General features: G+C 44.4%; 2 protein-coding genes and 2 pseudogenes across 2 annotated transcripts; 3 read left to right on the forward strand and 1 right to left on the reverse strand.

Moving 5' to 3' along the window:
* The first annotated feature begins 15,268 nt into the window (after positions 1–15,268).
* LOC139176995 (cationic amino acid transporter 3-like) lies at positions 15,269–37,044 on the forward strand. The gene is given in 11 exon segments (XM_070770255.1): positions 15,269–15,638; positions 16,208–16,366; positions 17,376–17,553; positions 17,752–17,864; positions 18,031–18,253; positions 18,423–18,562; positions 18,667–18,769; positions 18,960–19,147; positions 19,344–19,510; positions 19,775–19,883; positions 36,923–37,044. Coding segments are annotated over 11 exon segments (1,872 nt in total).
* On the reverse strand, positions 25,791–26,787 carry LOC109571980 (ATP synthase F(0) complex subunit B1, mitochondrial pseudogene; annotated as a pseudogene).
* Positions 28,995–30,523, forward strand: LOC109571842 (solute carrier family 2, facilitated glucose transporter member 3 pseudogene; annotated as a pseudogene).
* Positions 37,045–44,060: 7,016 nt separating the features above from the next.
* Positions 44,061–49,429, forward strand: LOC109571843 (cationic amino acid transporter 3-like). Its single transcript, XM_070770256.1, has 11 exons — positions 44,061–44,439; positions 45,016–45,174; positions 46,404–46,590; positions 46,999–47,111; positions 47,282–47,504; positions 47,675–47,814; positions 47,915–48,017; positions 48,206–48,405; positions 48,598–48,764; positions 49,035–49,143; positions 49,308–49,429. The coding sequence occupies exons 1-11, from the start codon at positions 44,061–44,063 to the stop codon at positions 49,427–49,429; spliced, it is 1,902 nt and encodes a 633-aa protein (XP_070626357.1).
* The last annotated feature ends 11,519 nt before the right edge of the window (positions 49,430–60,948 follow it).

The following is a 60,948-nucleotide window of genomic DNA, read 5'->3' on the forward strand; positions in this document are numbered from 1 at the left end:
AAGCCAGCCTTTTCACTCTCTTCTTTCACCCTCATCAAGAAGCTATGGCAAAACCAATACAATATTGTAAAGTAATTAGCTTCTAATTAAAATAATTTTTTTTTAAAAAAGAAGCTCTTTAGTTCCTCTTCACTTTCTGCCTGTAGAGTGGTTGTTGTTGTTGTTCAGTAGCTCAGTCATGTCTGACTCTTTGCGACCCCATGGACTGCAGCACACCAAGCTTCCCTGTCCTTCACCATCTCCAGAAGCTTGCTCCAACTTATGTACATCAAGTGGGTGATGCCATCCAACCATCTCCTCCTCTGTCATCCCCTTCTCCTCCTGCCTTCAATCCTTCCCAGCATCACGGTCTTTTCTACTAAGCTGGCTCTTCACATCAGGTGGCCAAAGTATTGGAACTTCAGTTTCATCCCCAGTCCTTCTAATGAATATTCAGGGCTGATTTCCTTTAGGATTGACTTGTTTGATCTCCTTGCAGTCCAAGAGTGGTGTCATCTGCATATCTGAAGTTGTTGTTATCTCTCCTGGCAATCTTGATTCCAGCTTGTGATTTATCCAGCCCCGCATTTCATGTGATGTCCTCTGCTTAGAAGTTAAATAAGCAGAGTGACAATATACAGCCTCTGCATACTCCTTTCCCAATTTTAACCAGTCCATTGTTCCATGTCTAGTTCTAACTGTTGCTTCTTGACCTGCATGTAGGAGACAGGTAAGGTGGTCTATATAAGAATTTTCTATATATATAAGAATTTTCCACAGCTTGTTGTGACCCACACAGTCAAATGCTTTAGCTTAATCAATGAAACAGAAGTATATGTTTTTCTGGAACTCTCTTTCCTTCTCCATGATCTAATTAATGTTGGCAATTTGATCTCTGGTTCCTCTGCCTCTTTGAAACTCAGCCTGTACATGTGGAATAAAGGACAGAAATGGTAAGGATCTAAGAGAAGCAGAAGAGATTAAGAAGAGGTGGCAAGAATACACCAAAGAACTCTACAAAAAATGTCTTAATGACCCAAATAACAATGATGGTGTAGTCACTCACCTAGAGTCAGACATCCTGGAGTGTGAGAGCAGGTGGGTCATGGGAAGCATCACTAGGAACAGAGCTAGTGGAGGTAATGGAATTACAGCTGAGTCATTGGGACTATGAGACATAAGAGGTAGACACCTTACCCTATGTATATGAGGAAACAGAAGCCCTGGTGCCCTGCTTCTCCATATCCTCTTACGTGTTCCCACTTTCCTTTCCAGCCTCCTGGGTGTCATGTCCTCTACATCTGTGTTGACCTATGCAATGGCAAATGACAGGCTCCTTTTCCAGGGACTTGCCCAGATTTATGCTCTCACAGGCACCCACATCATGGCCATAATGGCTTCTGGAACTCTTACAGGTGAATAAACACCCTTTTTTGATCTTATTTCTTAACTTAGATATTTCCAGTGGCTTCTCACTCCCTCCTCCCACCCTCATTCTAGGAGTCATGGCATTATTCTCAGAACTTGCTGATCTTGTGGAACTCATGTCAATCGGGACCCTGCCAGTTTACTCCCTGGTGGTTTTCTCTGTGCTTGCACTCACATGAGACTCCACTACACCTTGGCTGGAGGTCTCAGACTCTTGGGGAAGATGGGGAGGTCATCATCTTCGACCTTCACGCTGCCTTCTAATGCTCTGCTCTGCTTAAGGCAGGAAAGAGGTTATTGTCTATTGTCTTCTAATGTCTGATGTTGAATGAGTGGGGGTTGCTGTTAATATTGCTGTAATATCTCTAATGCAGGTACCAACCATATCAGAGTTTAAGCAAGAATGAGGAAACAGGACAAAACTCAGATGGAACCTGCAGTTGAAGGAAGTCCTTTGGATTCTGTACCTGAAGCAGGAAACTCAAAGATTCTACAGATGAATGGATAAGAAAGCTGTGGTACATATACACAATGGAGTACTGCTCAGCCATTAAAAAGAATACATTTGAATCAGTTCTAATAAGGTGGATGAAACTGGAGCCTATTATACAGAGTGAAGTAAGCCAGAAAGAAAAACACCAATACCGTATACTAATGCATATATATGGAATTTAGGAAGACGGTAACGATAACCCTGTATGCGAGACAGCAAAAGAGACACAGATAGATAGAACAGTCTTTTGGACTCTGTGGGAGAGGGAGAGGGTGGGATGATTTGGGAGAATGGCATTGAAACACATATAATATCATATATGAAACGAATTGCCAGTCCAGGTTCGATGCAGGATGCAGGATGCTTGGGGCTGGTGCACTGGGATGACCCAGAGGGATGGTACGGGGAGGGAGGTGGGAGGCGGGTTCAGGATGGGGAACACGTGTACACCCATGTCAGATTCATGTTGATGTATGGCAAAACCAATACAATATTGTAAAGTAATTAGCCTCCAATTAAAATAAACACCAATACAGTATACTAATGCATATATATGGAATTTAGAAAGATGGTAACGGTAACCCTGTATGTGAGACAGCAAAAGAGACACAGATGTATAGAACAGTATTTTGGACTCTGTGGGAGAGGAAGGTGGGGGATGATTTGGTAGAATGGCATTGAAACATATATAATATCATATAAGAAACAAATCGCCAGTCCAGGTTCGATGCAGGATCCAAGAACCTTGGGGCTGGTGCACTGGGATGACCCAGAGGGATGGTATGTGGAAGGAGGTGGGAGGGGGGTTCAGGATTGGGAACATGTGTACACCCGTGGCAGATTCATGTTGATGTATGGCAAAACCAATACAATCTTGTAAAGTAATTAGCCTCTAATTAAAATAAATAAATTTACATTTAAAAAATTAATTAAAATAAAATAAAGAGTCTGTGGTTTCCTATCAGCACCACCCCAACCTGGAAATCTAGGCAGATTGTCAATGGATGTGCCTCCTTGCTTGGTGAGCAGTGGGGTTTCTCTTTGGTCATATTCTGAAATTGGCAAATAGGATGGGAACCTGTGTCTTTGGCTGTTGAGGAATCTTGGAGATATGAAGGTCCTTCCTGAGGTGGGCAACCTGGGGAGGGGTGTGACCCAAGGTCCTGACATCTTTGTCTTTTGGGTCCAGCCTGTTCTCCTCCTCCTTGGCCCTCCCTCTTGACCCTTGACCCTTGAACTGGAGGAGTCTCCTGCTGATCATCCTGAGCCTGGTCCTAGCCCAGTGGCCCAGACGTGTGTTCTCTAGAGACTCCATGCTCAGAACAGTGGCTGTGCTGCTGCTGCTGCTCATCACTGCGGTCACTGTCATCATCTGGAGGCAGCCCCAGAGCTTCAGTCCTCTTATGTTCAGGGTACGTGACCTTATGTACCCAGAGTGTCCACCTTGAGTGGAGGAGGTCTGTGTGCTTTAGGTCTAAACATCTTTTGCTGGACCAAGGAAGAGGGGGAGTTGCTGAAACCAATGGACTCTCCCCTGATCCATACTCAGTGCTTTACATGCCCAATATAAGTAGGCACTAAACACACAGCTGTAATCAGACTGGAGTCTTCCTGCTCATGTAGGCTAGGCTCTCCCTTTCAGACATCTGGGGTGTGTTCAGAGACTGACTGACTTTGCCCACAGGTGCCTGCTTTCCCTGCCTTCCCACTAGTGAGCATCTTTGTGAACGTTCACTTGATGATGCAGATGACCTCTGGGGCCTGGGGCCTGTTTGGCATTTGGAATGTGATTGGTAAGTTTCTTTCTGGGATAAAGAGGCCATTTGAGTGACTGAATCCCACCATCTTCCTACCACCTCTCCCCTAAACTGTCTTAGCCACCATAACAGGAGGCCTTCTGGGCATTTGTAAGAGGGAAGAGTGCCTACTTTCCCTTTTCATTGTCTTATTTTCCTACTTCCTAGGGCTTGTCATATACTTTGGATATGTGATCGGACACAGCTTGGAGGAGAACAATGAGCAACAGCCGCCAGCCTCCACCTCCCAGACTTGACAAAAACATCCATGGTGCTGAGTCATCTTAACCACAGAAAGTAAATGCTGTGTGGAATCCTTCCACACACCAGAAGTATCTGCTGGTTCAAGGAGTACTCTGGGCTTCTATGGACTGTGAAGCTGTATGCAGTTAGAGCCTTGTATTCATTGACAGAGAACAAAATGATTTTAATGCTGTATAATTTAAAAGCATAATATACATACGGAAAAGTCCATATTTCATAAGCATACAGCAAGATGAAATTTCACAAAACAATGTACAAGAATGTAAGCAGCACCTGGAAGAAGAATACAATATTAATCAGCACACAAAAAGCTCCTCCTTGTGCCTATTTCCAGCAAAAAGACAGATTGCCACATAGAAAGGAAATTCAGGTCACTGTATTATGTCATGAGTTGCACTTTATGGAGGAGGAAATGGTAGCCCACTCCAGTATTCCTGCCTGGGAAATCTCATGGACAGAGGAGCCCAGAGGGCTACAGTCCATGAGGTGGCAAAGAGCCATACACAACTTAGCGACTAAAAAACAACAAGCCTTCACGATAGCAAGACAATACCTTGGGGCTTCCCTTAGTGGCTCAGTGGTAGTCCGTCTGCCAATGAAGGAGACACAGATCCAATCCCTGATCAAGGAAGGTCCTATATGTTGTAGAGCAACTAAACCTATGTGCCACAACTACTGAGCCTGTGCTCTAGAGCCCAAGAGCTGAAACCACTGAAGGCCATGCACCCTAGAGCTTGTGCTCAGCAACAAGAGAAGACACCACAATGAGAAGCTCCCCCACCACAACTAGAGAAAATCCAGCAGCAACCAAGACTCAGCACAGCCAAAAATAAATAATTTTTTTTAAAAACTCTTTTATCCTGCATGTTGATGTATGGCAAAACCAATACAATATTGTAAAGTAAAATAAATAAATAAATAAACATTAAAAAAATGTTTATATGGTTCTAAAAAACATTAAAAAAAATAAAAAACTCTTTTAAAGAGTTGCACTTTAAATTCAGTTCAGTTCAGTTGTTCAGTCATGTCTGACTCTTTGCGACCCCATGGACTGTAGCACGCCAGGCCTCCCTGTTCATCACCAACTCCCAGAGTTTACTCAAACTCATGTCCATTGAGTCAGTGATGCCATCCAGCCATCTCATCCTCTGTCATCCCCTTCTCCTCCCACCTTAAATTTTTCCCAGCATCAGGGTCTTTTCAAATGAGTCAGCTCTTCGCATCAGGTGGCCAAAGTATTGGAGTTTCAGCTTCAGCATCAGTTCTTCCAATAAATATTCAGGACTGATCTCCTTTAGGATGGACTGGTTGGATCTCCTTGCAGTCCAAGGGACTCACAAGAGTCTTCTCCAGCACCACAGTTCAAAAGCATCACTTCTTCGGTGCTTTAAATATCAGGATACAAATGTGTTGAAAGTAAAAGGAAGGGAACGGATACATGTGCAAACAGTAACATGAGAAAGCTAGGCTAGCTATATAACTATAAAAATAGACTTTGATAAAATAATAATAATCAAGTGGATTACTTCATAATGTTAAAGAGAAATGATCGTTTTTATCTTCTCCCATAGCTTTATTAAGATGTAGTGTAACATGATGTAAATGGTCATTTTTCTTTCCTTTTCTGTAGCAAACTGTTAGAGTTACACAATAGAGTTGATGAGGAAAATTTCTTTTAAAAAATTTTTTTCTGCATTTCCAGTGGTCAAGAAGGGGGGCGGGACATGATGGTTAGTTGATAAATAGTTGGTTGGGACTAAAAGATAACAATTGAGACTAAAAAAGACAGGAGATTTCCCGGTGGTCCAGTGGTTAAGAATCCACCTTCGAGTTTTTTAAGGAATCTCCACCACAGGGGTTCAGGATGGGGAACACATATACACCCGTGGCGGATGCATGTTGATGTATGGCAAAACCAATACAATATTGTAAAAAATAATAATAATAATAAATATATATTTTTTAATTTTATTTTATTTAACTTTACAATATTGTATTGGTTTTGCCATATATCAAAATGAATCTGCCACAGGTATACATGTGTTCCCCTTTCTGAACCCTCCTCCCTCCTCCCTCCCCATACCATCCCTCTGGGTTGTCCCAGTGCACCAGCCCCAAGCATCCAGTATCGTGCATCGAACCTGGACTGGTGACTCGTTTCATATATGATATTATACATATTTCAATGCCATTCTCCCAAATCATCCCACCCTCTCCCTCTCCCTCTCCCTCTCCCACAGAGTCCAAAAGATATATATATAAAAAAAAAAGAATCCGCCTTCCAATTCAAGGGATACAAGTTTGATCCCTGGTTGGAACTAAGATCCCACAAGCCACGCAGCGTGGCCAGGAAAAAAAAGTACATACCTTAATTTAAAAATACTTTATTGCTAAAAAATGCTAACCATGATCTGACAACCCACAGTTACCATGAATCTTCAATTTGCAAAAAATCCAGTGTCTGTGAAGCACAAGAAAATGACATATACCTTCACCTGTGTATGTATACATATTAAAATAAGTATGTGTATAATTAATATGTATAATACACAGATTAAAGTATGTGTGTTCATTATTTATATCTAAATTCAGTATATCTGGTTGTCTTGTAATATTATTTGCTAAACTTCTCACCCCTTGGTCTCTAAGTATGCACTCTGCATTCTAATATCCTCTTGGTATAAGAACATTCGTTCTATTTCCTTAGGGCCCACCCTTATGACCTCGTTTAACCTTAATTACCTCTTTTTAAAATAATTTTCTTCATTTGAAGTATGAGTTGTTAGTTGCTTCAGTCATGTCCAACTCTGTGACCACATGGACTGTAGCCCTCCAGTCTCCTCTGTCCATGGCAAGAATACTGGAGCGTGTTGCCATTCCTTCTCCAGGGGATCTTCCCAACCCAGAGATCAAACCCAGGTCGCTTGCATTGCAGGTAGGTTATTTAACTTCTGAACCACCAGGGAAGCCCTTTCTTCATTTAAGTCTCACCTTTATTTATTTTTGGCTATGTCGGGTCTTAGTTGTTGCACTCCAGCTCAGTAGTTGCCAGGTGGGCTTAGTCCAGACAAAGGATCAAACCCCCGTCCCCAGCTTCAGAAGGTGGACTCTTAACCACTGGACCAGTAGGGAAGTCCCTTCGTTTTCTCATTAAGCCCCTATCACCACATACAGTCACATTCCGAGGTCCTAGGGGTTAGGACTTCAACCTATGAATACAAAAGTGGGGAAGTACCTTCAGACCACAACACTTGACACCCTTTTGCTTCCCAGTAGCTAAAACAGGATCTGGAACACCGTAAGTGTTCAGCTATCTTTGATGAGCCATATAATGAAAGAATCACATGTACACACTGTTTTACCTGACTCAAGATGGAAAGCTTTTTATTTACCAGAAATGACCAAAGGGATACCACAGTATTTGCTTTGGAGGGAAAATATTTTGTTAAACTACTTGGAATAGAAAGTGAAGTGAAAGTGAATGTCACTCAGTCGTGTCTGACTCTTTGTGACTCCACGGACTATACAGTCCATGGAATTCTCCAGGCCAGAATACTTGAGTGAGTAGCTTTTCCCTTTTCCAGGGGATCTTCCCAACCCAGGGATCAAACCCAGGTCTCTTGCATTGCAGGCAGATTCTATACCAGCTGAGCCACAAGGGAAGCCCATTATCAACGGTGATGCCTAGATCCTGTTCCAGGAGAAAAGACATGCAGAGAGAAATTGGGAAGAGGAGAGAGAAGAGAGGGGGAGGGGAGGTGGTGAAGGGTTCTGTGGGATGAAAACCTCTTCCTTTGACCTGGCCTCACTTTCATATGAAAATTATGACATGATGGATGTAGGTAGGCATCTCATGTAAAGCTGTGAAGGATTTTTAAAATGATTATGCTTGGTGTAGATTGATTAGGGGGATAAAACAGTTGGCAGAAGCAGGAGACAGAGCGAATCATGAACAATTTTACTCCACGGAAATTCATTAAAATGGGTGGTTCCCACAGTGCAGGGAGTCAGTGAGTGGTTGTAAGCAGGGCAGCAAGATGAGGAAGGGGTTTGGGAGATGACTGAGGGTCTGCTGTCTTTCCAGGGACAGGGGTACAACGTGGACACCCTCCAGGCTTCACACATTCCTCTCCCCACACCCCATGCCTCCCTACTTTACTGGCCACTTGAGCCTGGAAAAGTCATCTAACCTTCCTTCTAACCCTCTAAAGGCTTGGCAAAGAAGTGGAGAAATAAGACACAGGATGAGTCCTTACATAACCTATGTAAAATTTCAGAGGTGAGGTGTTTGACACTGTTGATGAATTTAAATAACAATCAAGGACTTAGCAGCAGCAGCAGCAAGGTAATTAAAAAGAAAAGAGGGACTTCACTGGCAGTCCAGTGGTTAGGACTCTGCACTTCAAACTGCAGAAAACTAAAAGCCTGCCAGCTATGTGGTACAGCCAAAAAAACATTTTTTTTTAATTTTAAATGTTAAAGAAAAAAGCTATTTCTGTAACATCCTGTTTTTTAAAATAATAACTAGAATTATGACTGATGACAATTTACCATGACATACAAGATTTTCAGGATTTCATATAATTTTTAGAAACATACATTAATAACATTTATCCTTCTGCTATAACCTTAGAAGGTTTATCATCTCTTATTTCACAATGACACTCATGTAATTATATGTTAAAATATGCCTAATTATAATGAGTTTAATATCTTTATTTGAGATGCTTCAGGGGCTCTCTAAAAAGTCCCCAAATTAGCTAGAGGTCAAAAAATACTATGTTTAAAATTTGGTTAGAGCTCTTAAACATTTCATCAAAGAGGATTTTAGGTCTCTGTGAAACAATGATTATCCACCTACCCAAGTGACAATAAAATATTCCAAAAGCAAACACAAACAGTTACAATCAAGTATTACTATTATCAAAACTAGAAAACAAAATTCTAGATCTGCACAAGCTTACTTTTAATATTAAAATTCACTCAGTTAATTTGCTCTCATCTTAGCCAGTCCTGAAGCCAGGAAAGAAGTCCTTTTTCAAGCTCCATTTCCACAAACTTTCTATAATTTCCTTTATTACATTCCAATTTTGTCTCATGCTTCTCTGCTCTCTCTTTAATGTCATTTTGGGACAAAATTACCTTCTTCCCCCTTAACAAATGCATGTTCCTTCCTTATAACTTTTTAAAAATTTCCTTGAACACAAAGATGTTTTCCTTATTAATTTTGATAGTTCTAATTACACATATTTATCAGAATTCTTTACCCTTAGTAATCTTAATTTGTAGTGAAATCTAAGAAGTAAAAGCACCTGTGAACTGTTTGTTCTATCAGTATTTTTCAAAATTGAAGTATAGAACTTCCCTGGTAGTCCAGTAGTTAAAACTCTGTCCTTCCAATGCAAGGAATGTGGATTCAATCCCTGTCTGGGAACTAAGATCCCGCGTGCCTTGAGGTGCCACCAAAAATAAATAAATGAAAAATAATAATTAATATAATTTATTGATTATATTAATATAATTTATTTATAATTAATATAATTTATTTAATTATTATATTAGTTTCAGGTGTACAGCCTAGTGATTCAGTATTTTCACAGATTAGAATCCTTCAAAAGTTATTACAAGGTAAGGGCTGTAGTTCTACAATCTATCCTTATTGCCTACCTATTTAATACACAGTATAATAGTTTGTATTTCTGAATCCCATATCCCTAATTTTCCCCTGTCCCTTTCCCGCTCCCCACTGGTACCCACTACATTGTTTTCTGAATCTGTGAGTCTGTTTCTCTTTTGCTATGTACATTCATTTGTGTTATTTTTTAGATTCCATATGTAAGTAATACCATACAGTATCACTAAATACTAAATCACCATGTTGTACACCTGAAATTAACATGATATTATAAATCAACTATACTTCAATCACCAAACAACAAATTAGACATCTATTCCCAAGGAGAAGCCCGTGAACTGCAACTAGAGAGTAGCTCTTGCTTGCAGCAGCTAGAGAAAGCCTTCATGCAACAAGGAAGACTCAGCACAGCCAACAATTAATTAATTAATTAAAATTTGAAAAGAGTTCTCCCACAAGAGAGAGCAGGAAGCCTGGATAGAGTGTACTGACACAAAGAGAGAAAATTCCAGATTATACCACCACCATGGAACAGAATGCCCCAGATGAAAGTAACCACCAAAGACTTGAGGTGTCTACTACTCATCTCACATGCTAGCAAAGTGGTGTTCAAAATTCTCCAGGCCAGGCTTCAACAGTACATGAACCATGAATTTCCAGATGTTCAAGCTGGATGTAGAAAAGGCAGAGGAAGCAGAGATCAAATTACCAACATCCGCTAGATCATCGAAAAAGCAAGAGAGTTCCAGAACAACATCTACTTCTGCTTTATTGACTACGCCAAAGCCTTTGATGGTGTGGATCAAGACACACTGTGGAAAATTCTTAAAGAGATGGGAACACCAGATCACCTGACCTTCCTCCTGAGAAATCTGTATGCAAGTCAAGGAGCAACAGTTAGAACTGTACAGGGAAAAACAGACTGGTTCCAAATCGGGAAAGGAGTACGTCAAGGCTGTATATTGTCACCCTGCTTATTTAACTTAAATGCAGAGTACATCATGTGAAATGCCGGGCTGGATGAAACACAAGCTGGAATCAAGATTGCCAGGAGAAATATTGATAACCTCAGATATGCAGATGACATCACCCTTATGACAAAAATCGAAGAACTAAAGAGCCTCTTGATTAAAGTGAAAGAGGACTGTGAAAAAATTGTCTTAAAACTCATTCAGAAAACTAAGATCATGGCATCCTGTCCCATCATTTCATGGAAAACAGATGGAGAAACAATGGAAACAGTGAGAGACTGTATTTTGGGACTTCAAAATCACTGCAGATGGTGACTGCAGCCATGAAATTAAAAGATGCTTGCTCCTTGGAAGAAAAGCTATGACCAAACTAGACAGAATATTAAAAAGCAGAGACATTATTTTACCAACAAAGGTCCATCTAGTCAAAGATATGGTTTTTCCAGTAGTCATGTATGGATGTGAGAGTTGGACTATAAGGAAAGCTGAGCACCGAAGAATTGATGCTTTTGAACTGTGGTGTTGGAGAAGACTCTTGAGAGTCCCTTGGACTGCAAAGCGATCCAACCTGTCAATCCTAAAGGAAATCAGTCCTGAATATTCACTGGAAGGACTGACGCTGAAGCTGAAACTCCAATACTTTGGCCACCTGATGAGATGAACTGACTCATTAGAAAAGACGCTGATCCTGGGAAAGATTGAAGGTGGGAGGATGAGGGGAAGACAGAGGGTGAAATGGTTGGATGGCATCACTGACTTAATGGACATGAATTTTAGTAAACTCAGGCAGTTGGTGATGGACAGGGAGGCCTGGCATACTGCAGTCCATGGGGTCACTAACAGTTGGACACGACTGAGCAACTGAACTGAACTGAACTGAACTACTACTTCAATTGGATCTTCCCTGGTGGCTCACAGTAAACAATAAGCCTGCAATGCAGACCTGGATTTGATCCCTGGATCGGGAAGATCCTCTGGGGAGTGAAATGGCAACGCACTCCAGTATTCTTGCCTGGGAAATCCTGTGAACTGAGGAGCCTAGCGGGCTTCAGTCCATGGGGTTCCAAAGAGTCAGACATGACTGAGCACACACATGCCAGTAGTCATAGTTTCACTGGTCCTCATCCTCTTGGGAGCAGCCTCTCCCTCAAAGACGGAATTTATTACAGCCTATTTCCCAGAGTTCTCTGCTGTGAGTCAGATACGAGAAACTCTGAGATGTTTTTTCTGCATTTGTTGCAGAAAAAACATCTCAGATGTTTTCCTTTAAAATTCTCTTCTCTGGGGATTTGAGTGGGTCCCCACACACCCAACTGAAATTGTCCACAACAGCTTAAGCCATTTCATCTTGTGGGGCTGGCTTTTCAGAAGTTAATGGGAGGGACTTCCCTGGTCTTCCTGTGGTTAAGAATCTGCCTTGCAATGTAGGGGCTGTGCATTCAATCCCTGGTCAGGGAACTAAGATCCCATCTGTCTCAGGGGAACTAAACCCACACGCCTCGAAGCCCAAGCTCTGCAACAAGAGAAGCCACCGCAAGGAGAAGCTCCCCCACCACAACTAGAGAGTAGCCCCCACTTGGAGCAACAAGAGAAAGCCTGCTCATAGCAAAGAAGACCCAGCAAGGCCAAAAATAAATAAATAAGTAATTCGTTTAAAAAGGCAAAGTTAACGGGAGATTCGACTATGACATGCAAACCCCACGCTGGTGGTCTCTGGCCAGTGTTTTAGCCTGTGTGTCACTTGACGTATGTCAGAATCTTTTCCAACCCACACCCCACCTCATCTGTCCCCTCTGATTCCTGATTTTTTCCTTTTGTGAGATGTAGTGCTTTTTGCCTCTTACTACATGTTTCTCTTCTCTGCCTTGATGCTCAGTCTTCCAGAAAGCAGACTCCTTTAAGAAGCGGACCACGTCACACTCCCCTTTATCCTCTTTCATCCCTTTGTGCAAGGCTGGACACAAGCACAATGTGTATTCAATGCTTTTGTTGCTTGAATTAACATCAGAGATTTTAGGTTCCTCTTATCCCAACTGGGGTCCAGCTTGACTTGGGGCTCCCCACTGGAGTGTGTCAGGTCATGTGCAGACTGTGGGGAGTCAAGTGGTATAAGAGGAATGGGAAGGAGAAAGGTTGAGAGGGGTCCCCAGATTGATGATCAATTACTTCCAGTGCCCAGGAAAACAATCAATACACACAATAGAAATGGAATAGTTTTGTTTCACCCAAGCTGAGGACTATAGCTTGTGATGTTGTCTCTCAGAGAGCTCTGAGGAACTGCTCTGCTGAAGCACGGTTTCCAGCACAGTCTTACACCTCATCCAAACAAAGCTCACACATCAACACGAGAGGGTATAGTCCTTCTGGATTTCAAGAAAGACAGACCTAGTACATAGACACTGAGACAGCAGGACCCTGGTGTCTGTGAAGGGAACCTTATCTTCCAGCAAGTCTTAACATGGACACCATAAGAAGGGAGTTACTCATATTTATCTTCAAAACAGACATTCTTTACCTCAACGGTTAAAGTAGATGAGCTGTGAGGGTTGGACAGGCTGTCTTAGTTCACACACAGTTCAGACTCAATGGTTTATAAGCCAAAATGACTTCCCCACACCTCAGTATGGTGAACTTTTTCTCCATCACAAGCAGGTAAAATCTTAGAATCATGTGTGTGTCTGTGTGTGTTAATCATGTCTGATGCTTTGCAATCCTGTGGACTATAGCCCACCAGGCTCCTCCGTCCATGGGATTCTCCAGGCAAGAATACTGGAGGGGGTTGCCATTTCCTTCTACTGGGGATCTTCCCGACCCAGGGATCAAACCCAGCTCTCCAGCATTGCAGGCAGAATCTTTACTGTTTGAGCCACCTGGAATGTTCTATATGATCTAGCAATTCTTTCTCTGAGACTATACCCAGAAGAATTGAAAGCACACCCTGAAGAAGATATCTGTACATGCATGTTCAAAGCAGTATTATTCACAATAGTTAAAACATGAAAGTAACCCAAGTCCCCTTGATCAAGAAATGGTTAAGCCAAAGTGTTACCAATAATCGAGTTTATTAGCATTAAAAAAGAAGGGAATATAATGCTACAACGTGGATAAACTTAGTGGACATGATACTAAGTAAAATAAACCTGATAGGAAAGAACAATTATTGAAGGATTCCACTTAAATGAGGTGCTTAGAGTGGTCAAATTCATTGAGATAGACAGTAGAATGGTGATTGCCAGGAATTAAGAGGAGGAGAAAGGGAAATTGTTTAATGAGTATATGATTTCAGTTTTGCACGATGAAAAGGTCCTGGACAAAATGTGAATGTACTTAACACAAATGAACTGGACACATAAAATGATTAAAGTGGTAAATTTCAAGTTATGGGTATTTTACCACCAAAAAAAAAAAAAAACCCTCTCAGGATCTCCCCTGAGGGTAACCACAGAAGAGTCAGGGCTGATAGTAACACTGCAGATGCTCCCTGCCCACCCAGCCCCATCTCCACCCCAACAGTCCAGGGCTGAGGACTGTCTTCTGTGCTCAGGACTCCCCACTTCTATTCTTGGAGATGTCTCAGCTCCAGCCCCACATGGCTTAACCTCAGCCTCCCTGACTGACCCAGTGCTCCAGGCTCTGCTCCAAGGATCCAGTAAGTCTCAGGTCACCCCTATCTGTAGGAGACTGGGTGCTGAGTTCACATCCTCCCAAAAAGGCTTCTGCAACCCCAGAGTGCAGGAGGTTCAGTCCGGCTCCAGCCTGAGGGCGGAGAGACCTGTTTTCCAGCTGAAAACAGGAACTGGGGACTGTATGTGTGAGAAGAGGTAGGGTCTAGGGGCTTGGATCAAGTCAGGACATTTTGAGACTCTTTAATATTCAAACAATATTAAAGATTTCCCTTATACAAGGTTTATGGTGTGAATAGTGATGACAGCCCCTGTATACTGTTGTCCTCTGTATCTGAGAGTTCCTCCTCTGTAGATATGGGAATGATATAAGGGACTTGAGAATCCTCCAATTTTGGTAACTGCAGAGATGACTATATGGTGATTTATATTAAATTATCATGGGATTTGCTATACCCAAAAGCTCTGTGATGCTGGCTCTATTGTATATCATTGGCAGCGTTCTTAAAATGATGATAAAATATGAATGGGCTTCCCTGGTGACTCAGTGGTAAAGAATTCACCTGCAATGCAGGAGATGCAAGAGATGTGGGTTCAGTCCTGGGGTTGAGAAGATCCCCTCGAGTAAGAAATGGCAACCTACTCCAGTATTCTTGCCTTGGAAATCTCAAGGGCAGAGGAGCCTGGCAAGCTACAGTATGTGGGATCGCAAAGAGTCGGACACACGAGTGACTGAGCACACACACACACGCAAAATACACATAGCACAAAATTTGCCATCTGAAACATTTTTAAGTGTCCAGTTCAACAGTGTGGCACATTTTGATGCAACATATTTTGCTTCCCTCAATTCTCATACACTTCCAGTAACTTCAAAAGACATTAAAAGTTTTATTCATGTTTGTAGAAACCATAGCTCAGAGATGAAGAATTTGCCTGATGTGTTATTTTGCCCCCTGCACCCCTTAACTCCATTGTTCCAAGGAATTATACTCTCAGGGTCAAGGGCCAATGGACATTCTTGATGGCTTTGTGTCTTGTTTTCTCTGCAGATCGGAGCCACCTCAATTATGTCTAGGATGCTGCATCAGTATGTTCATCAATTTGGTCAGAAACTTATCCACAAGTGGCCCCTGGAGCCCAGACAGGAGTCTGAGAAAACCACAGCTTATCTGAACACCCTCGACCTGGTGGCCATGGGTGTGGGCAGCACCCTGGGAGCTGGTGTGTACATCCTGACTGGTGAATTAGCCAAAGTGAGAGCTGGACCAGCAACTGTCATCTGCTTCCTGGTGGCCGCCTTGTCTTGTGTGATGTCTAGTCTCTGCTTTACTGAATTTGGGGCCCGGGTACCACGCTCTGGTACTGCGTATCTCTACAGCTATGTCACCAGGGGTCAACTGTGTGCCTTCATCACTGGCTGGAACCTCATACTGTCCTATGTCATTGGTGAGGTGATGGATTGAGGGGAGAGTGTGGGGCTTCAGATCAGGAAATTAGGAGGTAGGTTTCAGGTCTTCACTCATTCATGAGAGCATTGTTTTTGACCTTGTGGAGTGAAATGGATAATAGTGGCAAGAAAACCCCACAACTTCATTGTACTTAAGTCTATCCTGTTTTTCTTAAATAACTGGACCAAGAACCCAGAGGAAAGGGAACTGTAGGGAGCGGGTGAGAGGGAGGCATGGCCCACAGGCTCATCCCCTCCCCTTAGTGAAGTCTTTGCTCAGCTGTTGCCTTCATGGGATTTTATTTACACCTGGACTTAAAATTTCAACCCACATCTTCCAGCTCTCCTGATCCCAACTTTCTGTTATATTTTCTTTTATAAAATTGATCTCTTCATAGCATATTAAACAGCTGACCTATTTTGTGAATCATCTGGGTCTGCCCTCTCCAATCCATGAAAAGAAACTCTTTGAGATTAAATATTTTGTTTAAGCCACCACCCCCCAAATATACCATATCAAGAATAGATTTATGCTTGTCAATGAATATTCCTTCTCCTGTTGCTGCAGCCATGGCCAGTGTGGCCAGGGCGTGGAGCTACATCTTTGACAACCTGATTGGGAACCACATCTCTCAGGTGTTACAAGAATCTTTCTCTCTGAATATGCCTTACTTCCTGGCCAGGTATCCAGATTTTTTTGGCCTGGGCCTGGTGCTGCTGGTCACAGGTGAGACAGGGGTCAGTGATAGGAAGCAGGGAGTAGGGTGTGGAAGGGGGAAGTGGGGAGGGAAAGGCTTGGGATTGAAGAATGCTAGGGGATTAGGACTGGAAAGGAGGATGTGTGACACAAAAGACTGGAAGGCAAGACATAGACCATTGTTTCCCACACTTGGCATTATTGACAGTCTGGGCTGGATCATTCAAAGGTGTGGAAGTGTGCACTTCAGGTTTAAACAAAAAAAAAGATTCTTGTTGGATGTTGAGTAGCATCTCTGAGAAAATCAGAATGTCTCCAGACATTTCCAAAAGTCAACAGGTGGACAAATCACCCCAACTGAGGATCAATTACTTAGACCTATAAGTTTCTTCTCTGTTTTAAGACCAAATATAGGTTATCATTTTATAAAATATATCTTTTAAATTTTTTATTTATGTATTTGGCTGTGATGGAAATTAGATATGGTGCACAGACTCTCTACTTGTGGCACTCGGGCTCCAGTGTGCAAGGGCACAGGCTTGCTTGCTCTGCAACATGTGGGATCTTAGTTCCCTGACTAGGGATCAAACACACATCCCCTGCATTGCAAGGCAGATTCTTAAACACTGGGCCATCGGGGAAGTCCCCAAAGATGTGTTTTAATTGAGAGGAAATTAATATAGCATAAAATTAAACATTTTATTATTTTCCCCAGCTGTATTGAAATATAAATACAACACTGTATAAATTTAAGGTTTACATGAGATGATTTGGTAGATGTATATATTGTGAGGTGATTGTCACCATAAGAATTTAACCATCTTAAAGTGTACAATTCAGTGGGACTTAGCTGTTGGGTAACCATCACCTCTATATAGTCCCAAACATGTTCATCACGCTAAAGAAAACCCTGTACCACTGAACAGTCACTTCCATCTATCCACTACCACCAACCGCCAGCCCCGGGCAACCACTAGTCTGCTTTCTGTTTCTATGGATTTGGCTATCTTGGATGTCTCATACGCCATCTTGCCCACAGGACTACAGGTTCTGGGAGTTCGTGAGTTGACCCTGGTTAACAAAGTGTTCACAGGCATCAACATTTTGGTTCTCAGCTTCATCATCCTCTCTGGCTTCATTAAGGGAGACCTGCACAACTGGAAGCTCACAGAACAGGACTACATATTGAACACATCTGGATCCACTGACACCTCTAGGTTAGAAGGGTTCTCTTGGTCATTGTAATGCATGTGAGGTGCAGAACTGGGAATATGGTGGGGACTAAAGAGATCTTGGCTGATGGATCCAGATAACAGGGTCCTGGAGCCAGGACTTGTGATATGAAGGTAGAAGCCCAGTGGAGGTGGCTGAACTCACTTTACCCAACTTCTTCCTTATCCCTTCTCTCATCATAGCTTTGCCCCTCTGGGTTGTGGAGGGTTTGTGCCCTTTGACTTTGAAGGAATTCTCCATGGAGGAGCTACATGTTTCTACGCATTTCTTGGTTTTGATTTCATTGCCACTAGAGGTAACATGGTTATTGTGTGTTCCATCAGGGGTTTGGGGCCAATTTGGCTGCCCTTGGCATTAGGAGTTGGGAGAAGGTGATCCTGGTTTTGAACATTGAGAAGGGAATGTAATTTTGTGATTTCACTCCAGTGTTTACCTGACCCAGTACTTCCCCCATCCTGCAGGGGGAGAAGCCCTAAATCCTCAGCGGTCCATCCCCATCAGCATCATGATCACGCTCTTCATCTGCTTTTTGGCATATTTTGGTGTCTCAGTGGCACTCACCCTCATGGTCCCCTACTACCAGATTCATCATGACAGCCCCGTCCCACAGGCTTTTCTCCACGTTGGCGGGGACCCTGCCAGATATGTCGTGGCTGTTGGCACCCTCTGTGCTCTTACATCCAGGTCAGTATCATGGCTTTCTCCCCATCTACTGTCAGATGCTCAGGTATCCCAGCCCTCAGCATTGAGAGACAAGAGGGAAGGACACCTTGCCCCATGTAGACTAGGGAACAGATGCCCTGGTCTCTCCTGCTTCTCCACATCCCCAACATGCTCCCATTTCTTCTTCCAGCTGCCTTGGTACCATGTTCACCACCCCTCCTGTGATCTGTGCAATGGCAGAAGACAGGCTCCTTTTCTGGGGCCTTGCCCAGATCCATGCCCACACCCATACTCCCATCATGGCCATCATGTCTGCTGGAAACCTTGCAGGTGGATAAACAAAACCCACTACTTCATTGTTTGACTTCCCTCCCTTGCATGTTTCCAGTGGTTTCTCATGCTCTCTCCCCACCTTGTTCATGCCCTCTTTCTAGGGGTCATGGCATTACTCTTTGAGTTCAGGGATCTTGTGGACTTTGTGTCAATTGGGACTCTGTCTGTTTACTCCCTGGTGGCTTTTTCTGTGCTTTTCCTCAGGTGAGACTCCACTACACCTTGACTGGGGACCTTGGACTTGTGGGGATTAATGGGGTTGTAATCATCTTCTGCCTTCATGCTACCTTCTAAATGTGTTTCTCTGCTTAATGCAGAACAGATGTGGAATAAGCTGTGTGATGTTGGATGAGCAGGGGCTGCTGTTAATACTGCCATAATGCCTCTAATTCAGGTACCAGTGAGATTAGAATTTAAGCAAGAAGGAGAAAACTGAGGTGAAGCCCGAAGTTGAAGGAAGTTCTTTCGACTCTGTACCTGAAGCAGGAAACTCAAATATTCTAAAGAGCCTAGGGTTTTCTACCAGCACCAACCCCACCCAGAAATCTGGCCAGATTGTCTATGGATGTGCCTCCCTGCTTGGTGAGCACTGGGATTTCTCTTTGGTCATACTCTGAAACTGACAAGATGGGTGGGATTCTGTGTCTTTGGCAGTTAAGGAGGCGTCATGGAGATATGATGGCCCTTTCTGATGTAAGCAGTTTCATGGGTGGACTCAAGATCCTGACATCTTTGTCTTCTGGGTCCAGCCTGTTCTCCTCCTCCTTGACCCTTGCAGTTCTCCTGCTGATAATCCTGAGCCTGGTCCTGGCCCAGTGGCCCAGACGTGTGTTCTCTGGAGACCCCATGCTCACAACAGTGGCTGTGCTGCTGCTGCTGCTCATCACTGGGGTCACGGTCATCATCTGGAGGCAGCCCCAGGACCCCACTGCTCTTTACTTCAAGGTAAGTGACCTTACATGTCCAAACTGTCCACCTCGAGTGAATGAAGTCTGCATGCTTTGAGGTCTAAACATCTTTGCTGGACAAAGGAAGAAGGAAATTTGCTAAAACAAATGGACCCTTCCCTGGCCCACACTCAGCACTTTACATATACAATCTCAGTAGGCACTGAACATACAGCCTGAATTGGACTGAATGTAGGGTAGGGTAGGGTCTCCCTTTCAGATGTCTGGGCTACGTTGAGAGATTAACTGACTCTACCCACAGGCCCCTGCTCTGCCTGTCCTCCCACTGGTGAGCATCTTTGTGAATGTTTACCTGATGATGCAGATGACCTCTGGGACCTGGGCCCAGTTTGGTATCTGGAATGTGATTGGTAAGTGGTTTTCTGGGATAAAGACTCCACTTGAGTGACTGAACCCAAGCTGAACTCCCCCAAACTGTCTTAATAGGAGACTTCTTGGGCCTCTGTAAATGAGGAGAGCACCTACTTTTCCTTCTCACTGTCTCATTTTCCTATTAGGATTTCTCATATACTTTGGATATGGGATCCGACACAGCCTGGCAGAGAACAACCATCAATAGCCACCAGCCTCCACCTCCAAGACTTGACAAAAACATATCAGGTCCTGAAGCATCTTAACCACAGGAAAGAGATGCTATGTGGAACCACTCCATACAATGGAGGATCTGCTGGTTCAAGAGACACTTTGAGCCTTGATGGAGCATGAAGGTGGAAGGCATTTACAGCTGTGTATTTTTGCCAGTGGACAAAATGACTTTGATGTTTTACAATTTGTAAGCAAATTTTTTAAAGCATAATATTCATATAGATTCCTGGGCTAGGAAGATCCACTGGAGAAGGGATAGGCTACCCATTCCAGTATTCTTGGGATTCCACAGTATTCTTGTGGCTCAGCTGGTAAAGATTCTGCCTGCAATGTGGGAGACCTGGGTTCAACCCCTGGGTTGGGAAGATTCCCTGGAGAAGAGAAAGGCTATCCACTCCAGCATTCTAGCCTGGAGAATTCTATGGACAGTCCATGGGTTTGCAAAGAGTCGGACATGACTGAGTCATTCCCTTTATTCATATAGAATAGTTCATGCATCAGAAGTGAGCAACAAGATGATTTTTCACAAAGAAAGTACAACAACATAACCAGCAACTAGAGGAAGAAATAAAATATTAACATGCACATAAGAAGCACCTTCTTGTACCTAATTCCAACAAAAACACAGAGATTGAAATTTCAAAAGGAAACACACATAACTACATATTTTGTCTAGAGTTACACTTTACATTCAGTTCAGTTCAGCTGCTCAGTCATGTCCGACTCTTTGAGACCCCATGAATCGCAGCACACCAGGCCTTCCTGTCCATCACCAACTCCTGGAGTTCACCCAGACTCACGTCCATTGAGTCAGTGATGCCATCCAGCCATCTCATCTTCTATCGTCCCCTTCTCCTCCTGCCCCCAACCCCTCCCAGCATCAGACTCTTTTCCAATGAGTCAGCTCTTCGCATGAAGTGGCCAAAGTACTGGAGTTTCAGCTTTGGCATCATTCCTTCCAAAGAAATCCCAGGGCTGATCTCCTTCAGAATGGACTGGTTGGATCCCCTTGCAGTTCAAGGGACTCTCGAGAGTCTTCTCCAACACCATAGTTCAAAAGCATCAATTCTTCGGTGCTCAGCCTTCTTAACAGTCCAACTCTCACATCCATACATGACCACAGGAAAAACCATAGCCTTGACCAGACGAACCTATGTTGGCAAAGTAATGTCTCTGCTTTTCAATATGCTATCTAGATTGGTCATAACTTTCCTTCCAAGGAGTAAGCGTCTTTTAATTTCATGGCTGCAGTCACCATCTGCAGTGATTTTGGAGCCCAAAAAAATAAAGTCTGACACTGTTTACACTGTTTCCCCAACTATTTCCCATGAAGTGATGGGACCGGATGCCATGATCTTCGTTTTCTGAATGTTGAGCTTTAAGTCAATTTTTCACTCTCCACTTTCACTTTCATCAAGAGGCGTTTTAGTTCCTCTTCACTTTCTGCCATAAGGGTGGTGTCACCTGCATATCTGAGGTTATTGATATTTCTCCCAGAAATCTTGATTCCAGCTTGTGCTTCTTCCAGTCCAGCGTTTCTCATGATGTACTCTGCATATAAGTTAAATACAGCCTTGACGTACTCCTTTTCCTATTTGGAACCAGTCTGTTGTTCCATGTCCAGTTCTAACTGTTGCTTCCTGACCTGCATACAAATTTCTCAAGAGGCAGATCAGGTGGTCTGGTATTTCCATCTCTTTCAGAATTTTCCACAGTTTATTGTGATCCGCACAAAGGCTTTGGCATAGTCAATAAAGCAGAAATAGATGTTTTTCTGGAACTCTTTTGCTTTTTCCATGATCCAGCGGAAGTTGGCCATTTGATCTCTGGTTCCTCTGCCTTTTCTAAAACAGGCTTGAACATCAGGAAGTTCATGGTTCATCAGGAAGCCTGGCTTGAAGAATTTTGAGCATTACTTTACTAGCGTGTGAGATGAGTGCAATTGTGCGGTAGTTTGAGCATTCTTTGGCATTGCCTTTCTTTGGGATTGGAATGAAAACTGACCTTTTCCAGTCCTGCTGAGTTTTCCAAATTTGCTAGCATACAAATAGGTTGGAAGTAACAGTAAGGGACTTCCCTGGTGGCTCAGACAGTAAAGCATCTGCCTACAATGCGGGAGACCCAGTTTCAATCCCTGGGTGGGGAAGATCCCCTGGAGAAGGAAATGGCAATCCACTCCAGTATTCTTGCCCGGTAAATCCCATGGACGGAGGAGCCTGGTAGGCTACAGTCCATGGGGTTGCAAAGAGTCGGACATGATTGAAAGACTTCACTTTCAACAGTAAGGGAACAGATATAATGTGCAAATGTAATAGTAGAAAGCCAAGGCAGCTATATTAATATCAAACAAAGTAGACTTTAAGAAAAAGAGAATACTCACTGATAAATTGGATCATTTCATAATGATAAAGCAAAACAGTCATTTTTATCCCTCCCCAGCTTTATTGAGTTATAGTGTAGTGGTGGTGGTTTGGTCCCTAAGTCATGTCCAACTCTTTGTGACTCCATGGACTGTAGCCCTCCAGGCTCCTCTGTCCATGGAATTTTCCAGGCAAGAATACTGGAGTGGGTTGCCATTTCCTACTCCAAGGAATCTTCCCCGACCCAGGGATCGAACTCATGTCTCCTGCATTGTAGGTGGATTCTTAACTGACTGAGCCACCAGGGAAGCCAGTCACATAATCTTAGAGTTACACAACAGAGTTGATGGGGGAAAGTTCTTTATTGAAAAAATACTTTGCCAGAGGAGAGGGAAGTGGGTGGGAAGTAATGGTTGGTTGATAAATGGCTAGAGTTGCATAGAACTAAAAGGAAGTGAAATTGGAGAGAAAAGATTAAAATGTGTTGCTGCAGAATTAATGTTTAAATTGGGCTTACGGACATTGAAGACATTGGTAATAATGAAGTAGAGGACTGTTGGTGGGAATGAACAGCTGATGTAGAGTGAATGAGGGATGGAGGTCAAGATATTGAGTACAAGTTATTAGATTAATTTAAAAACAGATAAGGATGAACAGAATTAGGACATACAGTATCTTACAAGTTCTGAGATAACAGGCTTAGAAAGCAGTTCATGGAGACTGATTCTTTTGAGTAAACCTTTGATGGAAGACGCTGACATCACCTGATTGCTGTTCTTCCCTTACTGCTGAGGGACAACCAGATATCCCGTGCTACCCAGTGTGCTGTAACACGCAACACAGAATACCGTCCATGAAAGAGTCTTGATGAGAAGTTGAATCAGAATGTATTCAAGCTTCTAGTTCAACTGCTAGTTCGTAGAAGACCTTAAGAGTTTCATCCAAAAACATTATTAGCCAAAACCAGAATGTGGACAATTCTCTAGCAAGGAAAAATGATGCACTTTCTGTAACAATTAAATGATATGACCCAAAGTGGAGAGTTAATGTAGACATACCTTGGAGATTTGGTTCCAAACCACTGCAATAAAGAGAATTGGCAATAAAGAGAGTCACACAATTCTTTGTTTTTCCAGTGCATATAAGCTATTTTATACTACACTGTAGTCTGTTCAGTGTGCTATAGCACTGTCTAATTAAACAATGTGTAGACCTTATTTTTAAAGATGTTATCACTAAGAAATGCTTACCATCATCTGATGACTCAAGGTTGCCCCAAAGCTTCAATTGTAAAAAAGTAAAAAATACAGTATTTGCAAAACACAACAAAGAAACTTATATCTGTAAATACGTATGTATCTTTATATTCAATTTATATGTAATTAATACATATAAGTATTAATGTTCATAAAATGTGTATCTATGTAAAGTATTTGTATTAAAACAGTACATAATGTATAGAACTTTATAATTGGGTAAATTAATTAAAATGCAGTAAACGTGTACACTGATGGAGAAATGTTTTATAGATGTATGTGGGTGTGGGTGTGGGTACATTCACTATGTTTTGTTTGACTCTTTGAAACATGGACTGTAGCCCGCCAGGTTCCTCTGTCCATGGGATTCTCCAGGCAAGAACACTGGAGTGGGTTGCCATTCCCTTCTCCAGGGGATATTCCCAACCCAGCGATCAAACACACATCTCCTGGACTGGCGAGCGGATTCTTTATCACAGACCCACATGGGAAGCCATTTTATAGATTATACATTTGATCCATCATCTCAGTTTCCTGTACAATCATTTGTATGTGTGGTTTGGGCAGCAGACTTTAAGCAGATGGGGATATATGTCATGAGTAACTTGATAGCTAGGGAAAGGATAATAATATTAAAACAATAATCATCTATAAAGCAGTGTGGAAAATTTGCCTAGTCCCAAGGGGAGCCAACTAATCAGGTCATTGAAAGGGTCAGTCTGTGTTACATTTTGCAACCATTTTGCCCCTTGGAAAATTTTTTCTATGTATGTCTCAATGTCTTCTGAGGTAGTAATGTAAGTCAAAGAAGTCATGTGAGTAATAGTAGAATGTCTTCTTGTTTCGCCAGTAGAAAATCTAGGGCAATTCTATTCTCTAAAACCTACTTTGGCTGAGGGTTTTAGGTATATCTGTTGTGCTACAATTCTTTCTGTGGTTTCTTCAGTTATTTGAGCAATGGTGGCTTATAGATTTCTAAGTATATTTCTGTTTACACATACCCTTGGGCTAGGAACCAAGATTCCCAAAGACTTTGCCACCACCTATCTCAGTATCCTGCTAACATGGATCTCTTGACTCTGTAATGGGGAGGTAACATAATGACCCAATACCATAAACCTACTTGCCAGTTATTGAGACATACCTTGGTTAGATGGATTAGTTCCAGAACCACATATGAAGCCAAAACCCAGGAGAGCAGAAGGCAGATTTGGACAAATGGGGACCCTCATACACTCTTGTTGGGAATGTAAATTTGTGCAAACACTATAAAACACAATATGGAGGTTTCTCAAAAAACTAAAAATAGAACTACCATCTGACCCAGCAAGTCCACTCCTGGGTATATATCCAATAAAAACAAAAACACTAATTTGAAAAGAGGCATGCCCTTCTATGTTCATAGCAGCATCATTCACAATTGCCAACAAATGGAAGCAACCTAAGTATCCATCAACAGATGAATGGATAGGCCTTCCCAGGTGGTCCATTCACTTCCAATGCAGGGTACACAGATATATGACGCCTAGTCCAGGAAAATCCTACATGCCATGGGGAAACTAAGCCTGTGAATCACAGCTACTGAACCCACATCCTGCAAATACTGAGGCCCTTGCAGCTAGAAACCATGCTCTGCAACAAGAAAAACCCCTGCAATGAGAAGCTTGCTCACTGCAACTAGAGAGTAGTCCCCACTTGTTAAAACTAGAAAAAGCCCATGTGCAACAAGGAAGACCCAGCGCAGCCAAAAGTAATATAAGTAAATAATTTTTAAAAAAGAAATCAGATGAATGGATAAAGAAGATGTCATATAAATATTTATATATGTGTGTGTGTATATATACATATAATGATATACTACGCAGCTGGAAAAAGAACTAAAACTCTCCACAATAGCTTAATCTACTTCACTCCGTCTTGTGTGGTTGGCTTTATTTTTTTTGTTTGTTTGTTTCAACTGTCACTTTATTGTTAAGATGGCTGAATTAATTACAAATTTAAACTAAAATTTTGACTATTTTTAGCCAGGTACCAAATTTTATTCAAGCAAGATGAATTAGAGAAAGATCTTACTGGCCAATAGATTGTTTCAATTCTCTCATTGTATCAGACTCAAAACTTTTCATTTATAGGAAAGGTAAACTGTAACTTCAGTAGAAAGCAATACAGAAAGATTTTATCACATTGACTGGTTTCCATTTAGTCAGTCAACTGTTTCTAGCTGTCTTAATAGGGATAGATGTGTTTACATAACTGGCTGAGCTTGAGCCTTCTTTGCGAGCAGCTTTAGATCTGCAATGCACTTGGCGACTGTTTCCTTCTCCTGCTGTGCAGAGATGCTCTGCACCACATGCTTCTCCACCCAGTTTATCATGTGCTCTTGTTCCTTCTGACGCATCATAATTCTGCACAGAGATGTGATAGTCCAGGCGATTCTTTACCTCCCTGTATACTCTATGCAGCTGTTCCCGGTAAGTAACCTCCAAGGCCATAGCAATGTTATTCCTTTGAACATCAAAAAGGTAATGGCGCTTTTGAACCAGTGCCTGCTGTGACTTCTCCATATCAATAGCATCCTGGATTTGTTTGATGGAGGCCTGTTTCACCTCTTCCAGTTGGGCAATTTTTTGCTCATTGAGTTTATCAGCAAATTCCCCAACAGACGCACCATGTTTTTTAACTATATAGACAAGGAACCCTATTGTTGATATGACAGAGAAGGTCTCTGGAGTTATCGCGTATATTTCTTTGGAGAGTAAACGTAAGATAAGCCCAGTTCCAAGCACATAGGGTCCTGTTACACCAGTTTTAGGATAAAGGAACTGAAAGAATTCCTCAGGGAGCAGCCCAAAACGAACTTTTCCTCCATGTTCAGGAAGAGGTGGTACAGGGGCAAGATTTGGCTGCCCTGTGTGAAAGATCCTTGTTGCCTGCAATACCCCTGGGCGGAGGAGGGCTGCGTTCTTCAGAGATGGGGCTGCTGCGGCGGCGGCATAAAGTACCACCCGGGACAGCATTGTCAGGTAGCGTTCACCCAGCAGTCTTCCCGCCCCAGTAACCCTGACAGAAGAATCTGGCAGGGACAGACGCAAGATGGACTCTCACAAGTCTCGCAAGAAGAGCGTGGGGTTGGCTTTAAAAAACAAAATGACAATAATGTAAATCAACTATACCTCAATTTTTAAAGAAGTTAATGTAATAGTCAACCACTTATATTTAAGACCCATGTTGCTGGTTTGTGCTCAGTGTTTTAGCATGTGGGTCATCTCATGGAGGTCAGAATCTAGTCAACGCTTTACCAGTACCACCATCACCCCCTCACCACTCCACTTCCTGCTCCCGGCTTTTCCTTCTTGAGGAGCAGAGCTCCTGACCTCTCACATCAAGTATCACTTCTCTGTCTCTGTGCTTGGCTCTCCCAGCAACATAACTCCTTCAGGAAGACCAAGTCACATCCCCTTTATCCTCTCCCATTAACTGTTCAAGACTCAACAAAGCACAGTGCTTGTCAATGTTTGTGTTGCTTGAATTCACATCAGACATGTTAAGCTGGGGCATAGCTGAGCTTGAAGGTCCCCACACTGGGGTGTCTCAGGTCAGGTGCAGACTGTGGGGAGTCGAGTCATGTAAGAGGACTGGGAGGTAGCAGGGTTGAGTGGGATCTCAAGTCTTACAGCTTGTATTTCTCAAGGTCCTTGATCTCAAGTGTCCACAGAAATGATCAATGAAAAGTACATAACTGAAATAGGAAAGAATTTTCTTTGAGCCAAATTGAGGGCTGCAGCAAGGGAGACAGTGTCCCTATAGTTCTGAGGAACTGCTCTGCTGAAGCATGTCATCCAGCACATTCTTCTACCTCATCCAAGCAAAGGACATATATATCAACATGACAGGGTGTATTCCTTCAAGGTTTCAAAAGAGAAAGACTTCATACACAGCAAGATGGCAGCTCCCTGGTGACTGGGAAGGGAGCCTTATCTCCCAGAGAGTGCTGACACTCATGCCATGAGGAGGGAGTTACTCATCCTTATCTTCAAAACAGATGCTCTTTACCTCACTAGTTAAAGAAGACATTCTGTGAGGGTTCTGTTTACACAAAATTTAGGCTGAATCATGTATTATAAGTCAAAACGATGTCCCCATACCTCAATATGTGAACATCTTCTCCATCACAAGCAGATAAAAATCTTAGAACTGTTTGATTCAGTGATTCTACTTTTGATGATGTAAGCAGAAGGATTGAATGCACACTCTGGAAGAGATAAGTGCAAATTCCTGTTCACAGCATGTTTCACAATAACTAAAGCATGAGAGCAACACAAGTTTTCCATTGATCAAGAATGTATAAGCCAATATGGTAGGTACCCTCAATAGACTATTGTTCACCATTAAAAAGAAAGGGAATTCTAACACAAGATACAATAGGGATGACCTTGTGGACATTTAACTAGGTAAAATAAACCTGACAAGAAAGGAGAGATATGGAATGACTCCACTTACAATGAAGTACCTGGAGTGGTCAGATTCATACAGACAGTATGTAGAAGGGTAATTGCCAGGAACTGTGAACGGGAAATGGGAATTACTATTGAATGGAACAGAACTGATGTTTTTGCAAGATGAAAAACTTCTGAAGTTTGCACAAAATTTGGAGGTACTTAACACAACTGACCTACAGACTGAAAAATGGCTAAAGTGGTCAATTTTGTGTTATGGGTATTTTACCACATGTAAAAAAAACCTCTCAGAACCACCCCGCCGACCGCAGAAGAGTCAGGGCTGATAGTAACACTGCTCCCCGCCCACCGAGCCCCATCTCCACCCCAACAGCCCAGGGGTGAGGACTGTTTTCTGTGCTCAGGACTCCCTGCTTCAGTTCTTGGAGATGTCTCAGCTCCAGCCCTGCCTGGCTTAACCTCCACCTCCCTGACTGATCCAGTGCTCCAGGCTCTGCTCCAAGGATCCAGTAAGTCTCAGGTCACCCTCTTCTGTGGGAGACTGGGCGTTGAGTTCACATCCTTCCAAAGAGACCCCTGCAATCCCAGAGCGCAGGAGGGTCAGCCTGGCTCCAGCCTGAGGGTGAAGAGACCCATTTTCCAGATGAAAGCAGAAGAAACTGAGAGCTGTTGTGTTTGTGTGAGAAGAGGTGGGGAGAGGGGAATTGCATCAAGTCTAGAGGTTGTGAGACTCTTCTTAGACTCTTTAATATAGAAATAATAGACTGAGGACCTGGATGAAAACTTGCCACCCAGAAAGGACATTTTGGAGGTTTTGCTGCCTGGAAGAGGGGTCTCTGGAGTCCCACTCCTAGATCTTAATCGAAGATTTGAAAAGAATTAAATTAGGGCCATGGGGACCGCAAAGGTCACCGCACCTCTGATCTTCACCATCTCAGTTGCTACCATAGGCTCTTTCCAGTTTGGCTACAACACTGGAGTCATCAATGCTCCTGAGGAGATCATAAAGGACTTTCTCAATTATGCTTTGGAAAAGCGGTCAGGAATCCCCCCGTCCAGCATGCTCCTCACATTCCTGTGGTCCTTGTCCGTGGCCATCTTCTCCGTGGGTGGTATGATCGGTTCCTTCTCCATCGGACTCTTTGTCAACCGATTTGGCAGGCGCAATTCAATGTTTATTGTCAACCTGTTGGCCATAGCTGGTGGCTGCCTTATGGGATTCTGCAAAATGGCAGAGTCGGTCGAAATGCTAATCGTGGGCCGACTGGTTATTGGCCTCTTCTGTGGACTCTGCACAGGATTCGTGCCCATGTACATTGAAGAGATCTCACCTACTGCCCTGCGGGGCGCCTTTGGTACTCTCAACCAGCTGGGCATCGTTATTGGAATTCTGGTGGCCCAGATCTTTGGTCTAAACGTCATCTTGGGGACTAAAGATCTCTGGCCTCTGCTCCTGGTCTTCACCATCATACCAGCCATCATCCAGTGCGCTGCCCTTCCATTTTGCCCTGAAAGTCCTAGATTCTTGCTCATTAACAGAAAGCAGGAGGAGAAGGCAAAGGAGGTCCTCCAGAGATTATGGGGCACCGAGGATGTGGCTCAGGACATCCAGGAGATGAAGGATGAAAGTATGCGGATGTCGCGGGAGAAGCAAGTCACAGTGCCAGAGCTCTTCCGTGCCCCCAACTACCGGAAACCCATCATTGTCTCCATCATGCTCCAGCTCTCCCAGCAGCTCTCTGGGATCAATGCAGTGATCTACTACTCGACAGGAATCTTCAAAGAGGCAGGTGTCCAGGAGCCAGTCTATGCCACTGTCGGCACAGGTGTGGTCAACACCATCTTCACCGTGGTGTCTTTGTTCTTGGTGGAAAGGGCTGGGAGGAGGACTCTACACCTGATTGGCCTTGGAGGGATGGCTTTTTGTTCCATCATCATTATGATTTCTTTGTTACTAAAGAATGATTATAGCTTGATGAACTGTATCTGTATTGGGGCCATCCTGGTCTTTATAGCCTTCTTTGAAATTGGCCCAGGCCCCATTCCCTGGTTTATTGTGGCTGAACTCTTCAGCCAGGGACCCCGCCCGGCTGCCATGGCAGTGGCTGGTTGTTCCAACTGGACCTCCAACTTTTTGGTTGGACTGACCTTCCCCTTGGCCTCATTCTACTTAGGCGCCCACGTTTTCATCTTCTTCACCATCTTCCTCATTATCTTCTGGGTCTTCACCTTCTTCAAAGTTCCTGAGACCCGTGGCAGGACTTTTGAGGAAATTACACGAGCCTTTGAAGGGTAGGTGCAGACAGGAACCCATGGTGAGAAAGGCCCCATCATGGAGCATCCAGCCCACGAGGGACACCAACGCCTAAGACGTGCCTCCCACCCACCTCCCTCCCGTCACAAAAAGCAGCCTTGACCTCATCAGGTTGTAACCCAGGACTATTTCTGAATGCTGCTACTCCATTCCTTTCTCATCCACACACTCGTTGGGCGCTCAGAAGATCCCAAGGCTGGGGTTAGTCGTTGTCATCAATGGCTTTTGAAAATTTCATTTCTTGGACATTCTCTTCAGCTCAGGAGAGACCAAGTAAACCTACCTTCATTTCAGGAGGGATTGGCCACTTGGTATGTGACAACCTGGCCAGCTCCTGCTCCCTTAGGTTCTAAAATTGCCTCAGGGCATTTTGGGGAGTGGGCTAGAAGGTACCATTCCTCCAACCGCAGACTCACCAGGAAGCAGGTACACTCAAGAGTAGGGGGCAGAGAGGGGTTCCATAAGAGCTCCTTCTTCTCTTCCATACAGCTCTACTGAGAAAATAAACTTGAGTTTTATTTATCTTCTGGTTTTATTGCATAAATATTTATTTTTTTAATATAAAGTAATTTTACCAAATAATGAAAGCATAAGGAAATTGAGGTTAGAGGGAGGTGCTTCAGGACAGGTTACAGGGTGGAAGATTTTATACTGAAGAGGTTAAGGTGTAATAAGAAGGGAAGGATTTAGGGAGAAAGGTCATGCAAAATTGGAGGATGCATGATGGGGTGTGTGAAGTTTGCACGTTGCCTCTTAACAATTTCTATCCTCCCGATAAAAACTCTCAACTTTCTCAGAAAAGTCATGTGCCTGTATAAAGAAGCTATTGGTTTCCTTTGGAACTTTTTTCTTCATTTAAGATTATATGTAGTATTACTTGAAATCTAGGATTATTGCTAGGGTGGGCATTGTAGTTAATAGGGGTTTATGTGTTCTAATTTTGGATGGAGTCCAGAGAAGGGATGGTTATTTCTACAAATCCTCTCTCCCCTCACTGGACCAAGCAGCTTCCTTCTCTGTAGTGAACTCACTTTTTAAAAAAAAATATTCCTATCATCCATCTGGTGGGAGAGCCTCCCAAGTGAACAACCAAAAATCTTGGTTCTTGGTAGAGGTTCATTATTTCTTCAGTTTGTTGTTTAGAGGATTTTAGATGTTGATTTTTATTTTGCTTTAAGCCATAGCTTTGAAAGAACTTAGAGATGTTTATAGCTAACTTGGAATTTGTAACCTCAGCGCCGGAAGACGATTTTTTTTCCTGAACAATTATTATTCGGTTGACGTGTGTTATTACATGAGGGTCATCTCATGCTTGTTTATGTCAGCTTACCATGTGAAGTTACCCTTGTTACCACGTTACATGGTGTTACGTCAGGTGCCCCCTGAGGGACTTGAACTTTCCTGTAGACCACACGTGACAGTCTGTGTGGATGTGCGGCAAGGCCCACACATGAGCGTGAACATTTGTACACCATCACGAAACAGTTGCTGGTTATCTTGTTAGGTTCCTAAGGCCCCTATTGGGTATAATGTGTTCAGACTCATCCGTGTATATGTAAACAACACTGCCTCTGCTGGGTGGAATCTGCATCAACGGTTTTCTTTGAAACTTCAGAGTTCCGTCTCGTCTGGCTGCCTTTCCTTGTTGGAGAGGACAGAGAGAACTCCCTAAATGTTGAGACTGAGAGTGGAGGACTCACTCTCCACTCAGACAGCAGGAGAAGACAGGAAAGAGTGTGAGACCAGGACATGATGCCTACTGGGTACGCTGGAAGGGCGTCATGGGGGAGAGGGGGGCATTCTTAAGGGGACAATAAGCTTCTAGATCTGGGGTGGCCAGAGGGTTTGCTGAGATGGAGGGATTACATTTACCACAGCCCACGGCCACTTCCAGGATCATCCAGTATTTTTAGAGGTGGAGACTGGGCTCTTCATCCCTCCTTCATATGTTGTTTGATCTCCCCTAGCTTCTTTGGTGCTTACATATTTCAAGCCCTGCAGTCAAACCCTCGCCTATGACAGTATTTGGGTTCTAAGTTCTCGCCATTCCCTCTGGTTGCTGAAGCTTTGGGTACAAAACTCGCAGTGCCTTGGGATAGGGCTTTGCCATGGCCGGGGACTGTCCTCCAGCCGCACCTCTGCTCCGACTCCTCAGACCAGCAGGTTGGCAGTGGTGCAGCATGGAATGTTTCCCAGTTCTCAGTGACCAGGTTGTGAATAATTTCCAAATGGGTTTTTTCTATTATTGTTGCTACAGTTCTTTGTTTTGAAATAAAATTCTGAATGTACATATATAACATCACAGGCTTAGCTTTGTGTGGGGGGGTGGGGTTGGGGGGAACCTTCCTCTGTAACAATAAATCAGCTTTAAACACCGTGTGGCTGCTTAGTTCTTGTTGTAACCTAAGTAAGTTTCTTATATGAGAGTTTTGTACAAATGAAAATAGCCATACTCGTTTATTATGCACAGATGAAATGGAAAAGCCTTAGTGCGTTGCCTTGCATACTTAATAAATTATGTTGCTTGCTTTCAAAAAAAGAAAGAAAGAAAAAATAGTAACGATTCCCCTTATCCAGGGTTTGTGATGTAAATACTGATGTCAGTCTCCTGTATACTGTTGACCCTCTGTATCTGCGGACTCCTTCTCTGTGGACACGGGGATGATGTAAGGGACTTGAGGACCCAGATTGTTATACCTCAGAGATGACTGTATGGTGATTTATACTAAATTACGATCAGATGTGCTCCAACCCACAACTCTGTGAAGCTGGCTGTATTGTCTACTATGGCAGCAATTTAGGAAATGATAGTAACAGACCACAGAGCATAAAGTTTGCCCTCTTAAAAATGTTTGTGTCCATTTCAGTAATGTTGCACTCTTTGATGCAACATGTTTTGCCCCCCTCAATCCTCTTACACTTCCAATAACTTTGAAATGTATTAAAAGTTTCATTTGTGTTTGTAGAAACCAAAGCTCGGAGATGGAGAGCTTGCCCTGTATGTCCTTTTATCACCTGCCCCTCACAACTCCATTGCACTATGGACTTGGACTCCAGGGCTGAGGGCAGATGATGTTCTTGATGGCTTTGTGCCTTTGTGATGGTGTACCCTCTGCAGAGCATAACCTCCTCATCTATGTCTGCTGCTGCTACTGCTGCTAAGTCGCTTCAGCCATGTCCAACTCTGTGCGACCCCATAGACCGCAGCCCACCAGGCTCCCCCGTCCCTGGGATTCTCCAGGCAAGAACACTGGAGTGGGTTGCCATTTCCTTCTCCAATGCCTGAAAGTGAAAAGTGAAATTGAAGTTGCTCAGTCGTGTCTGACTCTTAGCAACCCCATGGACTGCAGCCTACCAGGCTCCTCCGTCCATGGGATATTCCAGACAAGAGTACCAGAGTGGGGTGCCATTGCCTTCTCCGCATCTATGTCTAGGATGCTGCATTAGTATGTTTGACAGTTTGCTCAGAAGCTGGTCAGCAGGCGGCCACTGGAACCCATAGAGGAGTCTGAGAGTCCCGAAGCTCATCTGAACACCCTTGACCTGGTGGCCTTGGGTGTGAGCAGAACCCTGGGAGCCGGCGTGTACACCCTCACTGGTGCAGTGGCCCTGTGTGTCGCTGGACCAGCGACTGTCATCTCCTTCTTGGTGGCTGGCCTGTCTTGTGTGATGTCTGGGCTCTGCTATGCTGAGTTTGGGGCCCGGGTACCATGCTTTGGTACTGTGTATCTCTACAGCTACGTCACCGTGGGACAACTGTGTGCCTTCATCACTGGCTGGAACCTCATACTGTCCTTAGCCATAGGTGAAATGATGGATCAGGGGAAGTTGTGGGTTTAAGATCAGAAAACAAGGAGGCGGGATTTAGTTCTTCACTCTTCACATATTCATGAGAATCTTGTTATCCACCTTGTGGGGTAAAGAGGATAACAGTGGCAGGAAACTCCCACAATGTCATTCTATTCATCTCTATCCTGCTTTCTTTAAATGATGGACCAAGAACCCAGGGGTCAGGGAACTGTAGGGAGTGTGTGAGAAGGAAGCATGTCCCATGGGCTCATCCCTTCACCATTTCGAAGTCTTTGCTCGACTGCTGCCTTCATAGAATTTTCCCTCATATCTTGTTTTAAAATTTCTAGTCTCACTTTCCAGTTCTCCTGGTCCCAATTTCCTGTGATACTTTCTTGCATAACATTGATCTCCTCCTAGCATATTAAATAGCTGACCTATTTTGTGAAGGCTTTCCAGGTGGTGCAGCGGTAAAGAATCTGCCTGCCAATGCAGAAGACGAGACGTGGGTTCCATCCCTGGGTGGGAAGATTCCCTGGATTAGCAAATGGCAACCCACTCCAGTATTCTTGCCTGGGAAATCCCATGGACAGAGAAGCCTGGAGGGCTACAATCCATGGGGTTGCAATGAATCAGACAAGACTGAGTGCGCACGCACTCACACACACACACACACACACTCACACACACACACAATTTTGTGAATCATCTGGGTTTTCCCATCCCAACCCTTGAAAAGAATCTCTTTGCAATTAGGTATTTTGTTTGGGTTCCCTTCCCAAAAAAAATATAGCCCATGGCCGTATTAGGAATCTACTTATGTTTGTCAATGAATATTCCTTCTGCCACTGCAGGCACCACCAGTGTAGCCCAGGCCTGGAGCTACACCTTTGACAGCCTCATTGGGAACCACATCTCTCAGGCATTACAGGAAACTTTCTCTCCATATAAGCCCTCTTTCCTGGCCACGTACCCAGACTTTTTTACCCTGGGCCTGGTGCTGCTGGTCACCAGTGAGTCAGGGGTCAGAGAAGAATGGGAAGAGCAGAGTGTCGAGGGGGAGCTGGGGTGGGAGAGGCTTGGGTGGCAGAATGGTGGGGGATTAGGGCTGGAATGGTCTCTGATGTGAGAGCAAGAGAGGCAAGACATAGACCATTGTTTCCCATTCTTGGCATCATTGCCAGTTTGGGTTGGATCATTCATAGGTATAGGGGTGTGCGTTTCAACTTTTTTAGAAAATCATTGTTGGATGTTGAGTAGCATTTCTGACATTTACCCACTAAATACCAGTGATACCCACCCCCTAAACTGTGAAAATCATAATATCTGGAGACATTGTCAAATGTTCCTTAGGGGACAAAATCATTCCCAGGCTGAGATTCATTTACTTAGACCTATTAGTATCTCTTCTGTATTGAGACCAAATTGTGGTTTTAATTGAGGAGAAATTAGCATAGCACAAAATTAAATATTTTCTTATTTTTCCCAGGTTTATTGAGATATGAATACAACACTGTACAAATTTAAAGTATACAGGTAATGATTTGGTAGATGTATATATTGTGAGATGATTGTCATGTAAGAAATTAACCATCTGAAAGTGTACAATTCAGTGGTACTTAGTATATTCACAATGTTGGGCAACCACCTCCATTGAGTTCCAAATATATTTTTTAAAAAAAACATTTGATTTCAAGGCCAAGAATGTTTCAAATCTGTAAGCAAGATCACCCAACTCAAAATAGCAAAAGAGTACCCCTATCAAGTGAGTTTCCAAACATTTTTATCACCTTAAAAGGAAATCCCATACCCACTGAGCAGACATTTTCATCTGTCCAGCACCAATCCCTCAGCTCTTGGCAACTGTCTATGGATTTAGTTACCTTGGATGTCTCATATTACATCTTTCCCACAGGCGTACTGGCTCTGGGAACTGGTGAGTCAGCCTGGGTTTACAAAGTGTTCACGGGCATCAACATTTTGGTTCTCAGCTTCATCATCATCTCTGGCTTCATTAAGTGAGACCTGCACAACTGGAAGCTCACAGAACAGGACTATAAGCTGAATACATCTAGATCCAGAGGGACTAACCACCCACGTGTGCTTCTCTGGTGGCTCAGACAGTAAAGAATCTGTCTGCAATGCAGGAGACCCAAGTTCAATAGAGAAGATCTACAGAAGGGAATGGCAATCCACTCCGGTACTCTTGCTTGGAGAATCCCATGAAAAGAGGTTACAGTCCATAGAGTCCCAAAAGTCAGACACGACTAAGTGACTAATACTTCCCACCCACGTGGGTCTCCCTTTCAGACGTCAGGAGTATGTTCAAGGATGAACTGACTTTGCCCACAGGTTCCTGCTTTGCCTGTCCTCACACTGGTGAGCACCTTTGTGAACATTTACTTGATGATGCAGAAGACCTCTTGGATCTGGATCCTGTTTGGCATCTGGATGGTGATTGGTAAGTGGCTTCCTTGGATAATGAGACAGTTTGAGTGACAAAACCCAACCATCTTCCTACAACCTCTCCCCTAAACTGGTTCAGATGCCATGATAGGAGGCCTATTGGGTGTTTGTAAACAAGGAGAGCGCCTACTTTTCCTTCTCATTGTCTCATCTCCCTACTAGGATCTGTCATATACTTTGGATATGGGATCCGACACAGCTTGGAGGAGAACAATGATCAATAGCCACAAGCCTCCACCTTCCAGACTCTTGACAAAAGCATTCCTGCTGCTGAGTCATCTTAACCACAGGACATAGATGCTGTGTGGCATTCCTCCATGCACTGAAGGGTCTGCTGGCTCAAAGATACTCTGAGCCTCTATGGAGTGTGAATGTGGGATGCATTTACAGCCATAAATATTTTGCCAGCGGACAAAACAACTTTGACCTTGTACTTTTTTTTGGCATAACTTTTGGGAACTTAGTTCCCAGATGAGAGAATGAACCCCCGGACCATAGCAAGGAAACTGCTAAGTCCTAACCCCTGGGCCTCTAGGGAATTCCCAATGCTGAACAATTTCTATGTAAACTTTTAAAAATAAAATATGCATAGAGGAAAGTGCATGCTTCGGAAGTGTGCAGCGAGATCAATTTTCACCAGAAAGTACCATAGTGTAATCAACAACCAGAGGAAGAAAGAAAATTATTAGCTTGCTCATTGCAAACAGTTACTCAGCCACAAAAAAAGAACCAAACTCTGCACACAGCTTCAGCCACTCCTTTACATGTTGTGTGGTTGAATTTTTTTTTTAATTTAGACTATTTTAAACGGATTATACTTCCATTTTTTTGTCAGTTAGTGTAAAAGTCAAGTGGAACATCCCAGGTAGCTCAGTGGTAAAGAGTTCACCTGCCAATGCAGGAGACGTTGATTCAATCCCTGGGCCAGGAAGATCCCCTAGAGAAGGAAATGGCAACCCATTTCAGTATTCCTGCCTGGAAAATTCCATGAACAGAGGAGCCTGGTGGGCTACAGTCCATTGGGTCACCAAGAGTCGGACACGACATAGCTACTAAACACCAACAACAAAGAGCCAACTACTACATTTAAGCCCCATTTTGAAGGTCTGTGCCCAGTGTTTTAGCACGTTTGATGCACGCCAGAATCTAGTAAACCCTTCAGCAGTACCCCCATCCGCCCTTCACCCCTCCACTTCCTGCTCCAGGTTTTCCTTCGTGAGAAGCAGAGCTCCTGACCTCTGACATCACGTATCACTTCCCTCCCTGCGAGCTCAGCTCTCCCGGCAAACAAGCAGCTCTCCAAGAGCTCCTTGGAGAAAGGACCACATCACATCCTTTTTATCCTCTTCCATTCGTTTGCGCAAGACTGGACACAGGCACCTTACTTATCCAATGCTTGTGTAGCTTGATTTAACATCAGAGATTTTAAGCCCCTCTTCTCCTGCTTGGGGTCCTGCTGGGTTGGGGGCCCCAACACTGGAGAGTGTGTGTGTGCTCAGTTGCTTCAGTCGTGCTCAGCTCTCAGTGACCCCATGAACTGTAGCCCGCCAGGCTCCTCTGTCCATGAGATTCTCCAGGCAAGAACACTGGAGTAGGCTGCCATGTCCTCTGTAGTTTCAGTTTCAGTTCAGTCGCTCAGTCATGTCCGACTCTCTGAGACCCCATGAACCGCAGCACGCCAGGCCTCCCTGTCCATCACCAACTCCCAGAGTTTACCCAAACTCATGTCCATTGAGTCTGTGATGCCATCCAACTATCTCATCCTCTGTCGTCCCCTTCTCCTCCCACCTTCAATCTTTCCCAGCATCAGGGTCTTTTCAAATGAGTCAGCTCTTCGCATCAGGTGGCCAAAGTATTGGAGTTTCAGCTTCAGCATCAGTCCTTCCAATGAACACCCAGAACTGATCTCCTTTAGGATGGACTGTTTGGATCTCCTTGCAGTCCAAGGGACTCTCAAGAGTCTTCTCCAACACCACAGTTCAAAAGCATCAATTCTTCGGTGCTCAGTTTTCTTTGTAGTCCAACTCTTACATCCATACACGACCACGGGAAAAACCATAGCCTTGACTAGACAGACCTTTGTTGGCAAAGTAATGTCTCTGCTTTTGAATATGCTGTCTAGGTTGGTCATAATTTTCCTTCCAAGGAGTAAGCATCTTTTAATTTCATGGCTGCAATCACCATCTGCAGTGATTTCATCATGTGAAATGCCAGGCTGGATGAAGCACAAGCTGGACTCAAGATTGCCAGGAAAAAATATCAATAACCTCAAATATGCAGATGACACCACTCTTATGGCAGAAAGTGAAGAGGAACTAAAGAGCCTCTTGATAAAAGTGGAAAAGCAGAGTGAAAAAGTTGGCTTCAAATTCAACATTCAAAAAACTAAGATCGTGGCATTCTGTCCCATCACTTCATGGCAAATAAATGGGGAAACAATGGAAACAGTGACAGACTTTATTTTCTTGGGCTTCAAAATCTTGGCAGATGGTGACTGCAGCCATGAAATTAAAAGACGCTTGCTCCTTGGAAGAGAAGCTATGACCAACCTAGACAGCATATTAAAAAGCAAAGACATTACTTTGCCAACAAAGGTCTGTCTAGTCAAAGCTACGGTTTTTCCAGTAGTCATGTATAGATGTGAGAGCTGGGCCACAAAGAAAGCTCAGCAGCGAAGAATTGGTGCTTTTGAACTGTGGTGTTAGAGAAGACTCTTGAGAGTCCCTTGGACTGCAAGGAGATCCAACCAGCTCATCCTAAAGGATATCAGTCCTGAATATTCATTAGAAGAACTGCTGCTGAAGCTGAAGCTCCAATACTTTGGCCACCTCATGCGAAGAACTGACTCATTGGAAAAGACTCTGATGCTGGGAAAAATTGAAGGCAGGAGTAGACGGTTACAACAGAGGATGAGATGGTTGGACAGCATCACTGACTCAATGGACATGAGCTTGAGTAAACTCTGGGAGTTGGTGATGGACAGGGAGGCCTGGTGTGCTGCGGTTCATGGGGTCGCAAAGAGTTGGACACAACTGAGTGACTGAACTGAACAGCTGAGATCACTTAAAGTACTTATATGCATCATGACATACTCAGCTGGTCATAGGCACCTGTAAGAGCTTCACCATGAAAGCCCTGGTTGCTTCTTCATGAGGACCACATTGCAGCAACATCATGGTCATGTTATATGAGGTTATGTTATGGCTCCATTTTACCTACATTATGGTTACAGCTGCTGCATCAGCCAGGAGAGAGGCTGTGTCATGGCTGCCATGCCAGCCAGGAAAGAATAAATGTGTCTGCAGTTTCTATGACTCCTCGCATCTCCTTCCAGCTTCTTAGCTCATGCCTTGCCTACCCTGGGTTTAGTGAACAGTGTGAACAGTGAGACAACTGATGTCATGAATAGGATCAGCAAGACACCCTCCTCCAGGCGATCTTGCCAACCCAGGAAACAAACCCGAGTCTCTTGCTTCTCCTGCATTGCAGGCAGATTCTTTACCACTGAGCCACCAGGGAAGACCCCACACACACACTGGAGTGTTCTCAGGTCATGTGCAGATAATGGGAAGCTGAGTGGTGTAAGAGGACTGGGAGGGAGCATGGTTTGAGTGGCATATCCCCAGATTTATAGTCCTTTATTCCTAATGTCTATGATGATCAAAAGAATTCAAGTATGCATGAAAATAAACAATTTCTAATGAGAATAGGAATGTTTTACTTGAACCAAAATAAGTATTAGAGTCTGGGGGACAGACTCAGAAATAGCTCTGACTAACTGCTCCATTAAAGCATGGATTTCAGCACATTCTTATCCTCATCCAAACAAAGAACATACATCAACATAACAGGGCACATTCCTTCAAGGTTTCAAGAGACAGACTTAGTACATAGGGAGACTATAGGACCCTGGTGTCTGGGCAGGGAATCTTAGCTTTCAGGAGGCGTTAACATGAATGCCATAAAGGGAATTATTATCCTTGTCTTCAAAACAGATGCTCTCTACTTCAGTGGTTAAAGAAGATGTGCTGTGAGGGACTGACAGGCTGTCTTAGTTCACACACAGTTCAGACTGAACCATGTATAAGACAAATTGAATTCCCCATACCTCAATATGTGAACATTTTCTCTATCACAAGCAGATAAAAATCCTAGAACTATATGATCCAGCAATTCTACTCCTGAGGCTATATCCAAGAGAATTGAAGACACACTCTGGAAGAGATATTTTTACACTCCTGTTCATAGCAGCATTTTTCACAATAAATAAAGCATGAAAGCAACCCAAGCGCTCATTGATCAAAAAAAAAATGGAAAAGCCAATGTGGTATGTGCCCACAATAGAGTATTCTTCAGCATTAAAAAAAGAAGAGGATTCTAATACATGCTACAACATGCATGAACCTAGTAAACATTCTACCAAGTAAAATAAACCTTCCAGGAAAGGACAAATATTGATTGATTCTACTGAAATGAAGTCCCTGGAGTGGTCAGAATCATAAAGACAGAAAGTAGAATGGTAATTACCAGAAACTGGGAAAGGAGAAAGGGGGGTTGTTGTTGAATGGGTAGAATTTCAGTTTTGCCAGAAGAAAAAGTCCTGGTTTGCACAAAAAGTGAATGTATTTAACTTGACTGAAAAGTGAAAGTCTCTCAGTCATGTCTGACTCTCTGCTATCCCATGGACTGTATAGTCCATGGAATTCTCCAGGCCAGAATACTGGAGTGGGTAGCTATTCCCTTCTCCAGGGAATCTTCCCAACCCAGGGATTGAACCCAGGTCTCCTGCATTGAAGGCATATTCTTTACCAGCTGAGCCATCAGGGAAGCCCTACGTGATTGATCCACACACTTAAAATGATTAAACTAGTCAATTTTATATTATGTGTCTTTTAACACACACACACACACACATCATCATCATCATCATCATCATCATCATCTTGGAACCACCCCCTGAGGATAACCACAGAAGAGTCGGGGCTGATAGCCACACAGCAGATGCTCCCCGCCCACCCAGCCCCATCTCCACCCCAACAACCCAGGGGTAAGGACTGTCTTCTGTGCTCAGGACTCCCTGCTTCGGTTCTTGGAGATGTCTCAGCTCCAGCCCTGCATGGCTTAACCTCAGGATCGCTGACTGACCCAGTGCTCCAGGCTCTGCTTCAAGGATCCAGTAAGTCTCAGATCACCCTCTTCTGTAGGAGACTGGGCGCTGAGTTCACATTCTCCCAAAGAGACCTCTGCAACCCCAGAGTGCAGGGGTCAGCCCGGTTCCAGCCTGAGGGTGGAGAGCCCCATTTTCTCGATGAAAACAAGAGCTGGGACCTGTCTGTGTTTGTGTGAGAAGAGGTAGGATTTGGGAGGTTAGATCAAATCTGCAGGCTGTGACTGTTTTTTGACTGGTGCTCAAACAATAGTGAAGATTCCCCTTATACATGGTTTGTGATGTGAATACTGATGTTAGTCTCCTGTATACTGTTGACCCTCCATATCTGTGGGTTCCTCCTCTGTGGATACAGGGACGACATAAATGACTTGACAATCCTCAGGTTTTGGTGACTGTAGAGATGACTGTATGGTGATTTATACTAAGTTACCATGAGGTTTGCTACAACCCTCTGTGAAGCAACTCTGTGAGGTTGGCTTTATTATTTACCATGGCAGCAATTTAGGAAAACAGAAGTAAATACCACAGAGCATAAAATTTGCCATCTTAAAATATTTTAAGCATCCAGTTCAGTACTGTGGCACATTTTGATGCAACATGTTTTCTTCTCCTAAATCCTCTTACACTTCCAGTAACTTTGAAACATATTAAAAGTCTTCCCTGAGTTTAACAATCCAAAGCTCAGACACGGAAGACTTACTCAATGTGTCTTTTGACCAACTGCTCCTAATCACTCCATTGCTCTGTGGAATTGGACTCCCAGGGCCAGTGGCGGATGGATCTTCTTGATGGCTTTGTGTCTTATTGCCGAGGACCAGCCCCGGCTGATCCAGGGTATTCGAAGGGGAGACGGCGTCGGCGACCTATTCAAATGGTAATTAGAGATATAAAGAGTAATAGAATGAGGATAGCTCAGTAGGAAAATTCAGTGGAGAAAAGAGGCTGAGTAGCTTGGTTTACGCGGAAAATCAATATAACCCGTGACACCAGGTTAGCTCTGACCACGGAGGCCGCAGGCGCCCTCTCGAATAGCGGAAGGTGCCCCACCTTAGACACCTTCTCGAGTGGGTCTTAGAAGCCCAGGCAAATAAGTGGTCGCAGAGGATATCCACGCTCCAGATGGAGACTTCAGCCGGAAGTTAAAGGAAAGAATGACATGGGGAGACCAAGCATTGGTGAGCAAGGCCCGTAGCTTTATTTTTAACAGGGGCTTTTGTACCCTAAGTTACACATAGAGGATAATAGGGGATGCAAAGTCAGCAGTCTTTGATTCTTATCAAAAACCAGGGTTTCTTTCCTGCAAATTTATCGTATACAAATGGTTTAGGTGATTTACATCATTTTCTGGCCAGAAGGCCTACTAACATTTTATGACTTTTGACAAGAACTTATCAACAAAGACTTATTTTCTCTAAGAGTAATTATTTTAAGGTTTGGCACCATCTTCCAAAGATAAAATTGCATTCCTATAGGGCGGATGTGTAATGGGTTTACAACAAAGGAAAGAATTTATTACCTTAAGGGTCTAAAGTTACTAACACCAAGGCCACTACTTATTTTTTCTATATACCAACTATTAATTAATACATATTCAAGGATACAATTCAGGGGATGTGAAAACTTGGCAACAAGCATTGACTCATCAATGAAATCCTTTACTAGTTTATTCTGACAGTTTTTAACTCTCTGAGAGGCTCTAAGCTATTTGAATATCTTAAGCTTCCCGTGCCTCTGGAGGCTAGGAGACTGTAAACAATCATATGCATAGCTGCAGGAGTCTGGGTAAACTTGTCAGGCGAGTTAGAGAGCCATCTGAGGGGTTTGGATTTAAACACTCCTAATTGCCCAGGAACTTTATTAATTGGAGCTGTAAGTTAACTCTTTGACAGAGAGAGCGAGATGGTGGTAGGGGACAGCCCCCAGTAAAGTCAGAGGTGAGAGCACAAAGCAATAAAGTAGGCAGACTCTGGTTTTTTGGGGGAAAATGCTCGAGAATATCCGGGCGGACTCCTGAGGCTCGATCCCGCCTTTGCGTATGCCGAGCCTCCTTCCTCATGACCTTTGTCACGAGTGGAATGCCTCACCGGCTCCCGGCATCTTATTTTCTCAGCAGATTGTAACCTGTCAGCTATGTCTAGGATGCTGCATCAGTATGTTCGCCAATTTAGTCAGAAGCTGGTCCACAGGCGGCCGCTGGAGGTCGGAGCAGAGTCTGAGAGTCCCGAAGCTCATCTGAACACCCTCGACCTGGTGGCCTTGGGTGTGGGCAGAACCCTGGGAGCTGGCGTGTACATCCTGGTTGGTGCAGTGGCCAAAGTGAGAGCTGGACCAGCGACTGTCATCTGCTTCCTGATGGCTGGCCTGTCCTGTGTGTTGTCTGGGCTCTGCTATGCAGAGTTTGGGGCCCGGGTACCAGGCTCCAGTTCTGCATATCTCTACAGCTACATTACCATGGGACAACTCTGCGCCTTCATCACTGGCTGGAACCTCATCCTGTCCTTGGTCATCGGTGAGTGGATGGATTGGAGGACAGTGTGGGGCTTAAGATCAGGTTCTAGGAGGTGGGGTTTAGGTCTTCACTCTTTCATGAGAATTTGATTATCCACCTTTAGGGGGAAGTGGATAATTGTGGCAGGAAAACTCCACAACTTCATTGTTCTCAGCTCTCCCCTGCTTTCCTTAACTGATGGACCAAGAGCCCACAAGGAAAGGGGACTCTAGGCAGTGGCCAAGAGGGAGGCATGACCCACGGGCTCATCCCCTCACCATACTGAAGTCTCTGCTCAACTGTTTCTTTCATGGAATTTTCTTTTACATCTGATTTAATATTTCAATCCACACCTTCCAGCCCTCCTGGTTCCAACTTCCTATTATGTTTTCTTACATAACATTAATCTCCTCCTAGCATATTAAATAGTTGATTTATTTTGTGAATCATCTGGGTCTTCCCATGCCAACTCATGAAAAGAAACTCTTTGAGGTCACGTATTTTGTTTGAGTTCCTCCAAAACAAAATATAGCCCATGGCCCATACTAGGAATTGGCTTATGTTTGTCAGTGAATGTTCCTTCTTCTGCCACTGCAGGCACCGCCTGTATAGCCCGGGGCTGGAGCTCCGCCTTGGACAGCCTGACTGGGAACCACATCTCTCAGGGGTTACAGGGAACTCTCTCTCTGCATGTGCCTTACTTCCTGCCCACCTATGCAGACTTTGTCGCCCTGAGCCTGGTGTTGCTGCTCACAGGTGAGAGGGGATGATGGGATGGGAAAAGTCTGGTGCAGAGCAGAAGCTGAGGTGAGAAAGGCTTGGGGTGGCAAAATGATGGAGAATGAGGACTGGAAAATAGGGTCTGTGATATGAAAGACAAGAAGGCAAGACATTCCCATTGTTGGTACCTCTGACAGTTGGGGCTTGATCATTCATAGGTGTGGGGGTGTGCAATTTGGGTTTTTTAGAAAAACTCATCATTCATTGGATGTTGAGTAGCAACTCTGAACTTTACTCACTAGATACCAGTGACACACACCTCCTAAACTGTGAAAATCATGATGTCCCCAGACATTGTCAAATGTCACTTGGCATACAAAGTCAACCCCAGCTGAAAATCATTTATTGAGATCTTATTGAGAGTGGAACTATAAAGAAGGCTAAGTGCTGAAGAATTGATGCTTTTGAACTGTGGTGTTGGAGAAGACACTTGAGAGTCCCTTGGACTGCAAGGAGATCTAACCAGTCCATCCTAAAGGAGATAAGTCCTGGGTGTTCACTGGAGGACTGATGTTGAAGCTGAAACTCCAATACTTTGGCCACCTGATGTGAAGAGCTGACTCATTTGAAAAGACCCTGATGCTGGGAAAGATTGAAGGTGGGAGGAGAAGGGGACGACAGAGGATGAGATGGTTGGATAGCATCACCGACTCAATGGACATGAGTTTGGGTAAACTCTGGGAGTTGGTGATGGACAGGGAGGCCTGGCATGCTGTGGTTCATGGGGTCGCAAAGAGTTGGACACGACTGAGTGACTGAACTGAACTGATTGAGACCTTACAAAGATGTATTTTTAATTGAGAAGACAATAACATAGCATAAATTAAACAAACTATTTTCCCCAGCTTTATTTAGCTATAAATGCAACACTGTACAAATTTAAGCTGATGTTTGGTAGATTTGGATTTAACATGACAATTTGGTAGAGGTATATGTTGTGAGATGATTGTCACAGTAAGAAATTAATGACCTTAAAATGTACAGGTCAGTGGGACTTAGTACACTCACAATGTTAGGTAACAGTCACCTTCACCTGGTTCCAAATATGTTTGTCACCCGGAAAGGAAACACCGTACCCACTGAGCAGTCACTGTCCATTCGCCCACCACCACCACTAACTCCATAACCCCTGACAACCACTAGTCTGCTTTCGGTGACTATGGATTTAGCTGTTTTGGATGTCTCGTATTCCATCTTTCCCACAGGAGTACTGGTCCTGGGAGCTCGTGAGTCGACCCTGGTTAACAAAGTGTTCACAGTCATCAACATTTTGGTTCTCAGCTTTATCATCCTCTCTGGCTTCATTAAAGGAGACCTGCACAATTGGGAGCTCACAGAACAGGACTACAAACTGAACGCATCTGGATCCACTGACATTTATAGTTTGGAACGGTGCTCTTGGCCATAGCAATGCTTGGGGGAGGTGGTGCAGAGCCAGAAATATGAAGACTAAAAGACCAGGGCTTCCCTGGCGGCTCAGTGGTAAAGAATCTGCCTGCCAATGCCAGAGACCTGAGTTCGATCCCTGGGTTGGGAAGATCCCCTAGAGAAGGAAATGGCAACCCACTCTGGTATTCTTGCCTGGGGTATCCTATGGACAGAGGAGCTTAGAGGGCTACAGTCCAGGAGGGTGCAAAAGAGTAGGACATGACTTAGTGACAAAACAACAGCAACAAAGAGACCTGGGCTGATGGATCCAAGTGATGAGGGTCCAGGATTCGTGGTATTAAGGGAGGAGTCCAGTAGAGATGGCTCAACACATCTCACCCATGTCCTTCCTCATTCCTTCTCTCATCATAGCTTGGACCCTCTGGGTTCTGGAGGGTTCATGCCCTTTGGCTTTGAAGGAATTCTCCATGGGGCAGCAACATGTTTCTACGCATTTCTTGGTTTTGATTCCATTGCCATGAGAGGTAACGTGGTCACGGTGTGTCCCATCAGAGGGTTGGGCACAGTTTGGGCTTCTCTTGGGTGTAGGGGTTGGTAGTAGGTTAGCCTGTTCTTGAAGATTCAAGAGGGAATTTGATTTTGTGCTTTCATCCCAGTATGTTTTCCTGACTCAGCATTTCCGCCCTTCCTGCAGGGGAAGAAGCCCTAAATCCTCAGCATTCCATCCCCTTCAGCATCATGATTTCTCTCTTCATCTGCTTTTTGGCATATTTTGGAGTCTCAGCGGCACTCACCCTCATGGTACCCTACTACCAGATTCAGCCCAAGAGTCCTTTGCCGCAGGCTTTTCTCCATGTAGGGTGGGGCCCTGCCAGATATGTGGTGGCTGTTGGCACCCTCTGTGCTCTTACATCCAGGTCAGTGTTGTGGTTTTCTACCCATCTACTGTCAGATGCTCAGGTATCCCAGCCCTTGGGATTGAGAGACAAGAGAGAAAGACATCTTACCCCATGTAGACCAGGGAGAGGATGCCCTGGCCTCTCCTGCTTCTCCATGTCCTCTCACATGTCCCCATTTCCTCTCCCAGCCTCCTGGGTACCATGTTCACCATGCCTCGGTTGATCTACGCAATGGCAAAGGATGGGCTCCTTTTCCAGGGACTTGCCTGGATCTATGATCGCACAGGCACCCCCGTCATGGCCATCGTGGCTTCTGGAAACATTGCAGGTGAATAAAAAGAATCTACTCCTTCTCTGAATCAACTTCCCAAACTTGCAGCAGTTACTCACTCTCTCCCTTCCCCACCTTGTCTATGCCATCACTCCAGGGGTCATGGCATTACTCTTCGAGTTCATGGATCTTGTGGATCTTGTATCTGTTGGGACCCTGCTTGCTTATTCCCTGGTGATTTTTTCTGTGCTTGTCCTCAGGTGAGACCCCACTACACCTTGACTGGGGGCTTTGGGCTCTTGGAGATTGATGGGGAGGTAATTATCTTCTGCCTTCCTGCTGCTTTTTAAATGTCCTGGTCCACTTAGCTGGGAATAGATAGATTAGATTGTCCAATGTTGGATGAGTAGGAGCTGCTGTTATTATTGCTGTAATACCTCTAATTCAGATACCAGCCATATCAGATCTTAAGCAAGAAGGAGAAAACAGAAGACAAAATTGAGATGAAGTCTGAAATTGAAGGAAGTCCTTTGGACTCTGGACCTGAAGCAGGAACCTCAAACATTCTAAAGAGTCTGTGGTTCCCTCCCAGCACCATCCCCACCCGGAAATCTGGGCAGATTGTCTATGGATGTGCCTCCCTGATTGGTGAGCAGTGGGATTTCTTTTTGATGGCATTCTCATATTGGCAGGGTAGGGTGGAAATGTATCTTTTTCATTGATGAGGACACTTATCATGGCCCTTCCTGCTGTGGGCAGCCGGGGGAGGGGTGTGACCCCAGGTCCTGACATCTTTGTCTTCTGAGTCCAGCCTGTTCTCCTCCTCCTTGACCCTTGCAGTTCTCCTGCTGACCATCCTGAGCCTGCTCCTGGCCCAGTGGTCCAGCCAGGTGTTCTCTGGAGACCCCGGGCTCACAACAGTGGCTGTGCTGCTGCTGCTGCTCATCACTGGGGTCACGGTCATCATCTGGAGGCAGCCCCAGGACCCCACTTATCTTTATTTTAAGGTAGGTGATCTTATGTGCCCAAAATGTCCACCTTTAGTTTATGAAGTCTGCATGCTTTGAGGTCTAAACATCCTTTGCTGGACCAGGGAAGAAGGGGAGTTACTGAAACCATTGGACTCTTCCCTGATCCACACTCAGTGCTTTACAAATCCAATCTAAGAGGCACTGAACACATCCCCAGTAATAATGGAATCTCCCATCCACATGGAGTAGTGTCTCCCTTTCAGATGTCTGGGGTGTGTTCAGGGATGAACTGACTCTGCCCCACAGGTCCCTGCTCTGCCTGTCCTCCCACTGGTCAGCATCTTCGTGAACATTTACCTGATGATGCAGACGACCTCTGGGACCTGGGCCTTATTTGGCATCTGGGCAGCAATTGGTAAGAGGCTTCCTTGGAAAATAGGACCCCTTGAGTGACTGAACCTAATCCTTTTCCTACCACCTCTCCCTAAACTGTCAGATGCTATGACAGGAGGCCTATTGGGCACTTATAAGGGGGGAGAGCACCTAAATTCCCTTCCTATCATCTCATTTCCCTACTAGGATCTGTCATATACTTTGGATATGGGATCCGACACAGCCTGGAGGAGAACAATGAGCAACAGCCACCAGCCTCCACCTCCCAGACTCTTGACAAAAACATCCTTGGTGCTGGGTCATCTTAACCGCAGGAAGTAGATGCTGTATGGAATCCCTCCATGCACTGAAGGATCTGCTGGTTCAAGGACACTCTGAGCCTCTACGGAGTATGAGTGTGGGATGCATTTACAGCCATGAATTTTTTGCCAACAGACAAAGCGACTTTAAATACTGCACATTTTTTGGCTGCAGAGCATAGCTTGTGGGCGCTTAGTTCCCCGACCAGAGAATGAACCCCAGGGCCACAGGACTGATATCACCAAGTCCTAACCACTGGACCTCTAGGGAATTCCTAAAGTCTTACAATTTTTATGTAAGTTTTTTAAAATATCATATGTATACAGAAAAATGCATGCTTCATAAGTGTGCAGCAAGATACATTTTCACCAGGAAATTATCACAATGTAATCAGCAACCAGAGGAAGAAATAAAAATACTAACCTGCACATAGGAAACAACTACTCAGCCATTAAAAAAGACCTAAAGTCTCCACCACAGCGTAGGCCACTCCATTACATCTTGTGTGGTTGGCTTTAAAAAAAAATTTTTAAGTATTTTACATCAACTATTTCAATTTTTTATATGTTAATCTAACAGTCCACCACTTCATCTAAGCTCCATTATGAAGGTGTATGCCCAGTGTTTCAGCATGTGGGTCACTTGATGCAGGTCAGAATCTAGTCAGCCCTTCAGCAGTACCCCCATCCCTGCTTCACCCTCCACTTCCTGTTCCAGGTTTTCTTTCATGAGGAGCAGAGCTCCTGACCTCCTAGATCAAGTGTCATTTCTCTGCCTATGTCCTCAGCTCTCCCAGCAAACGGAGCTCCTTGAAGAAGGGGACCAAGTCATATCCCTTTTATCCTCTTTGTGCAAGGCTGGATGCAGGCATGACGCTTGTTAAATGCTTTCGTTGCTTGAATTCACATCGGAGATGGTAAGCTCCCCTTCCCCTTGTTGGGGTCCAGCTGGGGTTGGGGTCCCCCCACATTGGAGTGTCTCAGATCATGTGAAGACTGTGGGGAGTCAAGTAGTATAAAAGAGACTAGGTGAGATCAGGGTTTAAGTGGGTTCCCCAGATTTATAGCCCTATTTTCCCAGAGTCCTTGATGATCATATGAATTCAAGTGTTTGTGAAAATAATCAATATAACAGGAATAAGCAAGAGTTTTATTTGAGCCAAAATGAGGACTATAGTCTGGGAGACAGACTCTCAGATAGCTCTGGGGAATTGTTCCACTGAAGCACAGTTTCCAGCATCATCTTATACTTCATCCAAACAAAGAACACACATCAACCTGACAGGGTGTATTACATCAAGATTTCCAAAGAGACAGACTGAGTACATAGACAGTGAGGCAACGAACTGTATGCTGATGGCTGGGAAGGGAACCTTATCTTCCAGGGAGTGTTAACGTGGACGCCATGAGAAGGGAGTTATTCATTCTTATCTTCAAAACAGATGTTCTTTACCTCAGTGGTTAAAGAAGATGAGCTGTGAGGGTCTGACAGGCTGTTTTAATTCACACAAAGTTCCCGCTGAACCATGCATAAGTCAAATTGACTTCCTCGTATTTCAATATGTCAACATTTTCTCCATCACAAGCAGGTAAAAATCTTAGATCCACATGATCCAGCAATTCTACCTTGGAGGGTGTACTCAGAAAAATTGAAACCACACTCTGGAAGAGGCATTTGTGCATCCATGTTCATAGCAGCATTTCTCACAATAAAACATGGAAGAAAACCAAGTGCCCATTGATCAAAGCATGGCTAAGCCCATGTGGTACGTGCCCACAATAGAGTGTTATTAGCGTTAAAAAGGAAGGGGATTCTAACACATGCTACAACGTGGATCCTAGCGGACATTCTTCTAAGTAAAATAAGCCTGTCCAGAAAGGACATATACTGTCTCATTCCACTGAAATGAAGAACCTGGAGCTGTCAGAGTCATAGCGACAGAAAGTAGAAGAGTGACTGCCAGAAACTGGGAATGGAGAAAGGAGGGAATTTTGTTGAATCGGTACAGAGTTTCAATTTTGCTGAATGGAAAAAGTCCTGGAGTTCGGTTGCACAAAAAGTGAATGTATTTAATGTGACTGAACTGCACACTTAAAATGATTAAACTAGTCAGTTTTATGTTATGTGTATTTTACCACACACACAAAATTTTGGAACCTCCCCTGAGTGTAACCACAGAGGAGTCAAGCTGATAGCAACTCTGCAGATGCTCCCCACCCATCCAGCCCCATCTCCACCCCAACAACCCAGGGGTTCAGGACTGTCTTCTGTGCTCAGGACTCCCCATTTTGGTTCTTGGAGGTGCCTCAGCTCCTACCCTGCATGGATAAACTCGGCCTCCCTGATTGACCCAGTGCTCCAGGCTCTGCTCCAAGGATCCAATAAGTCTTGGGTCATGCTCTCCTGGAGGAGACTGGACGCTGAGTTCACATCCTCCCAAAGAGACCTATGCAACCCCAGAGTGCAGGGGGTCAGCCCGGCCCCTGACTGAGGGTGGAGAGACCCGTTTTCCAGATGAAAGCAGGAGCTGGGAGCTGTGTATGTTTGTGTTGAGGGGAAACAGGTTAGGTGTGGGAGATGGGATCAAATCTGGATGCTCTTTTTTTGTCTGGAGTTCAAACAATATCAAAGATTGCCCACATAGAGGATTTATGATATGCGGGCCACTTCATTTCAGTCTCCTGTCAGCACCCCATAATTGGAGGCTCCTCCTCCTTGAATATGGAAGAGACCATCAGGGACTTGAGAACCTGTGGATTTTGGTACCCATGGAGGAGGCCGTCATGGTGATTTATATTAAACCACCTTGCAATACATTATACCCAGCAACTCTGTGAAGCTCGCTCTATTATTTATCATTGGCAGCAATTTTGTTAAATGGTTGTTAAAATACACATGACAAAATTTACTACCTTAACCGTTTCAGAGTTTTCAGTAAATCGTATTTACATTGTCGAGCAACCAACCTCTAGAAAACTTTTCATCTTATAAAACTGAAACTGTGTCCCCATTTGGCAATTACTTCCCATTCTCCTCTTCACCAAAGCCCCAGACCAACTACCACTCTACTTTCTGTCTCTACGAATTTGACTACTCTGGGTACTTCATAGAAGTGGTATCATATAATATTTGTGTGTGTGTGTGTGACTGTCTTATGTCACTTACCATAATGTCCTCAAGACTCCTCAGTGTTGTAGCTTGAGTCAGAATTCCCAATCACTTCTTTTAAGGCTGCACAATATTCCGCTGTACATACAGACCACACTCCTTCGTGGATGAACACTTGGTTTGCTTCCGTCTTTCAGCTATGGGGAACAATGCTGCTATGAACATATGTGTACAAATATTGTACACTGTTTTGAAATACTATTTCCATTTGTTTTGGGTATACATCCATAGAGGGAATGCTCGATAATTGCTGTGTCCAGCACAACGGGTGAGAAAGACCCGAGTAATGAAAAGATAGACACGTATAATTTGGCAAGCGGGGAGTCAGGGGCCCTGCTGCTCTCCATGGCAGGAAGACAAAATGACTCCTTTCAGCCCGCACTTTTATTGGCAGAAGTCCCGTGAGAGCACTTGGAAACAGCTATACTGGGGAGTTTGATCAGTGCACCATAAAGGGGGAGGCAAGTTAAGGCCCTGCTGTTGATCAGGAACATCTTGGTTTGTTTCCATGGAAACGGAGGCAGGGGCAGGCAGTGAAGCGGAGCAGAGAGTATGTCCCTTCGGCTCACTCACTAGGACAATCACAGGGTGCAATATGCTGCACCCTCCAGTCATGGGGCAGGTTCTGGTCTCTGCTCCGCCAGGCTGCAACATCACCCCCTTTTTGTCTTGACTGCAGGGCCATCGTGGTCAATAACGATGAGTCTCAGGGGACTATCTCCTTGATCTGAGGCTGAATCTGCAGACTATGAGAAGGAGTAAAGCACAAGCATTAGTACTCAGGTTCCCCGTAGACCTCCTCCGAAGCCTTTGATTACATTTAGTGGGTTATGTTTTTGGAAAGAATCTTCAATTTTAGTCAGAACTTCTGAGGCTGGGGTGGCCTGAAGGTGGGCTTGACTGGTTATGGTAACCTGTTCCTGGAGATGGGCGATGTCTAGTGACACATTGCTCCAAGCTCCTTGGAGGTGATTTTTTTTTTTAACCAAATCCCAGGTATGTGTAGTCATTATATTTAAGGGGAGTAACACAGTAGTGAGTAACATTCCAGTGGGAAACAAACTGTTGCTGGTTAAGTGTAGGCTCCGTATCTGTTCTCCCATCCCATCTCCCATAGCAGTGTGTTCTTAGTAGCAGCTAACTCAGATTCAAATCAGGTGTCAATTCTTAACTGAGTATTCCACACGTGGGAAGCATTTTGTACCTAGTCATTGACAAGGTGCTGTGTCTGCACGGTCGATACCAGGGCAGTGGTTGCAACAGCAGTAGCAGTCACTAGAACGACAAGGATATAATTCCTGCGATCAACATCCCCAAAAAGCATTTAAATGCAATGCACCAGGGAATCAAGTGTCTGGATAATTAAATGCACGCCGGGTATTGCCTCCCAAGGTTCGGTTAAGTTAACCAGAAGCCAGGCAGCGGGCATGCATTGAAGGACAAGTACAGAATTGCGCTGTATTACAGCATGATTTATGCAGTAATACAGTCTGCAAGATGTACGTGTCACATTCCATATATTATTTTCATTTTTAATGTAAGGATTCCCTACTAAGAACACTTGTGTGAAAGCCACATACAGTGACTCCTAAGGTCTGACTCTCAGTCACTGTAAGAGTGTAGTTATCCTTGTTTTTAGACTAATTGCTAGCAGAAATATGGACTGGATAGACGGGGAGAGCTACCTTTCAAATATGCATGTGTAAAGGACTCGATTTTTTTAGTAGGCTAATGCTAAGTCACTTCAGTCGTGTCCAACTCTGTGCGACCCCATAGACGGCAGCCCACCAGGCTCCCCTGTCCCTGGGATTCTCCAGGCAAGAACACTGGAGTGGGCTGCCATTTCCTTCTCCAATGCATGAAAGTGAAAAGGGAAAGTGAAGTCGCTCAGTCCTGTCCGACTCTTAGCGACCCCATGGATTGCAGCCTACCAGGCTCTTCCGTCCATGGGATTTTCCAAGCAAGAGTACTGGAATGGGGTGCCATTGCCTTCTCCATTTTTAGTATCAATATATTATATCTTAGGAGCAGCCTTCATGCTGAACAATGGGACCGGAATTTTGAATAAATGCTTATGTTTTACTTTGCACAGGCACAGACTGCCGTTTCAGGGCTATGCAGTTGCATCCAAGGGCTCGACTGTGAGGTCCTCAATCATAAAATGTAAGAATGGCAGCACGAATCTGATGAGGACGAGGGACCACACTGTCCTCCCAATGCAGCCCCTGTTCAGACGCATCCCATACTTTGTCTTCTAATGGGTGGATTCCCAGGACAGAGGCTACAGGTCATGTGGTCCTGCCCTTTATAATACTTCCAGCCAATATCGTGTATATTTGAGCTGTTTGATTATCACGTGTGGGCACAATATTTATCCAAGTTTGAGTATGGACATTAAGGCAATTGGAGCCACTGCCTACACAAAGTGGCAAGGAGGAGGTCAATCCAGAATAATTATACAAGGCTCCTTCTTGTACTAAATCTGGAGGTGCCCCATTAGGATCAGGGAACCAGTGGGAATCATTGGCCCAAATGGGGGGGGAAGGGTAAATCCAGGTTAAGGGTCTAGCTGATGGAGGGTTTGGAACACAAGTCCAAAACAAATCAGCATCTGTCCTAGTTACTGCCCGGGAGACCAATGCCACCATAGCCAGCAGCACGGTCTCGGGGGTCTTAAGTGTTTGTGCAGGAGCATCTATTCGCTCTTCTGACTGAGTCTCTTCAGTTGTCCCCAGGTCACAGGAGGTGCCTGATGAGTGCGTAGCCTCTGGACTTTCTGGGTCACCCATCGCCATGCTCACTGTGGGATCCCACATCTCCTGTGGTGCAAATCGGGGGTTCATGCACATGCTTGGTATCCAACAAGGGCCTTGATATGGTTGAGACACAAGCATATCCTCACCCCAGGTTGGTAGAGGGGGTCGGCCCTTCGCATGGACCACCTTCTGGCGCCTTCCACCAGACCTGTGGGTGTTGCACTGAAGGGGTATGTGAATGGTGTTTCTCACACAGGGTGGATTTTTGATCATCTGTTGTGAAAAATTTTAAGGTTAGGAGAGCCAGATGCAGACGTTCAGGTGGAGATTTCCCTGCTATTCCCCCTTTATGTTTTAAAAGTTGATTTTTAAGAAAATAATGTGCTCATTCAACAGTAGCCTGGTCAGTCAAGTTATATGGGATGCCTGTAGAGTAACTAATAGACTGCTGCTACTGCTGCTAAGTCGCTTCAGTCGTGTCCGACTCTGTGCGACCCCATAGACGGCAGCCCACCAGGCTCCCCCATCCCTGGGATTCTCCAGGCAAGAACACTGGAGTGGGTTGCCATTTCCTTCTCCAATGCATGAAAGTGAAAAGGGAAAGTGAAGTCGCTCAGTCCTGTCCGACTCTTAGCAACCCCATGGATTTCAGCCTACCAGGCTCCTCCGTCCATGGGATTTTCCAGGCAAGAGTACTGGAGTGGGGTGCCTTTGCCTTCTCCGACTAATAGACTAGAGAGAGCAAAAGGTTTTAAGAGCTTTATTTATATAAGCAAGCCTGTTGTTGGTTTTAAGTTTCTTTGGAATGCCCATATGAGCAAAAGCGGCTAATAAATGGCATTGGGCATGAATGGTGGTTTCACCAGGATGAGCAGAAGCCCAAAGCATGTGAGAATAAGTATCGCTAGAAATATGGAGGTAGCTAAGGCATCCAAACTCAGGAAAATGGGTCACATCCATCTGCCAGATTTTATCTGGAGTAAGCCCTCCGGGGTGAACTCCAGGCGGTGGAGGTTGATAAGCACTGACTTGCTGACAGGAAGGATAGGCTTGAATAATTTGTGTTGCTTGGGGTTTAGTAATGTTAAACTGATGTCTAAGGGACCGGGCAGATTGCTGAAGAAGTTGATGAGACTGGTAAACCTGCTTAAAAATGGGCATTGTTAAAAGATCAGCCTGAGAATTGCCAAGGGAGGGGAGAGTGAGCTTGACTACGTGTAATAAAGAAAGGAAGGAAAGGAAAGAAATGGGAACTAATGGCTTTTTGAGGTTGGAGAAAAAGGAATAATTCCTCAGAATTAACTTGTTTAATTTTTGTAGTCTCAATAGACTTGGTCATTCCAACAACATAGGCAGAGTCACTAACAATATTAATAGGGGTCTTATCTTTAGATACTGCTGCTGCTGCTAAGTCACTTCAGTTGTGTCCGACTCTGTGCAACCCCATAGACGGCAGCCCACCAGGCTCCCCCGTCCCTGGGATTCTCCAGGCAAGAACACTGGAGTGGGTTGCCATTTCCTTCTCCGATGCATGAAAGTGAAAAGTGAAAGTGAAGTCACTCAGTCGTGTCTGACTCTTCGAGACCCCATGGGCTGCAGCCCACCAGGCTCCTCCGTCCATGGGATTTTCCAGGCAAGAGTACTGGAGTGGGGTGCCATTGCCTTCTCCTCTTAAATACAAGTATTGTAATTACTGCTACTAGCTCCACCCGCTAAGCCGAGGTATGGGAAGTAACTAGAGTTTCTCGTTCGTCAGGACCAGTAATGTCTCCTTTGCCATTTTTGCCTGGAGAATCCCAGGGACGGGGAAGACTGGTGGGCTACCATCTATGGGGTCGCAGAGTCGGACATGACTGAAGTGACTTAGCAGCAGCCATTGCTAGAGCCATCTGTAGAGTAAGTAGGAGCACCTGGGATAGGTGTGGCCTTGGTGACTCTGGGCCACACAAAGGAAGTTAGGGAAATAAATTGTAATAATTTATGTGCAGGAGGGTGATTGTCTAAAATGCCCACAGAATCAGCAAGGGCAATCTGCCATGATAAGCAAGTTTACCCAAGTTGCTGTTGTTGAATTTTGTCAAATGGAACATGGAGAGTTTGAGGATTAAAGCCAGTCAACTGGTGAGTACATTTCCTTCCTTGCATAATTAAATTAGACCCGAGGGTAATGTATGTCAACAGGGTTTTGCCCTCCTGAGCATGTGGGAACAACCATTCTATGATGTCAAATGTGGGCTGTTCTTGGAATAGAACTCCTATAGGGGCTTCTGGAGAAGCTATAGCAATGAAGAGAATGGGATAATCATAGTGAATATGATTAAGTTGAGCATTTTGAATGGCAATATTTACTATATCAAGTTCCTTTTTAGTTTGTGGAGTCACAGTTTGAAGGGAAGAAAGGGCTGAGTCCCCTTTAAGAGTCTCAAAGAGGTGTTCAAGTGAGGCTGGTAGGAATGTCCAAGGCAGGGCACAACCAATTAATATCTCCTAAAAGCTTTTGAAAATCATTTAATGTTTTGTACTTTCTGGGGTGTAATGGTGGCAATCTGAAACCCGATAACCTAAATAGCAAAAGGGAGCTGTTTTTTGAATTTTTTCAGGGGCTACATGTAGTCCCCATCATATAAGGTCATGTTGAACTTGGTGAAAAAGTGGGTTTAGGAGAGACTCCTCTGGGGCAGCTAAGAGTATGTCATCCACATAGTGAATGATGTTGGCTTGAGGATAGAGGGCTAAAGCTCACTCCAGAGTGCTAGCCACATACAGTTGGCAGAGCATAGAACTATTCATCACCCCGAGGCAACATTTTCCACTGGTACCATTTCATGGGAGCTTGTTGGTTAATACTGGGTACTGAAAATGCAAATTTCTCTCTGTCTTGTGGAGCTAAGGAGATTGTATAAAAACAATCTTTAAGATCCAGAATTACAGTGGGAATCTCAGATATACAGATGACACCACCCTTGTGGCAGAAAGTGAAAAAGAACTAAAGAGTAATGAAAGTAAAAGAGGAGAGTGAAAAAATTGGCTTAAAGCTCAACATTCAGAAAAATAAGATCATGGCATCTAGTCCCACCACTTCATGGCAAATAGGTGGGGAAACAGTGGCAGACTATATTTTTGGGGGCTCCAAAATCACTGCAGGTAGTGACTGCAGCCATGAAACTAAAAGACGCTTACTCCTTGGAAGGAAAGTTATGACCAACCTAGACAGCATATTAAAAAGCAGAGACATTACTTTGTCAACAAAGGTCCATCTAGTCAAGGCTATGGTTTTTCCAGTGGTCATGTATGGATGTGAGTTGGACTATAAAGAAAGCTGAGCACTGAAGAATTGATGCTTTTGAACTGTGGTGTTGGAGAGGACTCTTGAGAGTCCAGTGGACTGTGAGGAGCTCCAACCAGTCCATCCTAAAGGATATCAGTCCTGAAAGTTCATTGGAAGGACTGATGTTGAAGCTGAAACTCCAATACTTTGGCCAACTGATGCAAAGAGCTGACTCATTTGAAAAGACCCTGATGCTGGGAAAGATTGAAGGTGGGAGGAGAAGGGGACGACAGAGGATGAGATGGTTAGATGGCATCACCAACTCAATGGACGTGAGTTTGAGTAGACTCCAGGAGTTAGTGATGGTCAGGGAAGCCTGGCATGCTGCAGTCCATGGGGTCGAAAAGAGTTGGATACGACTGAGCAACTAAACTGAACTGAACTGATCCTGAGGTATGGCCGAAGGGGATGGGAGTCCAGGCTGCAAGGCCCCCAGGGGTTTCATTTCTGCATGAATAGCTCAAAGATCATGAAGCAATCTCCATTTGCCTGATTTTTTAGGGATTGTGAATACTGGAGTATTCCAAAGACTAGTACTCTCCTCTATATGTCCTGCTTGAAACTGTTCTTCTACTAAGGCTTGTAAAAGCATAAGTTTCTCCTTTGTTAGAGGCCATTGATCCACCCAAACAGATTTAGATGTAAGCCACATTAGAGGTATGGTGTGTGGTGGCAGACAAACTTCAATGGCCCTCATTAAAAATTTTTATAGCCTAGCCCTTTTCTGTCCAATTTGGGCTGAATAGGTAAAAGAGAAGGGTGTCCCTGTAAATTCTTTCCTAGCCCTTTTCCTGCTTGATGCCCCATTCTCACTGCCATATGATTTGTCTTTCCCTTGTTGGAGAGAACTAGGTGCCATCGGGTAAGCAGATCTCTGCCCCATAAATTACAGGGAATGTCTGCAATAAAAGGTTGGAAATGAGCGAGTTGTTTATCCAGCCCTAGGCAAGAAAGAACTGCTGCACTTTGAGCAAGTTGTTGGGGTTCTCCCAAGCCTGAGATTTTTCCCTGGGGTTCAGTCAAGGACCAATCATCTGGCCATTAATGAGAAGTAATGATGCAAATATCAGCCTCCAGTATCTGAGAGAAGGTTTTTCCTTGAATTTTAACCTTACAGGTGGGGCCCATCTGAGAGTATTTGTTGAGTAAAGCACACTACTTGATCATCTGTGATTCCCAATCCTTGTTCTCCTCTGGTGACAGGATTAGAATTGTTAGGGGCATGGCAAGGCAAGAGAAGGGAGTGAGCAATTCCCTGACCTTGAGGAATGACATGGAAGGAATGAGAGAGACCTTACTTTAATTTCTCCTCAATAGCCTGGGTCAATACGGCCAGGAAGGATTTGGAGGCCCTTAAGAGTAAGGCCGCTTCTGCCCAGAATGAGTCCTGCAGTCCCCGGTGGAAGGGGACCTCTGATCCCAGTAGGGATTGCTATAGGGGCGGTCTGATTCAATAATCTGAAGTTACTCGGATTGGGAGGTCCAACCCAGCACTTCCGCTGGCAGTGGCTGAGAGGCTGGAGACGGGCGGAAGGGTGCGCTGGAGGTCCTCACCGCGTACGTCCCCATTGTTTGTGGGGCCTGGGGTGGCCCATCTGGCCGGTTCCCGGCTGTAAAGGGGAACCGTTTCTATGGACTTTTGATCCGCATTGATTGGCCCCGTGATTGCCTTTCTAGCACCCGAGGACAGTCTTGGTGTTCTACTGTCACCGGTAGGCGGAGGCATTGTACACCCGTTTCGGGCCTGGAACCGCAATCGTTTTTCATATGTCCGGACTTCCCACCTTGAAAGCATTTGGCAGGGGAAGAGCTAAAATTATTTTTAAAGGCAGCACGGATTGCGTGAGCTAGCATGGTTTGTTTGTGAGCCTGTGTACCCATATTTGACACGCTCGGACAAAATCAGCAAGGCTGCCATTTTGACGAACAGGGTGAAAGGCGACCTTGCAATCTTCACTGGCATTTTCATGGGCTAATTGTTTTAACAACTCGTCCTCTGCTGTAGGACTAGGAATTTGAAGGCGGAGAGCAGATGAGAGCCGGTCTACAAATTCAGTGACGTCTTCCCCGGGTCTCTGTAATATTTTAACAAATGAGCCGGTAGGCTCGCCGGGGTCTAATCCTGTCCGCCACGCCCTTCGGCAGCATTTGGCAATCTGTTCATAAGCTCCCACCAGTGTACCGTCATAAGTCAACTGGGCTGCTGGACTGCTATATTGCCCTGTGCCTGTGAGCATTTCAAAAGGAAGATTACGTCCATTGGCCAAATTAATGC

The sequence above is a fragment of the Bos indicus genome, chromosome 18 (assembly GCF_029378745.1).
Source record: "Bos indicus isolate NIAB-ARS_2022 breed Sahiwal x Tharparkar chromosome 18, NIAB-ARS_B.indTharparkar_mat_pri_1.0, whole genome shotgun sequence".
In the NCBI taxonomy this organism is placed as follows: domain Eukaryota; kingdom Metazoa; phylum Chordata; class Mammalia; order Artiodactyla; family Bovidae; genus Bos; species Bos indicus.

Excerpts from the sequence above, each read along its gene's own strand:
- LOC109571843 (XM_070770256.1), top strand. The coding sequence starts at position 44,061 with ATGTCTAGGATGCTGCATCAGTATGTTCGCCAATTTAGTCAGAAGCTG. Across the intron at positions 48,406-48,597 it reads TGGATGTGCCTCCCTGATTG|TTCTCCTGCTGACCATCCTG; the intron begins GTGAGCAGTGGG and ends TGACCCTTGCAG. Across the intron at positions 48,765-49,034 it reads CCACTTATCTTTATTTTAAG|GTCCCTGCTCTGCCTGTCCT; the intron begins GTAGGTGATCTT and ends TCTGCCCCACAG.